Source organism: Apium graveolens, chromosome 5, assembly GCF_009905375.1.
Source record: "Apium graveolens cultivar Ventura chromosome 5, ASM990537v1, whole genome shotgun sequence".
Taxonomy (NCBI): Eukaryota; Viridiplantae; Streptophyta; class Magnoliopsida; order Apiales; family Apiaceae; genus Apium; species Apium graveolens.
This window is the reverse complement of record NC_133651.1, coordinates 295,671,304-295,743,392: the sequence shown is the minus strand read 5'-3', so window position 1 is coordinate 295,743,392 and position 72,089 is coordinate 295,671,304. Positions and strand designations below refer to the sequence as shown.

General features: G+C 33.5%; 3 protein-coding genes and 1 long non-coding RNA gene across 6 annotated transcripts; all 4 read right to left on the bottom strand.

Annotated features, from left to right (window-relative positions):
- Nucleotides 1-15,798: 15,798 nt before the first annotated feature.
- Nucleotides 15,799-26,488, bottom strand: LOC141661063 (uncharacterized). Its single transcript, XM_074468045.1, has 2 exons — nt 25,652-26,488; nt 15,799-16,434 (listed from the first exon to the last, which is right to left on the bottom strand). The coding sequence occupies exons 1-2, from the start codon at nt 26,486-26,488 to the stop codon at nt 15,799-15,801; spliced, it is 1,473 nt and encodes a 490-aa protein (XP_074324146.1).
- Nucleotides 26,489-26,965: 477 nt separating this feature from the next.
- Nucleotides 26,966-28,119, bottom strand: LOC141659184 (uncharacterized). The gene is made up of 2 exons (XR_012549659.1): nt 27,636-28,119; nt 26,966-27,400 (listed from the first exon to the last, which is right to left on the bottom strand). It is a non-coding gene; the product is annotated as an uncharacterized LOC141659184 (long non-coding RNA).
- A 21,324-nt stretch (nt 28,120-49,443) lies between these two features.
- Nucleotides 49,444-57,022, bottom strand: LOC141659183 (uncharacterized). 2 transcript variants are annotated; one of them, XM_074465956.1, is made up of 8 exons: nt 56,556-57,022; nt 55,814-56,149; nt 52,987-55,241; nt 52,628-52,897; nt 52,476-52,556; nt 50,610-50,721; nt 50,449-50,540; nt 49,444-50,144 (listed from the first exon to the last, which is right to left on the bottom strand). In XM_074465956.1, the coding sequence occupies exons 1-7, from the start codon at nt 56,674-56,676 to the stop codon at nt 50,452-50,454; spliced, it is 3,264 nt and encodes a 1,087-aa protein (XP_074322057.1). In that variant the 5' UTR covers nt 56,677-57,022; the 3' UTR covers nt 49,444-50,144; nt 50,449-50,451. The 2 variants fall into 2 exon arrangements, with proteins under 2 accessions (XP_074322057.1, XP_074322056.1); XM_074465955.1 differs by having other exon boundaries at nt 50,449-50,515; nt 56,556-57,020.
- A 946-nt stretch (nt 57,023-57,968) lies between these two features.
- Nucleotides 57,969-62,850, bottom strand: LOC141659182 (uncharacterized). 2 transcript variants are annotated; one of them, XM_074465953.1, is made up of 2 exons: nt 62,696-62,850; nt 57,969-61,537 (listed from the first exon to the last, which is right to left on the bottom strand). In XM_074465953.1, the coding sequence occupies exon 2, from the start codon at nt 61,313-61,315 to the stop codon at nt 58,343-58,345; it is 2,973 nt and encodes a 990-aa protein (XP_074322054.1). In that variant the 5' UTR covers nt 61,316-61,537; nt 62,696-62,850; the 3' UTR covers nt 57,969-58,342. The 2 variants fall into 2 exon arrangements, with proteins under 2 accessions (XP_074322054.1, XP_074322055.1); XM_074465954.1 differs by having other exon boundaries at nt 57,969-61,452; nt 62,696-62,818.
- Between the last annotated feature and the right edge of the window lie 9,239 nt (nt 62,851-72,089).

Sequence of the window (72,089 nt, the reverse complement as noted above, 5' to 3'; positions counted from 1 at the left end):
AAAATCTTCTAAATTAATAAACTCAGGTGTGAGATCATTGTTTCTCTTTTTTGGCTGACTTAGATGTTTAATTCTTGAACTGCGTCTTGGTGTTACTGAAGATAGTCCTGTATAACACAACAAAATAACAACTAAAATAGGTGGTAATTTATTATTTACAGACAGTATATTACACAACTTACCAGAACAGGGCAATTAGTACTATAATATCAATTTTTTAAAAAAACTATAGGTTTTAAGTATAGTTAATCTTTTCGAATGAAATTGAACAGGCATAGAAATTTTATTATTTATATTTGCTCCACCTAAATTTATATCATCTATGAATCAATATACAACATACCATAACAGGGCTATATACAACACAACATACCATAATAGGGGAAATTATTAATATAGTTAACCAATGTAATTGTAATAAAACTATAGTTTATAATCTATAATTTCATTATTAGCACTAACATGGGCTAAATAAGCAATATTATTATAATTATAGCAGAACAGTCAATATTTGTGCATAGGCTACACAAGAATGTCTAAAACAATATGACCATCAACATTAAGATTCGACAATGAACAGTTAAAGTTTTACTGAGAAAAATGATGTGATGTTATAGTTACTATGGCAGAATGTAACATGTTCCTTAATATCCAAAACCAAAGTGCAAACTGACGACAAGTATATAGTAAACATGTTGAAAATAAGCAAACATGTTTAAAATAAGTATATCCAGAATGTAATATTATTAGGAAACATGTTGAAAATAAGTATATAGTAATAAATGATTGGTACATATGAATTTAGTCAATAGGAATACATATTTTGGTGATTGTTCTAAAAAAATTTTGTGATACCTACCAATTGGATAGATATGTGAGCCATTGTATTTTACTTGTTTTGCTTCAATCTCTCATTGAAAAGTCAGATATTAGCTAAAACTGAAAAGTGAGATATAGTTAAGTCCCCTTCTGCAACTGTATTATCATGGAGGGATATTTTATAGTTTATTATCTAAAACCCTAGATAATTAAGTCTGAACACAAGATCTTCCTACAACACCTCGACATCATTAAACACTCGATATTGGTAACTATATACATAATTATGGCATAGTATTCCTTCTATTCAAATATCTTGTTATACAGGTGGATAATTAAATACCATCAGGCAACGAAGCTATGCGATCAAAGAGGCGTTAAATTTAAGATTCTTTATACAGAGAAGAGTTTCCAAGCCTTACATCTGCCTATTCATACCTCCTACAGTGGTACTAATATGAAATACTGTACTGTTCAAGTTAGCGAGACTAGCATTTAGATTAAAATTCCTCGACATCTAAAAACCGATATCGTAACATAATTAAAGAGCAAATTATAGCAATTACAAAAATTACATTTGAATTTTCAAATACAAACATGTTGAGAATAAGTGTATAGTAATAAGTGAATGGTACATATGATTTTAGTAAATAAGAATACAATATTTGGTGATTGTTCTATTTCTTTTTGTGATACCTACCAATTGTGCATACATTTGAACAGTGTTACTAACAAGAAATATGGTACTGTACAAGTTTGCGAGACTAGCATTTAAATTAAAAAATTTCAACATCTAAAAATCGATATCGTAACATACTTAATGATCAATTTATAGCGTAACATGATTAAATTATGCTTAAAGACTAAAAACCGGTAGCATAATCATTAAAGTAGGCATAAAACTAAAAAATATCAAAAAAAACATCAAAATTGCAGAAAAAAACTACACAGACATAATTATACAATTAACATTTGTAAAACAAATGAAATCATTAAAAGTTCAACAAATTTTATCAAAAAAGTATAAAACCCTAATTTCACATGCCTCCTCTAGTTTAGCCATTTTATCCCTTCAATAATGATAAAATCGCTAATTAAAAGCTGTTTGAAGAATATATTAAGATTATTAGTTAGCACCTAAACAGTAATTAGTGAAAAACACTAAAAACATGAAAATATCAACATGCATCAGTTAAACTATGTGTAAATGTAACAACAAAGTTGATTATAAGTAAAATATCACTATATCAATAAAAAAAATTACACTAATTTACCTTTAATTGTGTTTTTTGTTGTTTCCGTACACGAGGAGTACAAATTCTGAAGAAACTTTGATCTCCTCTTTGTTTAGTATCAATCACTAGAATATTATGTCTTTCAACACGATTTGTGCTTAGAAACTAAGAAATGCTTGTCGATTTTGAGCAGTTTAGAGAGATGAAGACGATGTAACTGTTTTGTGTGTAATATGTATGTATAGTTTCCTTTAATCTTAACTTAAGACAAATTAATTATCCAACTGTTTTGTAGTTATATGGGCCGAATATGTTTTTTTTTTGTTTGGGTTGCTTTTATTTGGGCTGGGATGCAGGTTTCTAGTTTTTATTTTAAAAAGGTTTCTATTGGAGTAGCCCCCTGTAAATATATATATATATATATATATATATATATATATATTTATTTATTTATTTATTTATTTATTTATTTATATATACACTCTCCATATTTCATTAAATTATACATTGAAATAGATTTTTTTTTATATTATATGTATATATATATTATATTAACTTTTTATTTAATATACACAAAAAGTACACGGAAAGTACACGATACGATTCGAATCGGATATGGGTTTCACATATGGGTACACGAAATCATTTCGGGTTGGATATGAGTTTCATGTTTACGTACATGAAACATGAAATTACACGAAACAAAAGTACACGACACGACCAGATTGCCCGCTCTAATAGTACTTACATGTTGGCTCGCTCACGAAGCTGAAGAGGAATATCGTCCTCCTCCTCGTCAATATCATCGTCAATATCAAGGATCCAGTAGATGTGGTGAATAATCTCAGACGCTATATTGCTGAAAAAATAGATTCTTTTAAATATATTGTATAAATAATAGAAAAATTATCTTTTTTTAATATATTGTTTCGTATAAGTCTTTTCCGGTAGTCAGCATATTTTATCTCTAATATTCTTCAATATCTATACAACACATTACTATTTTTTCACAGATAAAAGAGGCCAATGATAGAGGTCTGATGAGGGAATATATACTCACATAGGTGTGACGATTCTTAGCAAATCTTGAAAACTTGTAGAATTGCTGTGGTGGACTCAGTCTGTTAATCAGCCCTGGATACACAAGTATCATGGTCTTTGTTTTTGTGTTAGGGAAGCTCATGTATTGCTTGTGCGTAAGGGAAGATGTATTTTGATGTTACTTTAAATAAGAATTCCAATCTCGGCTATTTCCTATGTTGAATTATTGAATGTACCGTACTAGTGGTACTTTTTACGGTGCACTACCATTTTGGATTTCTCCACAAGATTGCAAATCCATATTAGATGCAAATATTACGTGAACTTAATATTAATTTTTTTTAGCCCCACTAAAATTAAAAACTAGTCTTACATAATTATTTATAATTTAATTTATATCTTAATTTTTTATTTTTTATGTGTATATGGTTTGCACAAATTTTAAAAAAATTCTTTAAATTTTATCCAGTACCACACATTATTGTAATTTGCTTATTTCAACATTAACATAGATCAGCAATGGAGATTTGTATGTAAAAGTAGAAGAACATTAAGAACATTTTTCTATGTGAGAAGAGTAAAATATTGAGAATGATAGTTGTTACAATACTACTACTAAAACTATGTGTTAGGTCACACAACACTGTAGAAGGGGGTTGAATACAGTGTAGAATACAATCAAATCGATTTCGAACACAAGTAACAGTAAACATATATATTCAATATAATAAACTCTGTTACAATGGAACTGTTCTCTCTCAGTGATGAACAAATATCACAAAAGCTGCTAGGTTACAATGTATGATCTTCTCGATAATGATAACACATATAGTGTAAACCTATGTCTGTGTTTATATAGTACACAGTTACAAGATAACTTCTAATTGATATGGAATATAATTCAGTCTCCTAAAATATATCAATCAGATCTCTTATATAATTATTTCAATCATCTAAGTCTTTCTGTGCATATCTTCTTTTGTATTAGTCTCGATCTTCTTTCCTGTAAATCAGCTTCCTTCCTTAACTGTAAGTCCTCTCGAACTTAAGTTCTGATATCCATCTTCTGATATTTATCTTCTGATAATCTAAGTTCTGATATCCTTAAGTTCTGACTTCTAGTAAGTACTGATTCCAGTAAGTACTGATATTTCCTGTTTGTTAAGATCTGAAAACTAAACATGAACATATTAGACATGACATCTCAAATATATCTAACAATCTCCCCCAACTTGTAAATTATGCAAAATATACAAGTTAATAGATTTGATGATGTCAAAAACATTTAAGTTCAAATGCAATGAGAGTTTAATAAGACTATTAACTACAACTTACAGTCCTTGTAGCTTTACCAACATCACTGGATCAATCTGAATCCATAATGATTCTTAACAAAATCTTTTACCAGCTTGTCTTCAGCTTTTCTCAGAACTTCAACTAACTGTGCTTTGACCTGCATCAGTTCTTCATCTTTACTATCACCAATTTGATAAATGGTTGTTCTGAGAGCTTGAATTGATGTTCTTTCAAGTTCATCACTAAGTCTGATAACTCTAGGATGTGAAGAGTTTTCATTATAACATAAGCATTTTCCTTTCAGAATAACTTCCACCTTAGCAGAGTTCTTCAGCATAGGAATTTCTCTTCCATCACCTTCAGTAATCATTGGTATATACTGAGAAGTCTTTGTACCAGAGATTCTAAATAGATCCCTTATAGCCTTCAAAATGTATTCTGACCACCTTCTTGTAACATCAGATTTTACTTCCAGAAGATAGTGAATATGTTGAAGTTCTCTGACAGACTTCTTTAGCACATCAGTATTAGCTAGTCTGTAAGTTAATCCATCATTGAGAAATAAAATCAATTTCTCCTTTAGATTATCCTCATCATGAGCATCTATCAGAATTTGAGCAGACAGGACTTTGTCAAGGTGCTTTTGTTTGATTTGTTCAGATGGTTTGTCTGTCAACATGAAAGGATCTCTTAGAGTAACTTATACTCATGTTTGTATCTTCTCTTCATCAGAACATAATCCAGTTCTATCTCTAGGTTGCTTGGATCTCAACCCAAATATTGCGAGTTGATTCATCATAAGATTGAATTTTGGTTCAACTGGAGTAGCTTTCTTCCATAACAGCTTCTTCTTATCAGCAATTATCATCTTTTCCAAATCAACTTGATCAGAATTTGTTATTTCTTCTGTAACTTGTTGTTCTTCATTCTGAACAACTTGAGCAGTGTCAAAGGTTGTTTTAGATTCTTCAATTATCTTTCTTCTCTTCAGAATTTGAACAGTTTCATCTTCTATCAAATCATCATCATGCATTGTAGTTTGATAGACAGGAACGGAAGAACTTATCTTTTTCTCAATCTTTAAAGGTCCACCAACCTTTTCTTTTCCTTTTGACTTAGGATCAATTTCAGTTTGTGATCTAGTCTTGGACTTTGAAGTCTTAGAATTTGACTTTTCCCTGATCACAATGCCTTTTTCCTTAGGCCTTGGAGGTTTCTTTGAATTAGAAGCTTTAGACTTAAGATTTGTCTTCTCAGCTGCAAATCTAACTTCTTCCTCCTTAAGAGTTTCCAGATCCATTCCTGAATTTTGTTTCAGAAATAATCTTCTAGCTATCTCCTCATCAAGTGTCTGGATTTTAGGATTTTTGTAATAAACAGTAGTCTGCTTCCCTTTTAGCTTCAGAGTTTGTAAAAACTTCTGAGAGTCTTTAGATCCTGACTGAATCATAATATCAGAACTTGACATCAGACTTTGTTTATCAGAACTTGACTTCCGACTTTTAGCATTCACAGCATCAGAACTTGACTTGTTTTGTGTAGAAGATTTTTCTTGAACTTTTCCTTGACCTCCGCTCTTATCAGAGTTTCCATGGTCATCACCTTTATCATCCTTTTTCTTCAGTATTTGAGTAGGTGAGCATTTGAACTTAACTACCTTCTCCCCCTTTTTGGCATCATCAGGAAGTAAGAGAGAAAGAAGAAGTTCAACTAAAGATTGGATTTCATCCAATTGAGCTTTCTGAGAAACTTGGTTAGCCAGAACCTCATCAATTTGGGCCTGTTGCTTCTCTTGAATCTTCTCAATGGCTTCAATTTTCTCAAGAGTATGTCTGATATATCTATTCTTGTCAAGCTTGATCTATAGATCTAGCTTATTAGCATGTTCCTTTAGTGTATCAACCTTTTCATGAGTAGAAGAATGTAGACCTTGAAGATGTTTGGTAGAAAGAGCAGTGATCTTGAGTTGTGTCTTTAAATCAGCATTTGTGAGCAACTCATCAGCTTTAGCAATATGCTCTGTCAGAACATTAGGGCTTGGAATGAAATTAGAGTCATTCCACTTCTTGATCCACTCCACACCTCTGTGAGTATCCTCCCAAGGAATAGGTGCTTCCTGTTCAACAAATTTCTTCACCAATTCTTCATTGCCTAGTATGGGAACTGGAGTCTCAATAGAAATACTGTCTTCAGAACTTGAGGAAGACTCATTATGTTCTGACGGCACAACAGTGTGTGAGTCAACTGGAGATTCAGGAATAACATTATCTAAATTCTGAGCATCAGAATTTATCTCCAGAGCTGGTGTAGATGGTTTCTCAGCATTAAAAATTAGAAAATGAGTTGGAGATTGCTGAGCTTCTTTAGATGGAGCTTCCAGATAAAGAACATTTGGTATATTCAAATTATGAATATTTATTTCAGAAGTTGTAGCTTGTTCTTTAGCATCACCTGTAGCTTTAATAAGAGAAACAGGAGGTGTTGATACAGTATTCTGAGCTTGAGTAGGGAATGGCAGACCTTCAATTACCACAGGGTCTGATGAGATCGGAGATTCATGATCCTCTTCCTCAGCTTCAGTTGAACCCTCAGATATAAGCTTGGCCTTGTACCTTTCTGCCCTCATTTTCTTTAGTCTCCTTGCCAGTGAAAGAGTTGCTTTAGCAACTTCAGAACTTACAGATTTCCTCTTCAAAGTATCAGAACTTTGAGCTGCAGTTTCTTTCTGAGAAGTAACATTCTCAGCTCCAACTGTCACAGGTTCTGATGCATGAACACGTGCTTCAACTGTTTCCTCAAATCATCACAATTTATTGTTGACCATAATTTTAATCAAAACATTCATCAAAGGATAAAGTTCAAATAGATGAAGTAAAGATTAACAAATTACAATTAGAACATTCACAGTCACATAATATGAGAGAAACAGAGACTAAATCTTGCAATTAAGGGAAATTTCACTAATATATCAAATGAGTACATTTCATGAAATTTATAGATTACATGCAAAAATTACAATATAGTCCTAGTCTAAGAAGATTAACATCAACAGCCTTAGTCTGACAAAGCTGATGGTGAAGAGATACGGATGGATGACATTTAATTCTTCTTCCTACTTTCAACAAAGAGAACAGCAAGACGAATGATTTTCTCCTGCTGTTTAAGAATACGGAGATGAACTTCTCTTTGGAAAGATAACAAATCATTTTTAATGTTGTCTGGAAGTTGAATCCAGATGTCGAAAGGAATGTTGTTGATAGGATATGAAGTCGGAATTCCATTTCTAAAAATGGTCACAGTGTCTGTGTCATAGCAGTAAAACCAACTAAAATGTGTCATTGTTTGAGAGAAATGAAAAGATGTGATTTTACTGAAGGATGATCAGTCATTTAAATAGCCAATGGAATACCAAGGGATTCGAGACTATTTAACGATTAAGAGTAGAAATAATGATGCCTCGTCTCCCTAGACCGATGTGTAATAATAACAGTAAGTAAAAAGTTATAGCAGGAGTTAATGAGCACGAGAAATAAACAATAATTACTGTGCACATGCAGTTTTTCAAGACAAACACGTTTACCACTAACCCTTAATGATTATGGTTGTTTTTATCTCACCTAAATATTCTGATTAAATATGATTATTTCAGTTTTTATCATAAATAAGTCAAGTAAAGAATAATGCCACGTAATCAGAGATTGTATCTGGATTTAATATTAGAACTTGAACTTATATCAGAACTTAATAGTCATCAGAATATGGCTTTTGTACTCAAAAAGTGAATATCTTTTTCTGTGATTCTTCATACAAATAGTGACTTGTTTTCTTCAGAGTTTAATCATCAGAACTTCCATCAGAACTTGTCATCAGAATTTATGCAAATGACACTTAACTGTTTGTCACAAACAACTTAATCACCACAGTAATTTTCATCATTCATATGGAGTGAAAGTGTGTGCATTCAGCAGAATATTAGATAAAGATTAAAGTCTGATAAACTTCAGTACATCTTAGAAATAAGGCATAACTAAGAAAAGTGCTTAAAATCTGTCATCAATCATGAAATCTACTATAGAACAAATTTGTGCAAGAGTCCACCTCAACTATTTATGCTCATTTTATGCATCTTTTGAAATTCCTTTTTAAAGTGGCTTCTCAGTGTAAGTGAGTCACGACTGCTTATCAGAATTTATGTTGTTGTCATAGTATTTCTCCAGTAATCATAGAATGTGAAAAGTCACCAAGAAAATTTATTTGCTTTTCTAAGGCATATTACTTAATACCAGCAATGCACTTGGGTCTTCCCTTCCACATATTTACTCTAGATCTCAAAGGAGTACCTGACTTTTATTTTCTTTTCTTTTATTTTCTTTTGATAAGTGAGGCTTATCAGCATTTAGTTCATCCTTAAGATTTATTGACATCATAATTTAACAGATAAGAAGCAAGAATCTAGTTTGTGACTTAGTAATAAGCTACACAAAGTAAACTTGACTAAGCTCAAAATCAGAATTTGCTTGTATTAATGAGTTTCCACATAAACAACTAATTCAAACATGGGATTTCTAGTATTTTAAAGACTACTAGGTCAGCATCTAGCACAGTTATCCTCATTGGATTGAATAGTCACAGAACATTCAAAACACTATCAGAGTTTAAAGATCCACATCAGATAACAATCAGCATTTAATGAATTTCAATTAAAGAACAGATTTCATGAAGATAAGACAATCTGTAAACACTGATCATAAAGTCTGATGCATGAGAACAAAAACTAAGCAGATTTAGAGAAAGAACCTGAAACCATTCCAAGTTCATTTACCAGTCTTGTAAAAGTAGCTTCATATAGTGATTTTGTGAAGATATCTGCTAGTTGTTGATCTGTTGGAACAAAATGCAATTTCACTGTACCTTCCATCATATGTCCCCTTATGAAATGGTACATAATGCTGATGTGCTTTGTCATTGAGTGTTGAACTGGATAACCTGTCATAGCAATAGCACTTTGATTATCACAGTAAATAGGGATTTTAGAAAATTCTAACCCATAATCCAATAACTGATTCTTCATCCAAAGAATCTGTAAACAACAGCTTCCTGCAGTAATATATTCTGCTTCTGTAGTTGATGTGGAAATTGACTTATGTTTCTTGCTAAACCAAGAAACCAGTCTGCCTCCAAGAAATTGGCAGCTTCCACTAGTGTTTTTCCTGTCTATTTTGCATTCTGCAAAATCTGCATCTGAGTAACCTATTAGCTTAAAATCTGATTCTCTAGGATACCACAATCCTAGATCAGTTGTACCCTTAAGGTACTTGAAAATTCTTTTCACAACTATTAAATGAGGTTCTCTTGGATCAGCCTGAAATCTTGCACAAAGACAGGTAGTATACATGATATCAGGTCTACTTGCAGTTAAATAGAGTAATGAACCAATCATCCCTCTGTAGTTAGTAATATCTACTGGTGAGCCAGTATCTTTATCTAACTTGGTTGTAGTGGCCATGGGAGTGGATGTAGTTGAACAATCTTGTATTCCAAATTTCTTCTGTAAATTTCTGGTGTACTTGGATTGACAGATAAAAGTACCTTCTTCATTTTGCTTGACTTGAAGGCCCAGAAAATAACTAAGTTCTCCCATCATACTCATTTGGTATTTTGACTGCATTAGCTTTGCAAACCTCTCACAGAGTTTGGCATTTATAGAACCAAATATGATATCATCAACATATATTTGTACCAAAAGTAAGTCATTTTCATGGTTGAGGTAGAACAGTGTTTTATCAATTGTACCTCTGTGAAATTCACTTTTCAGAAGGAATGGAGCTAAAGTCTCATACCATACTCTAGGAGCTTGCTTAAGTCCATAAAGTGCTTTTTCAAGCCTGTAGACATGATTTGGAAATTTTGAATCTACAAAGCCTGGAGGTTGTTCAACATAGACCTCTTCTTCCAGTTCTCCATTAAGAAAAGCACTTTCCACATCCATTTGAAAGACTTTAAACTTTTTGTGAGCAACATAAGCCAAAAAGATTCTTATGGCTTCTAATCTAGCAACTGTTGCAAATGTTTCATCATAATCAATACCCCCCTGTTGAGAGTAGCCTTTAGCAACCAGCCTTGCTTTATTCCTTGTAATTATGCCATCACTGTCAGTTTTGTTTCTGAACACCCATTTTGTACCAACAACTGATCTGTTCTTTGGTCTTGGCACTAGGGTCCAAACTTTATTTCTTTTAAATTCATGTAACTCTTCCTGCATTGCTTGCACCCAATCAGCATCTTGAAGAGCTTCTTCCACTTTCTTTAGTTCAGTCTGAGATAGAAAAGAGTGATAGAGACATTCATTTGATGTTGCAGTTCTAGTTTTGAAACCTACTTCAGGATCTCCAATAATTAAGAAGATGTATGTGATTTAGTCCACTTCCTTGCAGATTGAAGTTGACTTCTAGAACTGGATCCTCCCCCATGATCTATCCTGTCTCCATCAGCATTTTCTGATGCTCCCCCTGTAGTTATGCTCTCTGAGACTTCATAATTTGACTTGGATCCTTCAGGATTTGAAGTATAAGAGCTTCCAGAATTATCAGAATTTGGCTCATCGGAGCTAGATGAATCAGAACTTGAAGAGCTAGTGACAGGTTCTGATGCTTCTTGAGAGTCGTGAGATGTGGTAGTATTTCCAGCTTGCACCCACTGGACAGTTGCATTTTTCTTTGGAGTTATTACCACGGATTCAATGACATTAGTACTTACAGGATCAGAGTTTTAGTCATCAGAATTTACAGAATCAGAATTTAAGTCTTCATTTTCAAATCTTAGCTGATCGTGATCATTGAAATCTTCAAGTCCAGTAATTTTCTTATCATCAAAGGATACATTGATAGATTCCATGACAACCCTTGTTCTTAAATTGTAGACTCTGAAGGCTTTTATGGAAAGTGGATATCCAACAAAAATTCCTTCATCAGCTTTTAGATCAAATTTTGACAGCTGCTCAGGATGAGTCTTAAGAACAAAACACTTGCAATAAAATACATGAAAGTATTTCAGATTTGGCTTCTTTTTCTTCACCATCTCATATGGTGTTTTTCCTTGCTTGTTTATGAGTGTTGCATTCTGTGTAAAACAAGCAGTATACACAGCTTCAGCCCAAAAGTAGGTTGGCAGCTTTGCTTCATCAAGCATAGTTCATGCAACTTCAATGAGAGTCCTGTTCTTTCTTTCTACAACTCCATTTCTCTATGGAGTTCCAGGTGCAGAAAATTCATGTTTGATTCCATACTCTTTGCAGAACTCTTCCATGATTGAATTCTTGAACTCAGTGCCATTATCACTTCTTATAATTTTAACAGAATCTCTGACCAACTTATCCAGGTGTCTGACATGATCAGTTAGAGTAAATGCAGTTCCATTCTTCGTGTGCAAGAAGTACACCCAAGTGTACCTTGTAAACTCATCCACTATAACCATAGCATATTTCTTCTTTGCAATAGACATGACATTGACTGGACCAAATAGATCAACATGCAGTAGGTGAAAAGGCTCAAGAATTGATGACTCAGTTTTGCTCTTGAAAGAAGATTTTCTTTGTTTTGTCTTTTGACATGAACCACAAAGGCCATCAGGAGCAAATACTAATTTTGGCAATCCACTCACAAGATCTTTCTTTACAAGCTCATTTATGTTGTTAAAGTTTAAATGAGAGAGTCTTTTGTGCCAATTCCAGCTTTCTTCAATTGATGCTCTACTCAACAGACAGATTGCAGAACCATCAGAACTTGTTGAAAGTCTGGCTTCATAAATGTTACCATGCCTGTAACCTTAGAATTGCTTATAACTTCACAGTGTTCTTCAAATAAATCCACATGATAACCTCTGTCACAAATTTGACTCACACTCAGCAGATTGTGTTTAAGTCCTGAGACAAGTGCTACTGATTTAATGATGACATTCCCGAGATTAATATTGCCATATCCCGGAGTTATTCCCATATTGACATCTCCATAAGAAACTCCTGGACCAGCTTTATTCACAAAGCCTGAGAGCAGGGCTTTATTTCCAGTCATATGTCCTGAACATCCACAATCCAGTACTAGTATGTTTTTCCTGTTGCCCTGCAATCACAAAGACCACTAATGGTTAGTTTTAAGGACCCATACTTGCTTGGATCCTTTGGCCTTTTTAAGTTTGTTAGCATTTGCAGCGGATTTAATATCAGAGTTTATGCTAACATGCTGTTTATCAGAACTTATATCAGACTTTACACTAGAAGAAATTAAAGCAACTTTTTTCAAAGAAGGTTTTATCTGATAATAATCATAGTACAAACTATGATATTCCTTACAAGTATAAATGGAATTCCATAAATACCACAATGAAAACAAGGATTTTGTGGCTTAAACCTAACAGACTGACTCTTAACTCCTAACTTAGGAGGTAAAGAGTTTATATTCTTATTCTTCCTGCAAAAAGAAGCAAGATGGTTAGAGTTTCCACAGTTATAACATTTCTTTCTAGGAGCATTAGGAACAGGCATATAATTATTATTTTTATTCACACCTTCCTTTCCATTCCTATTTTTCCTAGCTGCCTTAACCTTGTTGACATTCCTTATTTCTTTCAGCTTATGCTTAAACTGCTTCTTTGTCATTAAGCCTATGTTAACTTCAGTTGATTTATCATGTTCTAATTTGTCAGAAGTTGACATCTCCTTAACTTCTGTCACAGACTCTTTCATCTTTTCAGAATCAGACTTTACAGTTTTAGCTACAAATTTAACAGGATTTACCTTTGGCTTAGCAGTTTGTTTAACAACAATTGGCTCAATTTGTTCAGTTCCTTTTTCACTTTTATCATCTTCATAACCTAAGCCCTCTTTCTAGTTTCCACTACTTAATAAATTCTGAGTTGTTCTGCCAGAGTTAGTCCAAGTCCTAATAATCTCTTTTTCTTTTTCTAACTCAGTTTTTAGAGATTTATTCAATTTTAGCAATTCATCTCTAACATAAAAAGCATCATCTCTTTCTTTCTGAGTTTGATGGAACATAACTAACTCTTTTTCTAAATAATCATTCCTTTTCTTAAAAGCAGGATTTTCAAAAGTTAATCTTTCACATGTTAAAGTTTGATCTCTGTAGCTAATAAACATGGTTTTAAGATATAATCTCAACTCAGTAATATCATCAGTATGAAAGGCATAAGTTGTTTGAGGAACCTTTAATTCAGCAGTTTCAGGGCTGCCATCAGCATTTGCCATTAAAGCATAATTCACCTCATCTTCAGAATCTGAAGAGTCTGTCCAGCTTTTCTTCTTTGTGACAACTGCCTTGCCTTTGTCACTCTTTCCTTTCTTGCAGTCAGGAGATATGTGGCCTCTTTCACCATAATTGTAGCATTTGACATTTGAGTTGTCTCCTCTGTCAGACTTTGCAATTTTGCCTTCAGACTTTCTGAACCCTTTCTTATCAGCACTTACACATTTCCTGGAAAACTTCTTTCCCCTTCTAAATTTCCTGTAGGCTATCTTTGTGATACCCTTCACCATAATAACACACAATTTCATCATCTCTTCATCAGCATCTATTTCAGGTAAACTGTCCTTGACTTTGCCTTTCTTTGAGACAGCCACTTTGGGGGATTCATCTTCAACCTTAAGAGCAACTGTCCTTGACTTTCTCCCATATCTCTTGCTTCTTTAATCCATCTCAAGTTTATAAGTCTTGAGCATACCATAAATTTCATCAAGAGTAGTTTCATCAAGAGTATAGTTGTCTCTTATAGTAGTAGACTTCAAATCCCAACTTTCAGGAAGAGCTAAAAGGAATTTTAGATTTGAATCTTCAAGTTCATATTCCTTGTCCACTAGTGACAGATCATTCAAGAGTTTGACAAACCTGTCATATAAGTCAGTTAATGACTCATCAGCTTTTGAGTCAAAGTGCTTATACTCTTGAGTGAGTATAGTCCTCATGTTCTTCTTGATTGCATCAGTTCCCTGGCATCTTGTCTCCAAAGCATTCCATATCTCCTTTGCAGTCTTGTAATGAATTACCCTGTTTGACATGACATTATCAATGGCACTATGCAGCAAATGCCTTACCTTTGCATCCTTGGCAATGGATGAGATATCTTCAGCTGTATACTCATTTTTCTCCTTTGGTATGGTCTTTGTTGGCTGATCTGCAACTACAACAGAGAGCTTGGTTGGCATCTGCGGTCCTTCATTAATTCTGTCAAGGTATTCTGGATCTGTAGCTTTCAGAAACATAGCCATCTTCACTTTCCATATGGGATACTCAGAAGGTCTCAGTATGGGAACCCTAATAGTCTCATATCGACTTTGGGTTTGAGTCTTTTGAGTTTCCTCAGTTTTGGCGGGCTTGGTTGGATTTTCTGCTTCTTCAGACATGATTGTTTGGATCTTTACTGTATGTGTGTTAACAGATAGGCTCTTACCAATTGTTAGGTCACACAACACTGTAGAAGGGGGTTGAATACAGTGTAGAATACAATCAAATCGATTTCGAACACAAGTAACAGTAAACAAATATCTTCGATATAATAAACTCTGTTACAATGGAACTGTTCTCTCTTAGTGATAAACAAATATCACGAGAGCTGCTAGGTTACAATGTATGATCTTCTCGATAATGATAACACATATAGTGTAAACCTATGTCTATGTTTATATAGTACACAATTACAAGATAACTTCTAATTGATATGGAATATAATTTTGTCTCCTAAAATATATCAATCAGATATCTTATACAATTATTTCAGTCCTCTAACTCTTTCCATGCATATCTTCTTTTGTATTAGTCTCGATCTTCTTTCCTGTAAATCAGCTTCCTTCCTTAACTGTAAGTCCTCTCGTACTTAAGTTCTGATATCCATCTTCTGATATTTATCTTCTGATAATTTAAGTTCTGATATCCTTAAGTTCTGACTTCCAGTAAGTACTGATTCCAGGAAATACTGATATTTCCTGTTTGTTAAGATTTGAAAACTAAACATGAACATATTAGATATGACATCTCAAATATATCTAACACGATGCAATTCTCATCCTTATATACTAACAGATCCTAACAAACTATTGTAACTAATTGGTGGTGTTGTATCCAATTGTGATGTATCCAGCTGGTGTGAGCTGGTGTGCTTAGCTGGCAATGACAGAGCATCAATGCTGCAGCTTTGCAAGACACCAATGGAACCACCAATACCCCCCCTCAAGATATGAGGTACAGAAATGGAAGGTGCCTGGAATCCTATCTTGGAGAGCAAATGAGCAAACTGTGTAGGGGACAAACTCTTAGTAAAGATATCAGCAAGCTGGGATTTGGTAGGCAGATAAGTAAGCTGAATTAAACCTTCAAGAACCTTGTCATGAGTGAATTGACAATCAAATTTCGATATGTTTTGTGCGCTCATGAAAAACTGGGTTTTTGGCATTATGAATAGCTGACTGGCTATCACAATGAAGCACAACAGATTTAAGATCAGAAACGCCCAGTTCAGCCAACAAATGAACAATCCAAGTTATTTTAGAAGCAACAGACACCATGGCCCTATATTCAGCTTCAGAAGAAGAACGGGAAATGGTGCTTTCCTTTTTTGATTTCCAGGTAATCGGAGAAGAACCAAGAAGAAGGATATATCCGGTGACAGACTTGCGAGAATCAACACAAGCAGCCCAATCTGAGTCACTAAAAGCTTGCAGCTTAATCTGTTGATCAGCACGCGGTAAAATGCCTTGGCCAATGGTATGAGAAACATAACGTAGTGTATGTAGTAATACAGACAAATGAGATGTCCGAGGTTGTTGCATAAATTGACTAAGAGATTGGACAGTATAAGCCAAATCTGGATGAGTGTTTGTCAGAAAATTAAGTTTACCAACTAAAGAACGATATAATTCTGGAACAGCAAGGAGATTTCTATCAGACCCAGTGAGTTTAAGATTTAGAGGTAAAGGAGTAGAAACCTTCTTGGACAGATCAAAGTCACAAGAGTCTAAAAGTTCATGGGTAAACTTTTTCTGACTCAGAAAAATACCATTAGGTAAATAAGCCACTTCAATACCAAGGAAGTAGTTCAATGCTCCTAAATCTTTAATACCAAATGAAGGGTTTTTTGCACATAAACGCAACGAAAACGTAAATTTAAACCTTAAAAAAAACGAAACCCTCCGCAGGATCCATGCGAAAAATAATATTTAATTTATAGTTCAGTATGTTTACCTTAAGAAGCTTTACGTTAATGGAAAGATGGAGGTCTTTAATAGCGATCCAAGAACCACGAGCGGAGATCCTTAGCAGCTGCTCCTCAAGTGTGAAGCATTCCACCGGTATCCACCAAGAAAATGATGTAATGAAGAAGGAGGAGGTGGAGAGAATTAGGGTTTTGTAAAAATTTTAGGTTGAGGCAAAAATAGGGTTTATAATAGTATATTTATAGGCAAAATTTTCAGCTAAAAATTTTCCCATAAAATATTATTATTATTAACCCTTTATTATTCTCATTAATAATTAAAACACCTTTTAATTATTAATCCTTTTTCTAAACACTTTAGAAATAATTTTCTCTCTTGATTTAATTTCCAAAAATTAAATTCTTAATTAATAATATTAAGAACCTTTTCTTAATTAATTTATAATCAATTAAATCTCATTTAATCAATTATTAAATTTTCCGATTAATTATTTATTTCATAAATAAATAATTATCAGCCATTATTAATTAATTCCTCCACCATTAAATCATTCTCTTTTATGGTGTGACCCTGTAGGTTCAATATTAAGCCGGTAGTAGAAATAAATAATAATAAAACTATTTTATCATTATTTATATAAATTCTCTAATTCATTAAATATGATTAATTAATTAATCATATTTATTCTACATCGTGAGGGATACTTCTCAGCATATCGCGACTATCCGGATAATACGAATTCACTGCTTAGAATACCAAGAACCGATTCAGTGAGTAGTTACCGTACAATTAATTCCTTCTACCCTGCAATGTCACGATTATATATAAGACATGGAACTTGTGTCAAGCCTATCTTATTTAATCACTTGCTTTCCCATTCACTATGCTTAGTTCTATTTAATGTAAATTAGAAACTCCTTTCTAATTTCATTCACTCTAGCCAGAGATTCCTGAACTAACATAAGTGGATCAGCATTGAACATTCTCTTCCTTCACTGGAAGGGGTAGATCCTTTATTGATCATACACTATCTTCGTGTACAAATTCCTATATCCAGTAGAGCCCTTATAATTGTCCCTTGAGACTAAGAATTAAACCAAAGCATAGTTTAATGTACACAAGATGACTATGATGACCTCAAGTCTAAGGATACTTGTACAACTATCATTATGTGAACAACTGCTGACACGTGAGTGAACTCCATCAGTTGTTCAGCTGTGTGAGTCATCTTCAGTGAACTTATTCTATAATAAGCACCTATATACTAGCTATAGTGTCACCACACAAATGTCTATGAGAACAGACATCCTTCATAATGAAGCAAGCATAGTATGTACTGATCTTTGCGGATTATTAATTATCAGTTAGTAATCCTACGACCAGGAACTATTTAAGTTTAGAGTTATCATCTTTTAGGTCTCATTATTATGATCTCATCACAATCCATAAAAAGCTTTACTCTAAACTGTGGTATATCTTATTTAAATATTTAAATAGATAGAGCCCGCAATAAAAACAAAATAAGTCTTTTATTAATATCAATGAAATCAAAACAGATTACATAAAAGTTATTCCTAAATCCTCATACATGATTGGACTTAGGACATATCTCTTTCAATCTCGCACTTGTACTAAAGCCAATCACTCTGGTATCTAATACCCATCTTGTCTTTATGACGATCAAAGTGACTTTGAGAAAGTGGCTTTGTGAGTGGGTCTGCTACGTTGTTATGTGTGTCAACTCTCTCGACGTTGACATCTCCTCTTTTAACAATCTCCCTAATCAGATGAAAGCGCCACAGGACATGTTTGGAATTTTTATGAGACCTAGGTTCCTTGGCTTGTGCTATTGTTGCGTTGTTATCACAATACAACACAATAGGCTCTTCAACGCTAGGAACAACTCCCAACTCAGAAACAAATTTCCTCATCCAAACGGCTTCTTTTGCAGCCTCACTTGCAGCTATATATTCTGTTTCCACTGTGGAGTCAGCCGTTGTAGACTGTTTGGAACTCTTCCAACTAATCGCACCACCATTCAGAGTAAACACGTACCCTGACATGGATTTGCTATCACTTTCTGATTGAAAACTAGAGTCAGTATAACCCTCTATTTTCAACTCAGATTCACCACCAAAAATAAGAAAAATGTCCTGAGTCCTTCACATGTACTTAAGGATGTTTTTCACTGCTTTCCAGTTGTCTTCACCTGGATTGGACTGATATCTGCTCGTCACAATAATTGAATAAGCAACATCAAGCCTTGTACACAACATCGCGTACATGATAGATCCTATTGCTGAAGCATAAGGAATCTTACTCATACGCTCTCTTTCCTCAGGTGTCTTAGAAGACATTTTTTCGGATAGGGACACTCCATGGCTCATCGGTATGAGACCTCTTTTGGAGTTTTCCATGCTAAACCTTTTAAGCACTTTCTGGATGTATGTACCCTGGGTAAGACCTATCATTCTTCTAGATCTATCTCTATAGATCTTCATACCGAGAATGTAGGATGCTTCTCCCAAGTCCTTCATGGTGAAGTTCTTTGATAGCCATACTTTGACTGATTGTAGCATCAGTATATCATTTCCTATAAGAAGTATGTCATCCACATACAATACAAGAAATGTTACCGCGCTCCCACTAACCTTCTTGTAGACACATGGTTCATCTATGTTTTTGATAAAACCAAACTCTTTGATTATCTCATCAAAACGGATGTTCCATCTACGAGAAGCTTGCCTTAAACCATATATGGTTCGCAGCAGCTTACACACTAGGTGTTCATTTCCCTTGGAAAGAAAACCCTCTGGCTGTGTCATATACACTTCCTCCTCAAGTTCCCCATTGAGGAAGGCCGTTTTCACGTCCATTTGCCAGATCTCATAGTCATAGTAAGCAGCAATCGCAAGCAAAATCCGAATTGATTTTAACAGGGCTATAGGCGAAAATGTTTCATCAAAGTCAATCCCTTGCCTTTGTTTGAATCCTTTTGCCACGAGCCTGGCCTTATAGGTCTCCACCTGGCCATCTGCTCCAATCTTTCTCTTGTATACCCCACTTGCACCCAATAGGCTTAACACCTTCAGGCGCCTCAACCAGAGTCCATACTTGGTTGGTATACATAGATTCCATTTTGGATTTCATGGCACTATGCAATTTCTCTGAGTCAACACTACTCATAGCCTCACTATAGGTCACAGGGTCGTCATCATCAATGATTAACAACTCATTGCCATTCTCAATGACAAGGCCATAATACCTCTCAGGTTGACGAGACACTATCCCTGTCCTACGAATGGGCTGTTCCACAGAAGGTTGCTCAGTCTGAACAGGTGTTTCCACTTGATCCGTAGTAGTTTGTGCTTCTTGAACTTTATCAAGTTCAATTTTGCTTCCACTGTTTCCTTCAAGGATAAACTCCTTTTCCAAGAAGGTAGCATGTCTGGAGACAAACACCCGATGATCGTTGTAAAAGTAATACCCCAAAGTCTCTTTAGGATATCCCATAAAATTACATTTTACGGATCGAGGTTCTAGCTTATGTGGGTCAACTTTCTTGACATAAGCTGGACATCCCCAAATCTTAACGTGTTTAAGACTCGGTTTCCTTTCTTTCCATATCTCATATGGTGTTTGAGGAACAGATTTGGAAGGCACCTTATTCAGTAAATATGCTGAGGTTTCCAATGCATAACCTCATAGGAATACTGGAAGATTCGCATAGCTCATCATGGACCGAACCATGTCTAACAAAGTTTGATTTCTCCTTTCAGATACCCCATTCAACTGTGGAGTATATGGAGGAGTCCACTGGGAGATTATACCATTTTTTTGAGATAATCTAGAAACTCTCCATTCAAGTATTCACCACCTCGATCTGATCGAAGAGTTATAATACTATGTTTGGTTTGTTTCTCCACTTCATACTTATATTCTTTGAACTTTTCAAAGGCTTCAGACTTGTGTTTCATCAAATACACATATCTGAATCTAGATCGATCATCTATGAAAGTAATGAAGTATGAAAATCCACCCATGGCTTGCGTAGACATTGGTCCACATACATCTGTGTGTACCAATCCTAGCAAATCTGCAGCCCTTTCTCCATGTCCACTAAATGGAGATTTGGTCATTTTACCCAATAGACAAGACTCGCATGTAGGATATGATTCAAAATCAAAGGGGTCAAGTAACCCTTCCTTATGCAATGTCCGCAGTCTATTTTCACTAATATGACCTAGCCTACAGTGCCATAAATAGGTCAGATTTTCATCATCTCGTTTTCTTTTATTAGTTTGTTCAATCTGAAGTAAATCATGCTCTACGTCACATACATACAGACCATTATTTATAATATCACGTCCATAAAGAACATTATCTCTAAGGATAGAACATTCATTATTCTTAATAATAAATGAAAAACCATCCAAATCCAACATAGGAATAGAAATAATATTCCTCACAATAGAGGGAACGTAATAATAATTATTCAGAATAATAGTCTTTCCCGTAGGCATATGTAAACTAAATGATCCTACAGATATGGCCGCAACCCTTGCTCCATTGCCCATATGTAGAATCACCTCATCTTTTTCAAGAGTCCTACTTCCCTTTAGTCCTTGCAACGAATTGCAAATATAAGAACCACATGCAGTATCTAATACCCAAGTAGAAATTTGACCTAGTGACATATTAACTTCGATCATGAACATGCCTGAATCAGAAGCGGTAGTCTTACTACCCTTCTTCTTCTTCAATTCTGCAAGGTAAACCTTGCAGTTCCTCTTCCAGTGCCCCAACTTGTTACAGTGAAAACAAACAGCTAAATTAGGACCAGTCAACTTGTGAGCATCTAGTATGCTCCGGAGTGATAGTGCAGAAGACATGACGAATATAGTAAATCTGTAAATGATAAACACATAACAACACTTAGCAAATATTCAATTTCATTTCAAAATACTATATGAATCGGGTCTTTATTCATAAGTGTCTCCCACTAGTTTATCTAATTTATTCAACCCCCTAAGTGAAAACTAACCATTCATAATGCTAGTGGGAATAGGGATCCTACATTCCATCACACAACCTCGGCTGTGGCACGAAACGTCATGTGATGTTCAATAGGCAGACAACTCTTATCAATTACATCTTATGTTATTCCCTAATATAATTTTAGCCTCTTGAATAATTGAGTCACGGTTGTGGCATGACAAACTCAATATTCTAAGTCAAGTCTAACCCAACATTTCGTACAATTGAATCAGTCTCCAACGTCTCACGGCTGTGGCACGTAACGACCTTTAGATTCTAATTCAATGTACACATCTCTATGTAATAGACAAGTATTTCTTATTTCGAAATCAAAGCCCTCGGCTGTAGCACGAAACGACAATGATTCAAAAATAAGAACTACTTTCTACCATGTTGAAAGGCTTTGACCGACACAAGCCCGTTGTGTCATTGGCCAATTACTACATGATATTATTTAATTTTAAAGGGATTATATTACGTTACAATCATAATCATATTATAAAGAGATTCTTCCTTTAAATCAAATATTTCAAATCAATAATCGATAATCAGATGATTCCCAGATCGGGTGGAGCATTGTCAAGAGGCGTCACTTAATAACCCTTTCTTACAGATAGAAATCTGTTGTTGACAGAATCATCCTTTCTCTCAATATTGAAAATTCATATTCAATTACGTGTTTCATAAACACAAGAATCTCATGATCGTATTCATAATATTTATATTAAGGTCATGAAAAAATTTCACTATACTAGATTGTCTAGAGCACGCCTTATATTGATTTAAGTTCACCTAAATCTATCATCGCATGGTAAACATAGGCATATATCTCATATGTAAAATTAAATAAACAAGTAAATGTAAAGTGCAATAAAGTAAATGTGTTTGGTTATGGCCCCATCCTATGTGATCTTTATCAAGCTCATGATAAAGATCAAGGTCAATCTAATATGGTGATGGAAATAAATACAACTACTTATTACATAAGTCTTCTTCTTTGTTTAGACTTCTTGTATGCCTCGTCTTCTTCTTTGTATTACCTCCATTGGATAGCCTTCTTGAGTCTTCAATTACATTACATAGATTGAAAGTAAAACTAATCTAATGAACTTACAAGAATAACTCGAGTTACATTCGAGATTTATGATTACAAAGATTGACGACATGCAAGTCGTATTTAAAAGCAAAACCATTATATTAAGGTCGAAAGGCCATAAACATCCGACATGCTCATACAACACATAAAAGCATGTTAAAACACATAATCTGATCTTAACATATCATATTATCCATGATCTAATCATAAAAAAAATATGAAAAAAATCAGAAAAATCAGAATCAAATCAGAAAAACAAGAATCACTGTTTACGGGCAGTAAACGACGTCAAACGCCTTACAGACGAGTCATTGATAGCTTTGGCTATCAGTTTTGTTCAGAAGCTCGTTTACCTATGGAATAGGGTATTAGCTTGCGTAAATCGGACACCAGACCCAGATTTCATCAAATCTGCAGCAGCCAATTCAGAATCCGTATCTAATATGATTCTCATAATTAGAACAAACATAAATCATGTATATATCAGTATATATACAGATTAAATAACCATCTTATGATTATACAACTCACATGAATATCATATATTCAAAACCATACATATATAAGCATATTATATCAACATCAAATCATGGCGAATCACGCACATGCTCATATATCGAAAAAATTTAAACACATAAATGAATTAAAAACTTTTCGCAAGTAGCTCTGATGCCATTGAAGGGTTTTTAGCACATAAACGCAACGAAAACGTAAATTTAAACCTTAAAAAAACCGAAACCCTCCGCAGGATCCATGCGAAAAATAATATTTAATTCGTAGTTCAGTATGTTTACCTTAAGAAACTTTACGTTAATGGAAAGATGGAGGTCTTTAATAGCGATCCAAGAACCACGAGCGGAGATCCTTAGTAGCTGCTCCTCAAGTGTGAAGCACTCCACCGGTATCCGCCAAGAAAACGATGTAATGGAGAAGGAGGAGGTGGAGAGAATTAGGGTTTTGTAAAATTTTTAGGTTGAGGCAAAAATAGGGTTTATAATAGTATATTTATAGGCAAAATTTTCAGCTGAAAATTTTTCCATAAGATATTATTATTATTAACCCTTTATTATTCTCATTAATAATTAAAACACCTTTTAATTATTAATCCTTTTTCTAAACACTTTAGAAATAATTATCTCTCTTGATTTAATTTCCAAAAATTAAATTCTTAATTAATAATATTAAGAACCTTTTCTTAATTAATTTATAATCAATTAAATCTCATTTAATCAATTATTAAATTTGCCAATTAATTATTTATTTCATAAATAAATAATTATCAGCCATTATTAATTAATTCCTCCACCATTAAAGCATTCTCTTTTATGGTGTGACCCTGTAGGTTCAATATTAAGCCGGTAGTAGAAATAAATAATAATAAAACTATTTTATCATTATTTATATAAATTCTCTAATTCATTAAATATGATTAATTAATTAATCATATTTATTCTACATTGTGAGGGATACTTCTCAGCATATCGCGACTATCCGGATAATACGAATTCACTGCTTAGAATACCAAGAATCTATTCAGTGAGTAGTTACCATATAATTAATTCCTTCTACCCTGCAATGTCACGATTATATATAAGGCATGGAACTTGTGTCAAGCCTATCTTATTTAATCACTTGTTTTCCCATTCACTATGCTTAGTTCTATTTAATGTAAATTAGAAACTCCTTTCTAATTTCATTCACTCTGGCCAGAGATTCCTGAACTAACATAAGTGGATCAGCATTGAACATTCTCTTCTTTCACTGGAAGGGGTAGATCCTTTATTGATCATACATTATCTTCGTGTACAAATTCCTATACCCAGTAGAGCCCTTATAATTGTCCCGTGAGACTAAGAACTAAACCAAAGCATAGTTCACTGTACACAAGATGACTATGATGACCTCAAGTCTAAGGATACTTGTACAACTATCACTATGTGAACAACTGCTGACACGTGAGTGAACTTCATCAGTTGTTCAGCTGTGTGAGTCATGTTCAATGAACTTATTCTATAATAAGCACCTACATACTAGTTATAGTGTCACCACACAAATGTCTATGAGAACAGACATCCTTCATAATGAAGCAAGCATAGTATGTACCGATCTTTGCGGATTATTAATTACCAGTTAGTAATCCTACGACCAGGAACTATTTAATTTTAGAGTTATCATCTTTTAGGCTCATTATTATGATCTCATCACAATCCATAAAAAGCTTTACTCTAAACTGTGGTATATCTTATTTAAACATTTAAATCAATAGAGCCCGCAATAAAAACAAAACAAGTCTTTTATTAATATCAATGAAATCAAAACAGATTACATAAAAGTTATTCCTAAATCCTCGTACATGATTGGACTTAGGACATATCTCTTTCACCAAATTCAGAATTAAGATGAGATTTAAGATCCATGATAGCTTGAGTAGTTGTACCAGTCAGGATTATGTCATCGACATAAACAGCGGCCATACAAACAAGATCACATGAATGTTTGATAAACAAACTATAGTCGTTTTTAGACTATACAAAGCTCCGGTCCTTAAGTGTAAAAGGAAGTTTTGCAAACCAATCTTGAGATGCCTGTTTTAAGCCATATATGGATTTACGAAGCTTGCATACCTTGTTAAAGGGATTAGGGATGTTATTCGGTACACGTATATACACCTCTTCACTTAAGTATCCATGTAAAAATGCGTTGTTAACATCTAACTAATGCAAAACCCACTTCTTACTGGTAGACAATGAATTGTAGCCATCTTGACAACCGGAAAAAACGTCTCTTCGTAATCAATACCAAAGCGTTGATTAAAACCTTTTGCTACAAGATGAGCTTTACAATGTTCAAGAGACCCGTCTGGTTTAAGTTTCACTTTAAAAACCCATTTTGAACCAATAGCCTTCTTACCATTGGTAAATCAACCAAATCCCACGTGTGGTTCCTGTTTAGAGCATCAATCTCCTTAGACATGGCAGCAGTCCATAATGGAGGAAGAGAAGCTTCATGATAACTATTAGGTTCACGAATATCACAAATCTTAGAAATTAAACACTGATGAGGACCAGGCAAAGAAGAATGTTGGAGCAGATTACACCAATGGGGTGTGGAGGCCACAATATGACAAAGAAAATCCTTAATGTAATCAGGAGGTTTATGAACACGAGTAGACTGGCGTATAGGTTGGGGATTATTAAGAGTCAGAACTAAAGTGGTATTGCTAGGAAAGGGTGAACGTTGAGCATTATCAAATAAAGAAATTTCAAAAATTTTAAAATGTTCAGAAATTTCAGAAGTTGCAGATTGAGAAGGACTGACTACAGGTGAAAGATCAACTGTGAGATCTAAATTGTCACTAGGGTGGTTATCATCAGAAATGATATCAGGAAAGATTTCAGTATGAGTAAATGATCCAGGTGTGACAAGTGGTAAATATATAGCAGATGGAAAGGTAGTAATAGACTGAGAATTAGATTGAAATAAGAATGGAAAATATGTCTCATAGAAAAGAACATCCCTGGACACTACAATTTGTTGAGTGTGAAAATCGAGTACCTTATATCCTTTAGTATTTCCAGGGTAGCCAATAAAAAAACCAGGATTTGCACGAGAATCAAATTTAGTTCGATGAGCTTTAGGTGTAGAAACGTAACATAAGCAACCAAATGTCCGAAGATTATCAAGGTCTGGGTACTTTTTAAATAGCTTGAAATATGGAGAAGAATTATCAATACTTCGTAGAGGCATCCGATTGATAAGATATTTGGCACATAACACACATTCGCCCTAGTACTGTAATGGAAGCTTGGACTAAAAAGACAAAGCACGTGCAATTTCTAATAAATGGCGATGTTTGTGTTCTACCACCCCATTTTGTTGGGGTGTTTATATGCAACTCTTCTGATGTAAAATACCTTGCGTACTGCAAAACAATTTCAAATCTCCCTCACAAAATTCTTTAGCATTATCAGTACGTATGGATTTAATGGAGGACTGAAACTGGTTCTGAACATATAAGCAGCAAAATCATGTAAAATTCGCACAATATTAGAATTTATTTTAAGCAAGTGAACCCAGGTAAATCTACTGAAATCATCTACAATTGTGAGAAATAAAGTACAACCAGAAGGGGTTTTAGTTTGGTATGGACCCCAAATATCTAAATGTAACAATTCAAAACAAGACAAAGCTTTGATACTGCTATGAGAAAATGGAAAACGGGTATGTCTTGAAGCAGGAAAAATCTGACATATAGTATCATTGATATAATCTTTGACATTACAATTTGGTTGTACTAATTTCAATTGGGAAAAAGGCAAATGCCCTAGACGGGGATGCCAGAGTTTATCGTCCTTAACAGCTGAGCAACACACATTAGAAGCTTGAGATATTTGTGTATTGATACTATACAAACCACCAACCTTGAAGCATCTATCAAGGCTGTGTCCTGCAATATTACAGTGCGTACAAAAGTACTGAGAACCAGGCTTCTTATTCCAAGTTCCTGCAGATCTAGAACTGTTAGCAGCAGTAGTTGAAGTTGACTTGAATTGTGATTTAGGATCATTAAATTTTCTCCTATCTGAATAGAATGCCAATGTTTCAGTTTGAGAAGTCATCTGAGAGATCTCCTTATGCCTTTCCTCTTGAGCAAATAACCTGTACGCATTTGTAACATGAGCATAGGATGATACATCAAGATATTAGCCCTAATTGTAAAGAAATCCTAATTTAATTTCATCATGAACTGAATTAAGGAATCAAACTAATTCGGAAAAAAATCAGCACGTAGTGAACAAACTCTATGTGTTTTCATGTTTCGAGTATGAATTTATCAGTGAATCACATATCTAAGATCTAAAATAAACTCGAGTATCAACAAGAAAGATAGAACCTGTGAAACGAAGATGATGATGATGTTGAAGATGATAGATTCCTGATGTGAAACATCGCTAAACAAGTAAATCATGCTCTGATACCATATTGTAATTTGCTTATTTCAACATTAACATAGATCAGCAATGGAGATTTGTATGTAAAACTAGAAGAACATTAAGAACATTTTTCTATCTAAAAAGAGTAAAATATTGAGAATGATAGTTGTTACAATACTACTACTAAAACTATGCAAGTCTCATCCTTATATACTAACAGATCCTAACAAATTATTGTAACAAATTGGTGGTGATGTATCCAGCTGTGCTGTATCCAGCTGGTGTGAGCTGGTATGCTTAGTTGGCAATGATAGAGCATCAATGATGCAGCTTTGCAAGGCACCAATGGAACCACCAACACACATACAGTATGTTTATTTCTTAATATAAATATCTCATCGGACAAATTTTTTTAATTATTTTTAGCTCAGTCAGTTATCTAGCTCAGCCAGTACCGATGTTACTAGACCAAAATGGCGTTACGTGTAAAATGTTTCTGGCTAGATTATAGAAGAAGTAATCTCATATAAATTTTCACGTGATCCATGACCATGCACTTCAGTCTTACTTTCAAATTTCTTAAACTAGCTATATAGAGTAGATAACTATTTACTTACTGTTCACTGCAGTCTCCATTCTTGTTATGATTATTGGAAATTGATCATCAATTTTGGCTTGACTTACTTAAACTACACAGAGGGGGTGATGGCTATGTTGTGCAGAAAATCAGGTATATTCAAGAATAATAATGGGACAAAAAAATACCTTTTTTATTTCAATTCTCAAGTAGATTATGAAGTACTTTTATTAATAAATGAAATTATATTTTATTTGGTACTAAAACATCAAAATACCAATTTTGTTACTTAATATATAATTTTGATCATATAATTATTATTTTGATCCTTATAAAGTTATTGTTAAATTATATTATTAATTAAATCCTACTTATTAACACTAGTCATGTTCTCTCTACTGACTTCATCTCTTTGGGTTCATTGCCACCTTATTAATAAGCAAAATCAAGTTTTATTTGATACTAAAAATACCAAAATACCAAATTTTGATAATCGTTGTATAAATATTACTTTGATCATATAATTATTATTTTGATCCCTATATAGTTATTTTTAAATTATATTATTAATTAAAAACCTACTTATTAACTCTAATCATATTCTTCATTAACTTTATCTTTTTTAGTGAATATTCACAGAAATAGTGACATCTATATATTTCTAAATTAAAATACATCTATTTATTTTAAAGATAATTTAGAAATTTTATTTAAATTTAATTAAGTAGTTGAGATATATAACATTTTAAAAATCATTTTATTACCAACTACTTTCTTGGATACTTAAAATTGACAAACGAGAACACTGGGAAGGACGATTGTGATGTAAAGCTATATCAGAGTCTAGAGATATGATGTTGCCCTAGTACAGCCTCAGCTGATGAAACAGGATGAGCTGCAAATTAATTAGCATGTGGACGACATCCAATATGAATATATTTTTGATACATATATCAGCTCTGTATCAGTTGAAATAACAAGCTCAAGATTAGTAGGCAACTTAAGATTAGTAGGCAACTTAATTGAGAATCTTGTGCACAGTGACTTGGACAAGAATAAAAGAAATTTCTTAGACAAACCCTTTGTGTTGATAAGTTCAGATTAATAAACCGAATATTGATAAATACTTATCTGATCGAACACTACTCGAAAACGGCTCTTCCGTTCAAAAAAGAAATGGTCCAAATATTCCTGGAAATTATTGCTCTCATTGAACCATTTGTTTATATATGTATCAGGATCCCGATTCATGGATCTCTTGGTTCGAAAATTTAAAGTAAGAGAATCAAATCATCTCTTCTGACTCTTTTCCAAATTCAATAAATGTTGAATGAACATATATTTTATTTTAGGCGATTAGATCTATTCATTAAAAAGGATTGATTCAATCTATTTTTTATGTATATATAGGTGTTATATTATATTTAAATCAGATTTCAGACAAATTTATAGTTATTGACTACTTCGATTAGGTTGTTGCTAGCAAATACCATTTTTTTTGTTTTAGATCTTCCAAAATATATCAAGCAAATTCCACCAAACTACATGTACAAGGCGTAAAGTAGAAATTGAAGAAGGGGTTGTTAAACTAATTTGGTCATAATAAGTTGATGGACAAAAAAATTATGCGAGAAAAATGCCCTTGGTAATAAAACATAATTTTTTTAACAAATTATGCAATTACAATGCCCCTTAGCGTATTCACATTAAATTTTCTTTATATTTCACCCAAATGAGGTGCGCAGGTACCTGGGAGCACGAAACATATTTTTTTTAAAATAATTTTATATAAGACTTGTTGTATTCCTCATATATTATAGAAAATTTAGTCATGATAGTAACATTAGTGATTGACTTTAGCTACAGGTGTTGCTATATTTTGTTCTTATATGCGACCATATATTAGCTACTGATAAGTCGTCGCTGATTTTAGTTACCAACGTCGGTTAGCGAAATGGTTTACAAATAATCGCATTTAGATGACAAGTTTCATCTTCGGATTGCAGTCCCGGATACCTAAATATTCAAAATTAAATAGATTTATTTGTTTTGCAATTTCCAAATATTTTGCACTGGCTCTATATATAACACAAACATCTGTTATATACTTGTCCCCAACACAAACATAAAAAAGATAAAGATTTGCACAACCAATAAATATGAATAAATTGATATGTTCACATCTAAAAAAACACAACAATATAATCCTTAACAAATACAACTATAAGTTCCAACAATCAGATTAAATCCGTAAATACTTATTATTATTCAACTAAATCTTGTTTCGGTACTTGAACCTACTGCCGTATGGTGACTTTCTCTAGTATGAAGGGAAAATCTTATTTTTTATAAAGATGGACAATCTTTCCTAACAATGAAAAAAAACAACAAAATTCTCATACGATAAAAGAAAAGACACCAACAGAATGCGGGCAACATCCTTATCTTCTACTTTAATATTAAACAACTAAATTGTTAATCCTAAAAATATAAAATGAATTTAAGGTTCCAATCACATTGAAACAGTCTTATTAACCTTAATCAAACACCTCTTGATATATATATACAAGTATATTTCCCAGTATTCTTTATGGCTCCAGTGATTCTACAAGCTAAAAAATGACCCTGCCCCTCCCCCCTCCTCCCCCCTCCCCCCTCTCTCCCCGCCTGAAACAACTGATTCGCCTCTTTAAAACCTTCCCCGATTTCATTTGGTGCGTCAATGTTGTGTTCCTCAAAAAAATGTATGGACCATTACAATTAAATTCGTGACAATGACTATGTATTATTTAATACTTACTACTATGTAATAACAATAATTAGTAGAGTTGTTAGAGAATACAAACTAAATATTTCGGGCAAGTCGAACTATTGGAGGACTAGAGTTCGTAAAGAAGGCAAGCAGATCAAATAGGATTGATCTAATTTTTTGTCGGGGCTACATATATAAGAAGGAAGGGACGTTTCAAGTGTAGAGATGTTAAGGTTGGTAATTTCCAACAATCAGATTTCGGGTATTCACAAGAATCTGAACATATAACAAATTCATTTATCGACGTCAGTGGAGCATCTCGTAAGGGGCACCGGGGGACACTTGTCCCCCTTAACATAAAATTTTACCATTTTTTACCATTATTTTTTAAAGAGTATATGAAAGTGCCCCCGAAAGTTCATAAATATAAGGGTGTATTCAAAAATTATGGTCAGTAACCCACATAATATAATTCCTGGATCCACCCCTGATCAACTTCGATTCGAAGGTGGATGATAATTCAGCAGAATTACGTCAAATATCAACTTTTAACTTTTGAACATTGTGGGAAATTGCATAATTTACGAACTTCTTAACTAAACTAGCTTTGAGGTGGTTGAAATCTAGAACGGAGATTAGTTTTAATACATGACATGCATGGTTTCGACCAGCTAAAAAATAATTAAAAATTTTAATTTCAAAATCAGAGTGCTTGAACAAAAAAACTTCAGAATATATCTTAGTTTGAATAACGGTCGTACCAGTAAGTACTAGTGAAATCAAGAAAAGTTAAAGTTTTCCAAATAGATTTTCATTGTTTCGAGAGAACACTGCATTGTATTATGTGCAGCTAATTTGACGTTTAAAAAAGAGAATGTGATGATGTTATTCCCAAACAATACAACAAGAATTACAGAAGGGGGGGTTGAATGTAATTCTGGCTACTTTTTGAGATTTAAAAAATGTTCTAACTTAATATATATATATATATATGACAGTGTTTGATTTGCAGTAATGCGGAATGAAAGAATAATAGAAATCAAAACACTAAGTAAAGAAAGGGTGAACATTGAGCATTATCAAATAAAGAATTTTCAAAATTTTCAAAATATTTAGAAATTTCAGAAGTTGCAGATTGAGAAGGACTGGCTACAGGTGAAAGATCAACTGTGAGATCTAAATTGTCACTAGGGTGGTTATCATCAGAAATGATATCAGGAAAGATTTCAGTATGACTAAATGATCCAGGTGTGACAAGTGGTAAATATATAGCAGATGGAGGTAGTAATAGACTGAGAATTAGATTGAAATAAGCATGGAAAATGTGTCTCATAGAAAAGAACATCCATGGACACTACAATTTGTTGAGTGTGAAAATCGAGTACCTTATATCCTTTAGCATTTCCGGGGTAGCCAATAAAAACACCAGGATTTGCACGAGAATCAAATTTAGTTCGATGAGATTTAGGTGTAGAAACGTAACATAAGCAACCAAATGTCCGAAGATTATCTAGGTCTGGGGAATTTTTAAATAGCTTAAAATATGGAGAAGAATTATCAATACTTCGTAGAGGCATCCGGTTGATAAGATATGTGGCACACAACACACATTCGCCCCAATACTGTAATGAAAGCTTGGACTAAAAAGACAAAGCACGTGCAGTTTCTAATAAATGGCGATGTTTGCGTTCTACCACCCCATTTTGTCGGGGTGTGTATATGCAACTCTTCTGATGTAAAATACCTCGCATACTGCAAAATAATTTCAAATCTCCCTCACAAAATTCTTTAGCATTATCAGTACGTATGGATTTAATGGTGGACTGAAGCTGGTTCTGAACATAAGCAGCAAAATCATGTAAAATTCGCACAAAATCAGACTTTCTTTTAAGCAAGTGAAACTAGGTAAATCTACTGAAATCGTCTACAATTGTGAGAAACAAAGTACAACCAGAAGGGGTTTTAGTTTGGTATGGACCCCAAATATCTAAATGTAACAATTCAAAACAAGACAAAGCTTTGATACTGCTATGAGAAACTGGCAAACGGGTCTGTCTTGAAGCAGGACAAATCTGACATATAGTATCATTGATACAATCTTTGACATTACAATTTGGTTGAACTAATTTCAGTTGGGAAAAAGGCAAATTCCCTAGGCGGAGATCCCACAGTTTAGTGTCCTCAACAGCTGAGCAACACACATTAGAAGCTTGAGATATTTGTGTACTGATACTATACAAACCACCAATCTGTTTACCAAGAAGCCTCAGAGATTGTTTCTGCAAATGGTCCTGGATGAAACAAGTATTATCCTGGATGCAAATGGTACGGATACCTAAAAATTCAAAATTAAATAGATTTATTTATTTTGCAATTTCCAAATATTTTGCACTGACTCTATATATAACACAAACATCTGTTTATATACTTGTCCCCAATACAAACATAAAAAAGATAAAGATTTGCACAACCAATAAATATGAATAAATTGATATGTTCGCAACATCTAAAAAACAAAATAATATAATCCTTAAGAAATACAACTATAAATTCCAACAATCAGATTAAATCCGTAAATACTTATTATTATTCAACTAAATCTTGTTTCGGTACTTGAACCTACTGCCTTATGGTGACTTTCTCTAGTATGAAGGGAAAATCTTATTTTTTATAAAGATAGACTATATTTCCTAACAATGAAAAAATCAACAAAATTCTCATACGATAAAAGCAAAGACACCAACAGAATGCGGGCAACATCCTTATTATCTACTTTAACATTAAACAACTAAATTGTTAATCCTAAAAATATCAAATGAATTTAAGGTTCCGATCATATTGGAACAGACTTATTAACCTTAATCAAACACCTCTTGATATATATACAAGTATATTTCCCACTATTCTTTATGGCTCCAGTGATTATGCAAGCTAAAAAATGACCCCCTGGCCCTCCCCCCCCCCTCCCCCATCCCCGAAGCAACTGATTCGCCTCTTTAAACCCTTCCCCGGTTTCATTTGGTGCTTCAATGTTGTGTTCCTCAAAAGAATGTATGGACCATTACAATTAAATTCGTGACAATGACTATGTATTATTTAATACTTACTACTATGTAATAACAATAATTAGTAGAGTTGTTAGAGAATACAAACTAAATACTTCGTGCAAGTCGAACTATTGGAGGACTAGAGTTCGTAAAAAAGGCAAGCAGATCAAATAGGATTGATCTAATTTTTTACCGGGGCTACATATATAAGAAGGAAGGGACGTTTCAAGTGTAAAGATGTTAAGGTTGGTAATTTCCAACAATCAGATTTCGGGTATTCACAAGAATCTGAACATATAACAAGTTCATTTATCGACGTCAGTGGAGCATTTCGTAAGGGGCACCGGGGGACACTTGTCCCCATTAACATAAAATTTTACCATTTTTTACCATTATTTTTAAAAAATATATGAAAGTGCCCCCGAAAGTTCAAAAAATAAAGGTGTATTCAAAAACTATGGTCAGTAACCCACGTAATATAATTCCTGGATCCGCCCCTAATCAACTTCGATTCGAAGGTGGATGATAATTCAGCAGAATTACGTCAAATATCAACTTTTAACTTTTTAACATTATGGTAAATTGCATAATTTACGAACTTCTTAACTAAACTAGCTTTGAGATGGTTGAAATCTAGAACGGAGATTAGTTTCAATACATGACATGCATGGTTTCGACCAGCCAAAAAATAATTAAAAATTTTAATTTCGAAATCAGAGTGCTTGAACAAAAAAACTTCAGAATATATATTAGTTCGAATAACGGTCGTACCAATAAGTACTAGTGAAATTAAGAAAAGTTAAAGTTTTCCAAATAGATTTCCATTGTTTCGAGAGAACACTGCATTGTATGCTGTGCAGCTAATTTGACATTTGAAAAAGAGAATGTGATGATGTTATTCCCAAACAATACAACAAGAATTACAGAAGGGGGGGTTGAATGTAATTCTGGCTACTTTTGAGATTTAAAAAATGTTCTAACTTAATATATATATGACAGTATTTGATTTGCAGTAATGCGGAATGGAAGAATAATAGAAATCAAAACACTAAGTAATAAAATACAAAGCTTTAAAATTTTCTGGTGGATTTGAATGTATCCACCAGATATATATATATATATATATATATATATATATCAGATTGAGAACTATGTGATACTTTGAATAGCACACAGCTGTTTTACAAGTGAACACACAAACTATAGAGAAATTCTTAACAAATACAGCTTTATCTATCTCTCTGAAAAATGTGCTTGCTTAGTTAGTTGTTCTACTTGCTACACTTGGTTTATATATCACCAAGTTACATGACAGTAAGACAATATAATAAAACTAAACTATATATAGTCTAACTTCATGCTATTCATTACTCTATTCCTGCATCTTTGAATATCTTCTTAGTTGCATGAAAATGGTAATGCTTCTTTGTTCTCTTAAACCTGTAATTTGGTTGTCATATTCCATTTGCATACAATCAACGCATGTGACTGTCAAGTCACTATCAACTGCTCTTTTAAATTTAAACATCCGTTGAAGCTGTAGTTGATCATCCATTGAAGCTTTATCTGAGCATCCGTTGAAGCTTGACTGAACATCCGTTGAAGCTTTGTGAAACATCCGTTGAGATTATTTTCTTGACAGTTAACTCCATTTCACTTATACAAGATTTCAAGGCATCATTTATTTACAATTGACCAACCTATCTTGTATATCAATTTAGTAGTCAACATGACTTAAACATTTCTCAGAAATCTAGTTCACTAAGCTTATACAAGTATGCAGAAATGTGCTACTAAACTTATTTTACATAAGCTACTCTTAGAACGGATAGTGAAAGAGATCATCCGTTGAAAGCAACAAAATCACTAAGTTAAATCTACTAAGGTATTTTGTTCAACTTATCATCAAGTCCATAACATATTCCTAATAATCTCCCCCAATTTATGTCTACTGGAATTGTAGCCATAAATTAAGAGAAACTTGATGATAACAAAACACCCTAAATGTATAGATTGAAATGTAGTAGATAAAACCGATAAGTGCTACAAATTTATTGAAAATTGAACAAAGTAAAGTGTACAAAAAGTTCTCAGAATCATTATCAAGGTGCTTCTCTAGTCTGAGCAGATGATTTCTATTTCCTTGATTGTCTGGATTTCTTCCCAAGCTTCCTGTTATTTTCTTCTATTTGGTTTTGGAGTTATCTTTGGAATTCAAGTTCATCAGCTTCTGATAGATCCGGCTTCTCTTTCATTTTCAATAAAGTCTCATTGCTAGAGATACTCAATTGGTCATCCAGTCTGAAGAATCTTCTAACACCCTTGTCATCCATGAATTTCATCAGCCAATAAGGCCTCAAATGCACTCTATTTCATGTTAAGGGAATTGTTAGAGTTCCTGGAAGTGCATTCTTGGTTTTATTACTCCTTAGATCTTCTATCTTCTTTAGAACCAATTTCCTTGCAGTTACATTGAAACCAAAGTTTTTCTTGAAGTATGAGAAGATCTTTATCAGTACAGAGCAGCTTTCCTGAAGAATCATGTGAAGTGGCCATGTGATTTCTTTCCCTCCCTTGTACTTGAATACCAGTCTTTCAGGGAGATTTCTATAAGCATCAATTGCTCTCACTTCTTCTAGTTCATCCATGTAGAGATTAATCTCAGAAAATTCTTTGATGTCACGGATTTATAGAAGATCTCCCTTGTTGACTGTTGGTTGAGCTTTGGTTAGGGTCTTGGTTCTGAGAATCACGGGCTTGACCTTCTTGATTGCTCTAATCTTTGTCTTCTTTGCTTTGTTGAAAATTGGTAAATCAAGATCAGGAATTGGCAAACTCTCCCAGTCTACTGGCTCATCATTGGGAACTATAGGCTCACCATGAAAGTTCTCTGTAGGATCTACCTTGAATTCTCCCTGCACCACTGAGGGCTTGGATGATTGAGTTATAGTTGTAGACTGGTTGGGAATGTAATCCTCCATCTTATCATCATTAAAATCCAATTTTATTTTGGCCTTGACTTTGTATCTAGGCTTCTTTGTTTGTTGAGGTTCATCTTGCACTTTCTTGTCCTGAGTTTCAGTTATCACAGGTGGTTTCTCAGAGATCTCAGTTGCAGTTTTTACAGCTTGAAGTTTGGTCAAGATAACAGCTTGCTTCTTCTTTTTTTTGAGCTTTTTAGCATCTAAAGCAGCCTGCTTCTTTTCTTACTTGATCCTTTCCTTTTCCTCCTTTTTAGATGCTGCAAACTGAGGGTGTCCAGCCACCATACAAATCTCTTTTCCATTCCTGTAAATTTTGGCAATTCTCTTCTTTTGTACTGAATCAGATGGATCTTTGAAAAATGTTATGACCTTGCCAACAGCTTCTTTTCATTTGGTTTTGGAGTCTCAAATATGAGATTCAAGGGATTCTTGTCTGATGACTTTGGATAGTTATTTTTAGGCTTTAAAATCATATTGGCTTTTGAAGACTTGATGCATGAAGTTTGGCCTTTTTCCAAGCTACCTAGACTCATTTCATTCACTGAGATTTGCTTGACTTGTGAGTAGTGATGAAAGATCTTGTCTGGTTTTTGTATCTGACCAAATTTATTTTGAATTTCTTCATCTATTTTCCTCCACTTGTCATCCAATTCCTTTTCAACAGCTGCAACATCAAGCTCCTTGAGATTTGAATTTGAATCCAGCTTAGCAGCTGCTATTTGGATCAGATCAATGTTGTCCAATATCGGTGGCTTTGGTAATGTAATTTCTGGAACTATTACTTGACTGATTTGAACATTTATCACATGTTCCCCCTCACTGATTTTCTCCCCTTGATTAACTGGGACAATTGAATCTTTCTCCCCCTTTTTGTTATCATCAAGTAGAGTGGAGGTGGAAGTATGTGCAGCCACCAGCTTTTAAAATAACTGAGTTTGCTGAGCTTGATATAAATGAATAGATGTGAGAGAGGCTTTTACTGCTTTCAGTCTTGTATCCAGGGAATCCACTTTGGTTGCAAGATTAGAGTTCTTCCTTAACTGTCTGTTAATGTCAAGCACTGTTGTATTTGGAAATTTAGCATCCAATCTTTCAGAGACATCCTTCTTGACTTGGTCAATCTCTGTTTTGATTGAAGTGACATCCAGATTGTGTTGAAGAGATTGTATTTGATGTATCTGTAGAGAGTTGAGGTGATCCTGTAGAAGCTTCTTGGTGCTAGCATTAGTGGTGGATTGAAGAGCAGTCTGTGTCTGTTGAATTATATGAAAGAGAGTGAACTTGAAATGGTGTTCATCACAATCTTTGGAAAATGTCCAAGATGGCATGCTAGATCTTGAACTAGGGTCTGCTTCTCCCCCTATGTCCATTCCCTCTTCTTCATTATCATCTTCATCTCCAAAGAACTCTTCAGACCCATCAGTTCAATAATCAACATCATCACCATCTTTAGATGGCATGGCTGTGATGGCATCCTTTGCTCTTTGCATTGAAACAGTTGTATGCACCAAGTTTAGCATCCTTTTTGTAGCCACATTGTCCTGTTCAGCTAGAACTTGATATGCTGACACAGGATGAGTAAATGCCTCAGCTTCAAAAGAAACAGAGTCTAAAACAGCTTGATATTCTTGTTGAATTAGTTGTCTCTTGTTATCCTCATTGACAGCGATTAAGTCACTTACAATGGGCTCTTCCCATTCAGTTGTACCTACTTTTCTCTCATTTCTCTCTGTTCTTGCATCAAGGGCTCCCCTTGGCTCACCACCCTCGCATCCTCACCTTCACCTACTAAGGTGGAACTCCCCTCACTTACATTTGCCAGGCTGGAAGAAATAGCCTGCATTTGTTCACTCATTTTCTCTCCTTTTGCTTGAGAGAAACTCAGCCTCTCACTCAATTCACTCCCTTCCCTCAGTCCTAAGAGTGATTGTACTACTACTAAGTCATCTGCACTTGTGACAATAGTTGAGATTTGAGGTGGTGCAGTGACTGTCAACGGATGAGGAACATCCGTCGAAGTAGTAGTTTTAAGTGTCAACGGATGACTGCTGTTAAGCATATCCATCGAAGGACAATCACTTGTCAACGAATGAACAATATCCATCGAGATAGAAGAAATGAATGAGTTTGGAGTAGAGACTATTGTTGAATCTGTGGGCATTGATTTGAGATTTTGCACAGATGTTTCAGTAGACTCAGAAAGAAATGGCAAGTGAGCCAACAAATCATCTAAAAGATGATGCTCACCTGCTTGGATTTTTGGCTTCTCAGAAAGAGTTAAGGATGGAGAATTTGGAAAGGATGTATGAATCATATCTACATCCAATGAGTGTGTGGATGAATTTGGTGTATTAGGTGCTTCTATGATTAAAGAATTTGGTGGTGACTCCATATTTGTTGGAGCCACATCAAGCTGACTTTGTGATGGTGCATGTACTGAGTCTTTGACTGCATTAGGCACTGCGTGTGCACCCTGTGTATCCCCAGTTGGTTTATATTTCTTTTTTCTGGCATAAGTTTGGGGTGAGCTTGTGTCCCTTACCATCTTGGCATGTGCACTTGGCTGAGAGCTTTGTTCAATAGTTACATCCTTTTGGGAGGATGCAACTAGCTATGAGCTTAAGTCCTTTTTAAGCATTGTAGTTTGTTGGGAAACTGCAGTGTGGCTAGGCTGGGAAATACTCACCTCTCCAACCTTATTCTTAGGGTTTCTTTGATATTCACCCTGTCCCTCACCTATCTTACTCTCCTTTACACTCCCCTCTTGGTGTTTAGTAGATTTTGCAACTGGATTCTTTTAAGAGAAACCAGAGGGGGCTTTCTTTGATTTTGATTTAGAAATTTTTGGTTTGGTGACTTGGGTAGCCATCCGTTTGGTCACATTCACAGATGCCATTGCCACAGTTGAAGGCAAATAAATAGGTTGAGAAGTAGTGGAGACAGAGGTGTTTACCTCACTTACCTGAGGTTATTCCATGATGGGCATGTACACAAGTGGAACATCTTTGTGATGATTGGACCTGTTAAGATCAGCAATAATTCTTCTCTCTTGGACCCAACAAGCTAACTTGTTTGTTGGGTTCTCAATTGAGAGATTCTCAGAAATAAAATTAGCTAGCATCATGAGAAATCTAACATAATAAATATTCTTAGATCTCTTTTTAATATTACCTAGCTTACTTCATATCTCATACATGACATATGTGCTGAAATTGAAATATTTATCGCTAAGAAGCATATAAAGCATGTTAACTAGTGAGTAAGATACAGCATCAAAATTACTGATTTTACCAGAAAACACTTTGATAAAAGAGTCACATAAGAAACTCCATTCTTTTCTAAGGCCTAATCTTCTAACTTCACATAACTTAGTGGCAGTTAGAGCATAACCCATAGATACTAGCATGTTACTCACATCAGTGTCTGTGTGTGGAGCAAGTGTGTTATTTTCAGGCAATTTAAAACACTTTTCAATTACGTCACAGTTGATACAGTGTTCATTACCTTTGAGAGTGAAGATAATAGTCTTGTCATTGGAGATAAATACTACAGTAGTCCAGATTTCCTCAACAACTTCATAGTAGATGGTTGGGGATTCAAGCATGGCATAATTCAATTTGCAGTTCAGTATGAAGTCCATCATTGATCATCTTCATATGCCGGAATCTCCTTGTTTACCAAAGCTACGAAGTTGTTCTTTTCATAGACAAAGCCAGTTGAGGACATAATCTTGTCTACGGGTGCCATTGTTATGATTAAGTTTAGTTGCATAGAGAAAGTATTCGCTTTGGAGAAGAAGAGAGTTAGAGTAATTACTTTGAGAATGATAAAAGAAAAGGATAAAAATAAATTTAGCTTTTATATTATCTCAGAAATAAACTTTCAAAAGTAAAAAAAGTAAAATAAAGTACCCAATCAAAATATCCCAAAATAACCGTTTAAAAATTATAAAAATGTCAAAATTCTAAGATTATCTGTTAAAATATACATACAGGCTGTAAGTAATTTCGACGGATAATGTTCAGAATCAACAGCTAAGATTGATACACTTCGACGGATGATAATAAGATACCCAGAGTGATAAATGATACTTCGACGTATGTTATGTTCTAACGGATATTCATTTTCAACGGATAATGAACATACGTCAGGATACAAATTCTGACTTAGTCAAAATTTTATCAAGGGAAATATCAATTTTACCTCTGGCTACATTACAACTTGCAAAATTATCAAGTATGATTTATGAATAATTAAGCATACCTAACTCACTTACCAACCTAGATAAGGTGGATTCATTAAGTGGCTTGGTAAAGATATCTGCAAGTTGCTTTCCACTTGGAACAAAATGAAGTTCCATAGTACCATTCATTACATGCTCCCTAATGAAGTGATACTTGATGTCTATGTACTTTGTTCTTGAATGTTTTACTGGATTTTCAGTGATAGCAATTGCACTTGTGTTATCACAGAAAATAGGAATTCTGTCCACTTGTAGACCCATAGTCCAACAGTTGGTTTCTCATCCATAGAATCTGTGCACAGCAACTACCAGTAGCAATATATTCAGCTTCAGCTATAGAAGTAGAAACTGAATTTTGTTTTTTACTGAACCAGGATACTAGCTTGTTTCCTAGAAATTGAAAGGTTCTTGTTGTACTTTTTCTATCTATTTTACAACCTGTATAATCTGCATCTGAGTAACCAGTTAGATCCAAACCAGAGCCTCTAGGGGTACCAAATGCCAAGTTTTGGTGTTCCCTTGAGATATCTGAAAATTCTCTCAATAGCTACTAAATGAGATTCTCTAGGATCAGCCTGAAATCTAGCACAAAGACAAGTAGCAAACATTATATCTGGCCTACTAGCTGTTAAATATAAAAGTGAGCCAACCATGCCCCTATAGCTTGAGATTTCCACAGACTTTTCAGTAGTGTTTAATTCAAGTTTAGTTGTAGTGGTCATGGGAGTTTTTGCAGATGTGCAATCCATTAGATCAAACTTTTCTAAAAGATCATAAATATATTTGGTTTGACTAATGAATATTCCATCACTAACTTGTTTAACTTGTAAACCAAGAAAGTTAGTTAGTTCTCCCATCATGCTCATTTCATACTTACTTTGCATCAATTTGGCAAACTTTTTGCAAAGTTTTTCATCTGTAGAACCAAATATAATGTCATCTACATAAATTTGAACAAGTATACTAGAGCCATTAATATTTCTAAAGAATAAATTTTTGTCAACAGTACCTCTTGTGAAGTGATTTTCTAATAGAAACTTTGACAAAGTACCATACCAGGCTCTAGGTGCTTGCTTCAATCCATAAAGTACTTTCAAAATATAGTAAACAAACTCTGGAAAGTTTGGATCTTCAAAGCCAGGAGGCTGACTGACATAGAGAACTCTGTGATACTTTGAATAGCACACAGCTGCTTTAAAAGTGAACACACAAACTACAGAGAAATTCTTAACAAATACAGCTTTATCTATCTCTCTGAAAAATGTGCTTACTTAGTTAGTTGTTCTACTTGCTACACTTGGTTTATATATCACCAAGTTACATGACAATAAGACAATATAATAAAACAAAATTATATCTAGTCTAACTTCATGCTATTTCATTACTCTATTCCAGCATCTTTGAATATCTTCTTAGTTGCATGAAAATGGTAATGCTTATTTGTTCTCTTAAACCTGTAATTAGGCTGCCATATTCCATTTGCATACAATCAACGCATGTGATTGTCAAGTCACTATCAACTGCTCTTTTGAATTTGAACATCCGTTGAAACTTCATTTGATTATCCGTTGAAGCTGTAGTTGATCATCTGTTGAAGCTTTATCTGAGCATCCGTTGAAGCTTGACTGAACATCCGTTGAAGCTTTGTGAAACATCTGTTGAGACTATTTTCTTGACAGTTAATTCCATTTCACTTATACAAGATTTTAAGGCATCATTTATTTACAATTGACCAACCTATCTTGTATATCAATCTAGTAGTCAACATGACTTAAACATTTCTCAGAAATCTAGTTCACTAAGCTTATACAAGTATGCAGAAATGTGCTACTAAACTTATTTTACATAAGCTACTCTTTCAACGGATAGTGAAAGAGATCATCTGTTAAAAGCAACAAAATCATTAAGTTAAATCTACTAAGGTGTTTTGTTCAACTTATCATCAAGTCCACAATATATTCCTAACAGATGAATTATGTCATCAGGTAAACTGCTTATTCTGTCTTCACCTATACCTTGTTTATTTTTTTATTTATTTAATACCTGATCTTCTTCAGCTTCTTCTTCGTTAACCGATCCATATCCATATCTATATTCCAGCTTCATAGCAAAGCCGCCAGGGGTTTTAAGTTACAAGGTTTAATAGGGTTTAACCCCCCCCCCTAACTTATTTTCTTCCTCCTACGACTACCACACCTATTTTTCAGGTTTTATTTATTTTACAATTAAGAATCTGTTTTCACGATTTATACGGTACAATTTGGCTAGTATTAATTTCCAATACAATTGATAAAATAATTATGTCATAGTAATCATTTAAAATGACGGAATTGAAGTAATATTCATTTATGCTCACTGTAATGTAATATTTTTGATTATTTTTAAGCAAGCAGTGAGTACGTCATGTATTATATTGAACAAAAACTTAACCTTCACCAACAAATTAGGCAAAAAATGTAGTAATAATAATTTAAATAATTAATATTAAAACGTGGATCTATTTTTATGGTTTTTATCTCTATATCTCTATTTGTTTGTCATAAAAATGACTTTTCCCCATTCGCAAAGACCTGCTATCATAATTTTTTCCTCGAAGTTGAGCATAATTAATACTTCATGCAGCATAATTTTTCATGCAAATGTATGTTGTATTACTATCCATGCTCTAGAGTCCTGAACCATTCTTCTTCACCTATTCTGCATGGGAGTGAACTCTGAGAAAGAACCTCATACACTCGCTCACAATATATGTCTTCTTCGTTTGTACGAAAAAATAATATGAACCAATGAGGATAAACATTAGATAGTTCTTAACAGGGGCGGATCTAGAAAATGCATCGGCTCATTTTGTGCATTGCTTCGCTAGTCAACTCCGGTTGACACTTGTAAGTGTTGCTAAAACTCATAAAAAAAATTGCTTCATTTTTCCTAAATATTTCTACTTTGACTAATGTTGTTGGAGACTCGTGCAAGCGCAAAAACGTGTTATGAGAGAAACGATTTAAAAAGGTCATTGGACAAATTCAAAATAATGAAGTTACTAGTGGATGAGGGCTGAATCAAAAAATTACATTGCAAAGAGTAAGACACACGTTGGGGCTCGCGTTACGGGGTTATATTAAATCTACTTGCCTTATTTACTTCAGTGGTTGAATTACCGGAAGTTATTGAAAATAAAGGTAGATTATCGGATTAAAGAGTTAAAGCAAGTGATCTTTTAGTTATTATTCAGCATTTTGAATTTGTCTTCTTATTACATCTCATGAGCAATGTATCAAGAATTACACACGAGTTGTCACAAGCATTGCAGAGAAAAGATCAAGATATGGTAAATATTATGAAACTCGTTAAATCATGTAAACAAAGATTTCAATACATAAGACATATGGTCGGGGGTCTTTACTTGAGGAAACATGTGACTTTTGTGTTAAGAATTCAATTATCATCCCAAAAATGGAAGATGTGTTTGTAGCTCCAGGAAGATTCGGGCGTGGAGCATAGGAATTAACAAACATTCACCATTTTTAAAATGGTTTATTCTATATTTTCACAGACGATCAAATGGGTGAGCTGAATAGTCGATTTAATGAAATTCACATGGAATTGCTTTTGTGTATGGCCTACCTTAATCCGGTGAATTCTTTTGTTTCGTTTGATAAAGAAAACTTAACCCGGTTGACAGATTTTTATTTTTCTAACTTTTCAGCGCATCAATTTTTGTTACTTGATAATCAACTTGAAAAATATATTATGGATGTGAAAGGCCTTCTGAAATTTTCTGAAATGAAAGGCATTAGCAATTTTGCTCAAAGAATAGTTGAGATGAAGAAATATGTTGTATACCCCTTGATATTTTATTTGTTAAAACTATCATTAGGTATTCCTGTTGCAACCGCTACAATAAAAAGAGTGTCTTCTGCTATGAATATTATCAAATATACACTTCACAACCGTATGGGAGATAAATGGATGAATAATTGTCTAATTACTTATATTTTGAGAATATAGAAATAAAAGATATAGTCGAACAATTTCAAAAAATGAAACCCAGGAGAATCGTAAATGTAGTAATGTGTATAAGATGGTTCAGGTTCTTTATTTATAACACATTTTGACTCTTTGTATCTTTTGTTAAAGGCTATTAACATAGGCGCTGCACTTGCAATCTTATTGATACTAAAGCTATATATATTTTGGATCTATTTTGTACAAGTTCAACTTCTCTTTTATTATTACTTGTCATTACAATAAGTTTTGGAGTTGAATGATGTATGTGTCCTCCTAGAAATTAAATCTTAGATTCGCCCATGATTGTGGGGAGATTTCTTTTCTGGTAACTTATATGTTTTTATAATTTATTATATATTAAATAAATTAATAAAAGTTATTTTTAACGATTTCAATATACAAATATATTTGAATTCACGTATCTAAATTCATAATTACTATAAATATCATTAATTTTAATACTATATTCATATAATTTATATATTTTTAAGGAGGCGAAATTTAGAAATAACGATATTTTAGCACTAAATATATTAATATATAAATTTTTCTTAAATTCTAATACTAATTTCATGATTATAACGGGATTTGGGGCGGCAGCATGAAGCTATCCCTTGCCTCCTTCCCTGGCGCCTGGTTCTTAGTATGAACCTGCAATAAACTCGACAAAAGGCGTACAAGCTACGCAGCGGGCCTTCTAGTTTTGCTAGGGCTGCTGGCTTTATTGTATGTGTTCATCAGAACAAAATACGTACACAATACTGGCAGCATTAATATCCTCATTTCGAACAGGGTAATTTACTAATTTATAGTGGTGACTTCTGTTACAATACCCAAAGGGGCGGACCGTGGGCTGAGTTAGGTTTGACCTCCGGCCCAGATCAAATTTTTTTTGCCCATTTAATATTTAGTCTTCATTCTGGCCTGCTGAGAGAGTTTCATCAATATTTATGATTAGAGTATCAATCAAAATATACCAAACTCATGAGAATTAGTACTTACTATATGTTGGGCACATATTAGAAAACTCACAAATATATGCAGTTGGGCACACATCAGAAAACCAGCAAAATTTATAAGCCCAACTCACGTAACAATTTATAAAGACAATAACTTACCAAAACTAGGCAGACTGGGAAGCCACTATCTTCTAATTTGAGTTCGTAAATTAAAGCAAATCTATATCTAAGGGGAAAAAGACCTACATAAAGTAAAGTGTTGCTGCTTATGAATAAAAAAACAAATCCCCTGTTAAAAAAATTAGGTCGCACGTCCTATCTTTATCAAATTGTAACCTGCTCATCCCCATTTTTTTTTTAACATTATGTCAAATGTTGTTTGGATAACTCTACTGAATTATACCGATAAATAAATCTCGTTTTTTGAATTTATACTTTGGTACATGATCAAAAATAAAAAAGTAAGAAATGTTTAAATATTTAAATATTTTAAAATTATATAAATGCATATTAAATGGAGTAAATAGTTTCAAATTTAAGTTAGTTATTACCTATCGACTTAAAAATTAAAACTCAACCATAAAAATTTAACCGAAAAAGTTAAATATTTCTATAATTTTATTTTATTTTTAATTAAAATTATACGAAACACCACATAAAAGGTACTGCCTTTGTCACACTGTATTCTTTACATACTTTTTACTCATGTTTGTCACGTATTTTAAGGCTACTATAAAATATAATTTTAGAATTTTTAAAAAAAATTGTACAAAAGTTTAAACATTATATTTTTATTTTAAATAAAAATAAAATTATTTAGAAAACCATATTTTACGGAAGTCTTAAAATACGTGTCAATCCCTCGTCCATCAATGTAAAAAATCCAATGAGAGGGAGGGAGTATACAAAATCAAGGTATACAAATACAACATGAAAAGCATATAAACTAAAACGAAACGAATTCTTAAGAGTCGTGTTTGAGTTTATCATTTATAATTAAACACAAAATTACACGATATAAAATTATATCAAACAAACTAATTAATATGTGTTCTTTAACTTAGTGATTTTGCTTTCACGTGTATAAGCTAATTTATCGATTTTATTACTAAATTCACAATTTTTTATCACAGTCCCGTTGAGTTTAAAATTCTGGATCCACCTAAGATATTTAATCGATAGAAAATATATTTTATCTTTGCAAAATATTATTTTTCAAAATATCACCTTAGTTATTAACATCTAAGATGTATATTGACATTCAGATATTCCAAATTAACAAAATATAGACTGTTGTTTTAGCTATTGTGCAATATGAGAAATATTGATAAGAAATAGACGTTACCAATATAACGTAAATAATAATTATTGTATAATTTATTACTACCTCTGTTCTACTCATTTCTTTACATTTCTTTTTCACTGCTCGAAACGAATCTTAAGACATATATTAAGTATAGTTTTATAACTTTAAAAAAAAACTCAATAAAAATTTTAACATTGAATTTTTATTGAAAATTACTTTAAAAATAATAATTTATGAAACTATACTATATTATAGTATTAAAATGTGTGTCAAACCATCCCTCTCGAATGTAAAGAATTGATAGGAACCGAGGGAGTTATAAATTTAATCCTAATTTTCTTAATTTAGAAATATATTACTTATAAAATAATATTACACGCTACATATATTATGTTATTTATATAAGATCATATTTTAATTTATATTTTATATATCAATCCTTAACGCTGAAATTTGTTACAAACTATCAGGTGGCTCTAATTATATATGTCTTAAGAATACGATAAAATCTCATTTTCGTTTTATAAATGATAAAACCTGGTAAAAATTTAATCCTGTTAAAATAGGAACCCTAATTCGGGAGTTATTATACCTTTGGGTCTTATATTATTTTAATAAAATGAAGCATATCTGTGATCAAATACCATTCTAGAGACCAATAATTTTATACCTAGTTATCGTGTCAATTATGAAACCTTAAGTCCGAATTAAATTTTAATTGTTATCGAATTATAACTTCCGTGTCAAATAATTTAATATGTTTATCTAATAGTTATCTATCATAAACTATGTAATTTATATTTTTTCATATTTGGTTGTCAAAAATTTGTGAATATTTCTACTATTATTATGGGTCAGTAATATTCCACTCGGATTTTATGCATCATGGGCTATTGGATTAGGATAAGAAATTATTTAATACTTGCTCGAATTTGGTTTATATCCTATTTGTAATACTCAAAATTGCATTATATTTGAATAAAATTATAAAATTCAAATTTGGAGACTAAAAATTATAAACATCTAAATTTTGAGTACTCTTTGAATAATTCGTTCAACCACTAAATAGCTATAATGTTCGCTTCACTCTTATTTTTGACGAGAAATAATAGATAAGTTATATAAGTTGTCAACTAGCTTCTATCGTTCGCATCCGACTGACATAAATTGACTAATTCGTATAAAATACATAAAAATAATACTATAAAAATAATATATTTAATATTTATTTAATTAAATCAATTTAATGGTCGAAAAAAATATGAAAGATGAATAAATTTATAATTATATGTAACAATGAAAACTATTAAATTAAAATTATATAAAAATATAATTAACATTTTAGTTACTCATAACTTAAAATAATATACAAAAATAAAATAAGAAGAGAAAATGCATTATCTAGTAAGAGTTTTAAAATTAACTCAAAGACCCTAATAGCATAATTGTTATAACATCAACTTTCTAATAGGTTATCGGGAGGTTATTAGAGGTTAGAATTTTAGTATTAAAAAATATTTATTTTGTTAAGCCCTAAATATATAGGATTGTCATTTTTGTGAATTTTCAATATATAAAAGCATAATCGTAATTACAAGACCATTGATTATCTTCTAAAATGAGGCGATACATCCTATTCTAACAAAACTCTGGTCACCTCTGTAATATTTACAATAATATGCACAAGTCTGAGAGGTAATGAATGTGGATAGTTCAACAGTATAGGGTATATGGTAATTGGTAAGGCGACATCACTTGTTCACGGGACCATATTACTTGGGAAGGCACAATGTTTGAAGCTATATATAAAAAAAAAAAAAAAAAAAAAAAAAACCTTTCTTGCTTCTACCGGGAAGGGGGATCTTTATCAAGCAAAGAGAAACTTTATGCTGTTGTACTGCCTAGTGCCTACGCATAACACATTTGATAAAATGATCAAATATTGTAACTTTAGTATACATTGAGATGAGAAAAGAACCAGCTACTTTTACTATAAGGTATACACAGGTTGCAATTTCACTCAATCTTTATCAAACTAACTGCTATAGTTTCCGTGTAATGGCCCAGGATGGGCCCGCGGATATTCTCCCCCCTGCCGATCTCCAGCTTATAGCTTCCACCGCCTGTCCAGGGTTGAGCCCTGGAATTTAACGGCGGACTTGAGTTGTAATATAAGGTAGCAGATACCTGTTTTGATTTCTTTAATTTGTTCTTTTGCATCATACACAACTCTATCTATATATAAAATAGGACTCAGGCAATATCTGTCACCAGAAAGAGTGAAAAAAGAATGTGTATACATATATGTGCGTGTGCGTGTGTTATTCTATCTGTACAAGGCTGGAAGTATCTTAAGAACTTAATCTAAAATCTAGAAAATAAAATCAGGGTGTGGAAAGCAGGAAAGAGAGGCTGGGGGGATGATGGGGACTAAGAATAGTGCATAGAGATAGATGATAAAACGAAAATAGAAGTTATATAGAAAAAAGAACACTATCATTTGCATTTAGCCACAGAACTATACTCATCAGCATCTTTTCTTAACCGAACTGCGGAATGCATTTTCCTAACATTCTCAGCAAAGAGTCGATGCCTGTCATGTAAGAAAATGAGAACATGTTAATATTAACAAAAAACATATACAGCAAATTGCTTCAAAAAGGATACAAGGAATCATAGCTTAAGAATACCAGATTACATACAAACTTTAGGTAGTGTGGCAAAATCCGAATAAATAAGATCTCATTTTTATTGGTAAAATTAACAAATCATGAATATTATATAGCAAGAAAACCAAGCAACTACTTTTCGTTTTAATTTTTTTATTTTAGGGTAAGACTGAATTAATATTACAGAAACAGGAAAATGAATTAATAAAATTCGAAAAAAAAAATGACCTTTCATACTCCAGCTTCTGAATAACTATACCATTTAGAAGTAGCTCGGAACTGTAAACTGATGCCCCTGTATATAAACATCGGGTGATATGCTGATATTATAAATAGAAGCAATGTTCTTTATTACTAGTTTAATCGTATGTATACATACTATTCCTAACCTTTCTCAAGAAAAGGCACACATTCTGCATAATCTTCCTCACGCGAAAGAACGATCAAGTCACTTGGAATTAGTTCATCCTTCAGTGCAGATCGACCAATTCCATCTACAACCTGAGCATAAATATTCAGTGGACTTGAAAACAAACTAGATTAACAAGAACTATTCAAGATCCGCCAAGTAATTTAAAGAAAAAAATTGTATGTGTCATAATTCAGCATAGTTTGAAATACGAGAAGAAATGGTTGCCATCATCACCGATCTCCCCACAAATCATTCAGGTTACCTTACCCAGAAAAATGTAACTCTAGTCATATTAAATAAATAGTTTAGGTATTTAGTTCTTCAATTTTACTAACAAATCCCAAGGCTAAAGCTCCAATTTTGTAGCTAAGCGCTGATATTAATTAGTTGAGAATCATGTCACCTGCCATTATTTAGTGACAGACAACAACATGAGAACTTATAAAAGGCATTCAAGTTTAGAATTATGCTGAATTGCAACCAAGAGTCTTTATGCAAGGTGGTCTATTCACTATACAATATTCAGAAATGTAAAAAGACTCTGCATTTCATCAGTCTTCACGACCAAAAAATTCGTAGTAACTTTGATAGTTATCCTCTCAATGGAAGGACTATGATCACTTATTTAAATTTCTTTTGGAAGAGTACTTTCCACTTTCTAGCTAAGCATTAAAAACAGCATGAATCAAAATTTTCACAGTATCCTTTATATGCATGACAGCATGAGAAGTGAGAACCTGTTTTAGTTCTAATTTTCTTTAAGAAGATTAGTTCCCTATTTCTAGATAAAAAGAACCCAAACAGCATGCTATCAAAACCTATTTTAGATAAGCGTAACTCTAAACTGCATCAATCACTATATTAGCTGTAGTACAATTAAGTTGTATTCATTCCTTAAAACACAATACATCTATAACAAGAAAATGAACAAAAAACATCAACACTTGTAATCCGAATTTTATAGGTTTACTTGAGAACAATATCAAGTTAAAGTTGCTGCATGGTTTAATAAACCATAATTTGTAGTATGACTCAATAAAGATATCACCCTTTGACAAAAATAACAAGATCTACCAATTAAATCAAGGACAAAACACATGCTATGCTTCAGGACCTTCACTAAATCAGCACTGAGAACCGCAAATTCTGAAGCAAAGCCTCATTAAATATTACTTTCATAAAAATTCAGAAACTGTTTGTGTAAAATCAGGGTTGTTCGTTATTAACAGAGACATGAGGAGTCTTTACTAAGCCCATTATCGGCTAGATGGAGTGCCTTATAAAGTGAGAATCTGGGATTTTAATGATGTTTGTTAGGCTTGCTACTAAGTCGAAATATCCCCCCTCCTCCCCGCCCTCTCAATGGATCACGGGAAGGAGGGGAGAGGCAGATAGATACAAAATTCACTCCGCAACCAGTAATATTGTATGTGGCTCACAATTCCAGAACTTAGTGGCAGAACACCAACATTAATGAACAGAAGTTTAGACTTGGTTTTCATTAAAGTAGTTATGATCAATACTATCAGCACCAAACAGAAATTGACCAAATTTTGACACAATCTGTTAGCACCCAACTGTAGACTGGATTCTTAGGCTTTAAGATTGACCTTTAGGAAAGCTCATACTCGCATATGAACACAGTTGCATGTCAATTTTATTGGAGAAGAACAATGATAGTCTCAATCCACACGTTCATCTACATTCATGCCATAAGTAGTAATAATTTAAGACTAAATCTCTCAATTTTGACATTTTGTAGACAGCGTAATAGAAGATTAGCAAGTTCTTAATATTAGCATAAATGATTAAAAAATAAGGGAACCTCGGAAAAACTACTCACCGTGCCATGAACTGCATTCACTAAGCTTGCCAATATATCTTTACCAGGTTTTGCATTACGCGTTATCAAGACCCTACAGCCCTGAGGAAAAGTAATTCAATAAAGAAGAACCAAATAACCACTATCAAGCAAGAAAAAATCATACTTCATACTTGTAAAAGTGGGTGTTGGCATGCACGTGCCAGTGAAACTGGCAGACTGAAGCCAATCTCTTTTTCCTTTTTAGCATCTCTCAGTATATAGTTTCGCTCATCAATGAGACAACTAGCGTGTCCACAGCTCTCTAGCCAAAAGGGTGTCACCACTGGTTTTCCGTAGGCAATAGCTTCTAACATATTCCTCGTGCGCACAAATTCATCAGCTATGAAGTGTGTAGCATCTAGAATCGAGGATGCCACTGAAGCTCCCAACCGGAATAAAACCTGTGACATTAAATCGAATGCATACTAGTACTTTCGAGTTTGAATGCGCTTGAATCAGGAATCAAGCAGAACATAATACAAACAGGTACCTTCTTCTGCTGCTTAATTAAATCTCCATCCAGATGCTGACTGAATAAAACATGAACCTGAGTTATGTCTCTCCTCTTACGTAAATCTTTGGATGTATATGCAGATTTTGGTCCATCAGCAATTATTCTGCTAACTTCTCTCTTTAGTGGTGACTTTAATAGCTTCTTCCTGGATGACCTTTTGTGATATTCATTATCCATACAAATTGGAGAAGCTTCATTTATAGGTGTTCCATATTGCTTAGGGGTCATATATGCTGAAAATTTTGGTGTACATTTGTCCTTTAATGATACTCTAGACCTTGGGTTCAAGTTTGCTTCCTCAGCAGCCGTAATAGCTAAGTGACTCTTTCCAGCAGTAAATTCATTTATCTGAGCCTTAAACACATTTAAATCTTCTGAAGCTCCAATGGCATTCTGGGGGTAAGTGTTGTGGTCTACAGAAGTATCCTTCACCAGTCCTTTTTGAGAATGCCGTTGACGCGAAGCTGGACCACTAACACCAGAAGCCAGAATTTTCCTCTTTATGCCTGATTTCATTTGTGTGAAGTTGATTTTTGAATTTGTATCTAACTCCTCTTTGGAAAGGTTTTGATGAACCTTTCCCTTTCGGACTGTACTAGTACCAGATATCTGTGAATCTGATAACTCAATATTAGTTACTTTGGTTTCCTCAAGGTGTTCAGGTCCAATGGATTTTAATTCAGTACATTTTTCTCTGGCAAGTGTGTTCAATGAAGCCCTGCTCCTTTTCCTTTTAGGAGCAATAGGGGCACTTAAATTATCTCTCCCCTTTTTTAATACAGTTGATGTTTTGGTGTCCCGCTGTGTTTGATTTGATGCCTTCTGCCTAGTACGACAAGCAATGGGTAAATATTTACCACTTGATGCAGCAACACGACATCTTTCATTTTCACCAATAATGCCTCTTTCCGATTCTTGTGCATTCATATTTTCTTCAATAAGTGCACCGTGTAAGTTAAACATATCCTCAGTTCTATGAAACTGCTTACTAGTTTTTGTAGACTGCTCTTCTGATATAATGGAGGACCCTCTAGTCAATCCAGGACCAGACATTTTATTTTGATTGGATTGTCTTGTAATGACTGCAGATCTTAAAATTCTTGATGCTCTTTCTTGAATAGAATCTTTATCCGATTCTAACTTTTTTCGGAGTTTTCTTTTTGCAGTGCCAGGCACGAGGATTTCAGCATCCTGATTACATAAATTACTATCATGATCATTCAAGCCTACCCCGTAGCATAAGGCTTCCATTGCATCAGCAGCCAACTGAGTATCAACTCCTACATCCAGCAAGTCTGGATTATCTTTCTTAGTACCAGTTTCAACCATTTCATCTCTGGCATCATCCAACTTCTTGATCAGATTTTCTACAATACATTTTCCGGCCACCTTCATTGATTTATCAATCTCTTTTGGTTTGTGCAAAAGTAAATTTGAATCGGAGTAAAATACACTAGCTACACTGCCAGAAATGTCTTGTTGATCTACCCTGTCACTGTTTTCTTTGACTTCCCAACAATTGTCTGGATTAGGACGTTTAAAATCCCGAGGTTGGGGAAAGGATTGAGGAGCCTTGCGTCCTTCTTTCTTTTTTCTGAAAAATTCACCTCCTTCATCCTCTTGATAATCATCCCAGTCAAATGTCCCACCAGATGCTGAACAAATGTGATTAGCACGTTTAGCCAAACTTTGGATTCCTTTAGCACCTGAGAGAGACTTTGATTTCACCCCAGTTGACTTTCTAATTTCAGCTTCTTCATCAAATTCTATACTATTAACTTTCAGAAATTTGTCCACAAAGTCAAGAGCAATGGTTTGTGATGCCTCTCCAGGCTCTTGAGAATCTACATAGCTCAGCCCTGCCAACTCCCTTTCAGAAATGCAGACTTGGGGAAAGTTTTCTTCCTCGCCGGTGTCACTAAAATTTATATCAACTCCTTTCTCATTAGATTTTTCTTCATTAAAAAGTTTCCTAGCTGCTGACTTGCCAACCGTACACTTGTTCTCACTACTAGATCCTTTTAATTTGTCGTCATGCTCCTCCAGATTATGTCTTTGATCAAGTTGACCCAAAAAGTTTAATGTTACACTATTCTCTGCCTCATGTTTACCGTCACTCCCATTGGAATATGAAGTGTTGTCAGTTCTTTTCAAAGGCATGTTGCGAGCAGCCAAACCAGAAGACCTAATAGCTGCGACACGAAATGATGTAAATCCTTCAAGAACTGGCCCTGCACAATAACGAAAAATTACACTACTTACACTTAGTTATAGCTTCTTATCCATACCTAGGCAAAACTTAATAATAATTGTAAAATTATTTTAGAATTTTTTTATAATATTAGGTGCTAACAGAGGTAAAGGAAGGCAGGTTGTAGCATGAAAGTATGTACATATGGCTTTCTTAATATTCAACTGACAAAAGAATAACACATAAGTTGGCACCAAAAAGAACACATGTACTGCAGTACGTGTATAAAAATTATACTTATTCTTCAGAAACATCCACTTGACAAATTATTTGCTGTCATTAAACCAAGATATTAACATTTTTAGAAATTTGTAGATAAAATTTCTTAGGGTTACATGATAAACAACACACATCCACAAAGATAAAAGACTATCAGCTTTTCACTCAAATAAATCGTCATTCGATTTCTTATCACTGGACTAATATATTATATATAATTTTGTTTCCAACATTCAACTACATACTTTATGCATCATATTGATGTTGGGCTTAAGCTGAAGAACATAATATATAATTAAAGACAAACATTTGAATTTACAAGATTCTTCGGACCTGTATTGTGCTTTTCAATAATCTGGACTTCTTTGGATTCACGACCATTCTGTTTCCGCACACAGGATTGCAGCATCATCTCCTCTTCCACGGTATGACTGTCAACTCTTTTCTCAAAGACAACATCAGGCAATGCCTCAGTGTCACTTAAAACTTCGATTTGCTTAGTTCCGTCATTGTCAGTATCCACCACAACTTCTGTATAACCGTCATCAAGCAACTGAGTGCACAAATCTTCAGATCCCAGATCATCCACTGCCTGGGTTTCACCAGCAAGGCATACCCCTTGAGACTCAGCATCTTCGGAAGGAACAGTATTATCATATAGCCCACATCCTAACACAGAACGATAAATTATCAACACTCTTCTGCTTGTTCAGTTAACAGTTCGTATTTTATATTCAGGCATCATACAATTCGAAAGTTTAAACAATATTCATTGAAAAATCGAATAACCAACATAATTTAAACCCTTTCTAATTTTACATTCTGTTCCGCAAAATGTATTACTAAAATTATCGTTTCCCGTATCATTACACATTTTCCTACTAAAATAAACCTATACTTTTGTGCGCACACAATGATCACTAAATTTTCAATCATTTAAACATAACAACTGTGTTGGCCAACTCTCCAGCTTACTAAAAGTAAAACCGCAATAAAATAATATTATTTCTCGGTCCCGACATAATAGAAACGGTGTATTTTTAATCTCGATAAATCAGCATAGAATATAAATTACCGGGAGAAGGCTGACTATCCATAATTTCAGTCTCGGCATCACTAACATCAACTTCAGGGTTTAGATTATTCGTATTTGCCTCAATCTCATCATCATTATCTTCGTCTCGAAATGAGCTCATATTAACCTAATTTGCAACAAAATTACTCAAAAAGAAAGGAAATATGTTTTTTACACTGTATATATAACACTGTAGGGAACAAAGGGGAGTGCAAGTACTAATTCAGGTATGTGAGGTCTAGGGTTTTACCAATTGGGGGAGATTTGTACAATTTGGGGTGATTGTGTATTTGGAGGGAAATTATGACTGTGTTGTGTGTGTGTGTGTGTGTGTGAGAGAGAGAGAGGCTATCATTCATAGTTGTTTGCCTTTGAAAAAGGCAGTGGGCTTTTAGTGCCTGTTTGCGCGTTTGGAGAAGATTTAGACATGAAAATTACTGTATTGTTAAACTCGATTTTTCGGATATATGTTATCCCTTGATTATTAGTCCCAGACTCCTGGTTAGACTATAATTTTCAGAATATTTTGATTCAATGTGTTTATAAACTGAGCAATGTGTGTTTATAGTTTGAGCAATTCCACGTATCCAAAAAAATTCTCAATTTTTTTTAAAATAATACATGCTATCTTTTTATTCGTATAATTAATATTAATGCATGATAGGCCGATCTTATTTACGAGTAAACATTCAATACACAATTCATCATTCGAGAATCATTTCGGTAACGGTTTTTGAGAACCTAACATTTCTCTTATAGTAGTTTATATATACTCGGCCGAATTAACAGATTTTTAGAATGTATAACTATGAGGTATTTATAGTTTATAATCTAAGAATCTCTTAATGAATTATAAAATCCGTAAATTGTCGTACATTACAATTTACAAACATTTATATTTAATCAAGATTGTTATATTTTTTACCGCATAACGGAAGCTCGTTTGAAATTTTTTAATCTGGCATGACCGCGGTAAAATTTTAAAAAAACAAAAAAGATCATCGCCGATCGCCGCATGATATGGGGGCCGTAGGTACGATAAACTTGGCCAAAATATGACGGCCAGGCACACACAATCCTATATTCAGAGTCCGAGTTTTCCCCTTGCACGCACTTGGGACAGCTGAACTAACAAATTACGAAAAGAAAAGCAATGGCAGAACAAAGCTAGTGTTGTAACTTGTAAGGTCATAGATTTCTCTGCTAGCTGCATTACAAATCTAAAGTAACCGCTATTAATATGATGATAAACTTAAATTCAAATTCTGTTATTAGAAAGTATATATAGATGCTTAATAAGGTTTATTTTTTTTCTTGAAAGAATACTAAATAGGTTCATTAGAGTAATTACTAGATCTTGATATAGGTACAGATCAAAGATAAAGATGCCAACAAATAAGTGCCAAGAAGGAAGAAAAGAAGAAAAGTCCAAGATCAAATAAAATGCAGCTTCGGTTAACTCTTTGAGACCAGCTAAGTATATAAGCTCAGTCGTACAAAGAACTAAATCATCAGCGTCAACAACAGGCAAACTATAAACTAACTCATGCAAAACCATTCTAAAACAGGGAAGTCTAGATGGATTCATAAATTTAAATAGTCTAGTTGGGGACAACTCCAGTGCTAGGACAGTTTCTACACAAAAAGAGTTGTCCCTGGTGTTTCGAAATACCATCAGCCTGAACCAGAAGGAAGTGCCTCTGGCTTGTGATTCACATGGCATAGGTATTCAAAACTATGCAACTAAGATGAGAACAAGGAGAGAAAAGAGATATCATATTCGAATATTAATTTGAAGAAAACCAATGTGACGGTAATGCTGCTGGATCAAGCTCCAGGCAACCTCTCAGGCTGCCACCTTTTTCCTCTGTCAGCCGAAATGCAGGTATCTGATGGGAGAATCTCAGCAGCTCACTTGTGGGTATCTTGCTTGTTGCAGGGGATTGTCCTTTCTCTTGCACCCTGAAAACGGACTTGAAGCCATCCACTGCCTCCAGATGCAAAACAGTTCTACCCGCAGAACATTCATCAACCACCTCCACCATTTCATAATCACAGTCCCCCAAGTCCGAACAATTCATTCCAGCATTCCAGTTCTTATATAAAGCCCAAATCTCACCTTTCCTCGGAAGGATGATATATTCGTCTTTCATGTTTTCTTTTACTCTTACCTGATGAGAAAAGGTGGCAGTGTTGGTATATTGACTTGAGCTCGACCTTTTGAGCTTGAAGTTACCGCAAGCAACAAGCATCTTACTGTCGGTCCACTGTATCATGTCATCTGGCATTGAACTATTACCCAGCCACAAAATGTGGATTTTATGCTTTGGCAGAAGTTCAATTTTTTTTATTTTACCATAGTACTTCGGTAAACCATCCTCATCACTATATAAAGCCCAGACCTGACCAATCTCAAATTTCTCTATGGATTTGTCGGAGTCAAAATTATAGAATTCAGGATCGGGAATTTCATAAGCTTCGTCTGGAGGATCTAGAGCACCGCTAGTATCTTCAGTAGGATTCTTGAATGCATAGCCATTTATATCAGACTCCAACTTCTGGTCTTCTTCGTCCGAAGATATTTGCACACGGGAATTGGATTGGTTTTTATGCTCTTGGCTTTTAGATACATCCATATGGGATTTTGGAATTGGTTTCACAGAATTTGTTGTGAAATTAGAACATGAACCAGGGGGATGCGCTTTTTTAAATTTAATATTCTCAGTAGCAGGAGGATCAATCTCTTGAAGATTGATGGGAAGACATGCAGGATCTAGTTCAAAAGATCCTCTTGGAATATCTTTTCTTTCATCACCATTCATTCTAAAAGATGGGACCCTATGAGCAAATCGGTATAATTCCTTCGGTGCTATTTCAAAAACGTCAACTCCTTCCTTTTTTGCTCTACAAAAGAGACAAACATAACCCTTTATCTTACACAAGTGAACAACGGATATAGGATTTCCATTAGCATACTCAGACAAGACTTCAACAAACTCGTATTCATATTTCCTGCTACTGTCCGGGTTCGAAGACCAACTAATATCCCAGTTCTTGAAGAGAGCCCATGTCTCGCCCTTTCTTGGGTATATCTTGTAGGCATCTCTTCTACTACCTTTTTCCCAGCTAACCAAATGTGAGAACATCTGGTGATCTTCAGTGTTTTCAGAGCTTCCATGTTTATAATTACCACAAGAAACTGGTAGGTCCTCTTCAACCCATTTGATTTCATCCTCATCATCTGGGTCTGGCTCCAACCAGGTTATCCGAAGCTTAAACTTAGGACGGAGTACTTTCCTGATCTGAGCATAGAATCTAGGCATTGCATCCTGGGTATCATAAATTGCCCAGATCTGCCCAGCAGCAAAGCACTTCTCCTCTCTATCCTTGTCAAAGTCACTGAAATCTGGATCGGGATATTCATAAATTTCTGGTTCTGTTTCAGCAACTTCAGACGGCTCTTCTTTCTCGCTCTTCATTTTAGTGTCTTTGCTTTTTTTAAGCAGCACCTCTTCAGCAAAGGCCTTTTTAGCCTCTTCATTCGATATGTTTATACCAGGATGCTTGTGTTTTGGTAGTACATCTTCAACTGCCTCCTTAGTGGGTTGGGATGAATCCCTGGACTTGTTTTCTTCTGTGGGCTCTGCTGTGTCATTATCGTCATTAATATTTTCGTTATATGAAACATTTCTTTTAGACCTACTTGACCTCCGTGTGGGCAGCTCACTGTAAAACCCATCAATCTTAACTGATATCTCTTCCTCGGATTCTGTGCTAGTTTCACTGTTGCAACTTTCACTAGACTCGGATAATTTCTTCCTTTTCTTCCCATTCATGCTTGCACGTGTTTGAGAATTTTCAGCTTTGCGCTTCTGTTTACTATTCATAGAAACATCTCCATGTTTTTCATTCAATTTAGAACCCTTTGCCACATCACAAAACGGTGTATGGAAAATACCAGACTTCCCCCCAAGTTCTACTTTAGCAGTGGAGTATGTATAATTACTATGTGGACCCACATTAGAAGCAGCTGGATGGTTAGCCGCTGTTTGTTTGGGAACCTGCTGACTCCAGTTGTTTTGTGATGGTGCTTGAGGATTGATTTCGTAGCCAGTAAAGGGCTTCTTACAAGATTGACAAGTAAGAATTTTGTTGAGCACTTCTCTGTAATACTGGAACTTTACAGAACAAAATGGACATGCAGTCCAGAAAGTTGGTCGATTACCATGGATTCCTGCTTGGGTAGTTTGCCGTGCCTGCTGGGACTGTTTATTTGCGTTAATTGAACTATTGTCAGGACCTGGTGGTCTCCGTACGTTGGAAGGCCTGCTTGCTTGCCTCGGAGCCCCATTAACCACAGCAGTTCTACATTTTATATCATGTATCCTCCTTTTATCTCGGTCCAGAAGCACTCCCTGAGCTTCACCAATTAATTTAAAGGCATCTGTTGCTCCAGCAAACTTGTTCTTATCGGGATGAAGAACAAGAGCGAACTTTCTGAATTGCTTCTTTATTACTGTATCATCAGCGGTTTGCTCAAGTTTAAGGATGCCATACCAGTCCATTTCAGTTCCACGGACCTTGTTGGCAGCAGAACAATGCACATCACACACCAAAATCAACTGAGAAATGTTCTCTAATTCAGGATAGAGGTTCTGGGCCTTGATTGCAATCTTACGGGCCCCAAAATAATCCTTGTTTTCCATCTTCTTCTCTGCCAAACTTTTGGCCCTGACAGCCTCTTCTTTGTTGCACTCCATCACTTACCAGAGTGAATCCTTTTACTACCGTCCTGTCCTTTTGAGTAAATAAGAATCTGAAAAGCTAATATAGTACCTCGCGCACAGGACCAGCAATGATAATTAAAATTTGATCTGAACCGGAACCTCCAAAATCCCTGACCATCACGCGGAGGACCCACAACACAACATCATTAGTAAATTCAGATAAGTTGACACCGATCACAGCTGAAGCTCCAAAAACTGAAAAAAAAAAAAAAAAGAATTTCAACTTTTAAAGATTGTAAATGCCGACAATTTGTTTATCTTCATATCAGAAAGAATCTAGGAAGCAAGGACACGGGTGCAGGAGTGCAAGTGCGGGGATACGGGAAATCGACAAATATAATATGGGGATACGGGTGCAGGGGGACACGGAAAAATGAACAAAAAATTCATATATATTTAATGTTAAACATAATAAAACCTACTAACAGAACCAACAATTGTATAAAAAATAAATCAAATGCATCATTTATTAATCTAAAACACCAAAATACAAGTAAAATCATTTTGTTTATGCAAAAATGAATACGATAATCTATACTTTTGTAGTAACTAATAGACATGGATACTTAATTTTGTGAATGTAGTTTGATAAAATAGATTTTGACTACAATTTTGGAAGATAAAATTTCAGATTAGTATTGTGGAAGAATCCTCGTGTCCGATACGGGGATGCGTGTGTCCAAGTATCCGACACGGGGACTCATCATTCGACTACATTACCACAACAGACAAAGTATAACATCGTCCCTTTGTTGTCATAGCCATTATTATAAGGTATCTTAATTATGTCAGTTAAAGATATGATACGTGATCTACAACAAATTCTCTGACACTTCCTTACAGAAATAACCAAAACACGGCTACCCTAACCTTCAACTATTTACTTCTCTTAAGGTAAGTAACAGAATCAGTCCAAAAACTCGCCTTCCAATAAAATAATAAATCAAACAGTTACCACCTCCCCCCCCCCTCAACACACACACATACATAACTACCACCACTTCGAATAAGCCTCGAATTCACCAAAACAAGCTCAATCGCAAACATCGTAACCCTAGCAAGCTCAACAACTCTTCCCCATAACTAACGAAGTATAAAATACAATTCGTCATTACAAAACTACCATAACTACAATTCACATACAACAAAACATAAAGCTCGCAAAAAAAACACAACAAACCCACAAATTATATAAACAAACAGTAGCAACCCAGAATTATAACATCAAAAAGATTCAAACTTCAGCCGATCTGAAACCCTAAAATGACAAGAGATTTAAAAAGGACGCACAAGTGTTCAATAATATCACAAAAAGAATCGATAATTGAATAACAAAAGATATGAGAAACTTACTTTCTGTGTGTAATTATAAGCAGAGAGCTCTCAATTGACAAACAAAAATCACCACTCTGAGTGTTCGACGGAGAAAGCAAGCGGAGGGGTGGGTTATAGAAATGGGGGATTTTACAACCAATTGACTAACAATATATGGGGGAGGTGTGGAGGGAAACAAGCCTCCAAATTCGATTTAATTACCAATTGTGCCCTAGGTGGGTTGTTTATCAATGGCTTTTTGTAATTTTGAACAACTCCAAGGGCATTCTTTTGTTGTACTTTTACATTTTTGCCCTCATTCCAAATGTTAAATTACAATGTTGCATTTTTGCATTTAGGGTAGAGATGCACCAAAACTAGATTGGGTCGGGCTTTGTAAAATTCGGATCTTTTAATAATTTCATATAAAATAACTAGACTCGTTTAGGCTCATATATCGGGTCGGGTCGGGCTGCCGAATTTTTTTAAATAATTTAATTTTAAAATAGATAATTTTAATTTTTTTAGTAATAATATATGATTTTTGTTTTTTTATTTGTAATTTTAGACTTTTATTTATACGAACACACTCTTAATTAAAATTTAGAACAATTTATTTATATTATATTGTAGAATAGTTAAAATTTTAAATTTAAATCTCAATAATTCGATCTTAATATTAACAAAATTGTTCACGTATAAGTAAAAGATGTGTAATTATCAATTGTCTAAAGAGCTTATTAGAAATTTAGAACTTCTATTCGAATTTATATTCAATTATAAAATAAATTTATATAAGACATAATTTTTCCTATGTTTAATTAAAATATTTATTAAAAATTAACATAAAATCCAAGCTTTTAACGGCTCGAATCGGGTCATGCCAACTTTTATCTGGATCAGGCCAAAATCAGGATTGTATTTAAATCGGGGTTTTTACTGGATCAGGTCGAACCAAATCTTTACGAAAAATATGTGGTCTGTTAAGGCCCCCAGGTCGGATCAGACCTGGCCGGACTTTTTCCGGATCTAATCGAACGGACTTTTCGGATTCACATTTTTTGTGCATATCTAATTTAGGGTGTTAATGGGCCTGCTTGACATGATCGAAAGAAATTTTTACAATCCGGCCCAATTAAATCAGTTTTGAAAATAATATGCAACATCATAAAATTCAAAAATCTAAATAAAACTAAAATGCATATATTATACAATTTTAATGCAAATAAATTTTTATCGAAATTTAATAATGTAAGTTTTGTTATAAGTTATGCCTACAAATAAAATCCAATTATACATTTATAAGTGAGAATGTATGCTACACTATACGATGTATAGGTCCATGCCCTTTATGACCCGCGCTCAAATGAAAACAAGTAAAGTTAGATCCGGTGATTTATATGATTTATGTTGGTAATTTGATTTTACATTATTACAATTGTTATAACACTGTCTCTGTCTCCACACCCGCCACGACGATCCAAAAAAATCCCCATCAGTTTAAGAAACTCAACACAAATTAAATGTATCACAAACAACAACAAAATCATCACACCGTCACCGACTCCCCGACCATTGACTCTCACAGTCCTAAAGAATCGCCTGAAAGTTAACATAAACCTATCGTGAATAACAAATATCATCAAATTAGTTGTACTAATAATTGAATCTCATTTATTTCTCATTTTAAGATCTTTATATTTAATAATAATAATAATAATAATAATAATAATAATAATAATAATAATAATAATAATAATATGTAAAAATTAAAAGAGATGCTCATTATCGAGACACGAGAAACTAGATCGAAGGCATCCATTATTAAATCAAATATTATTTTTGAAAATATAAGAACTAATAACACTGTTGTAACTGTTTTAAGTCCAAAGGGGGAATATGTTTGTAAACATTTGTTCGAATAGAAATAATTCTTAAAATGAAAACAAATAACTAATCTAAACCTTTAGATTAATTTAATCTAATGACCCCTACAAGCACCACACGTAATTAAACAAGCACTACACGTAATTAATATACACCTTCCCACGCGGAATTTCAGCTAAACTTCTTCGTTTTACGAAAGTTGTAGAAAACGAAAATAGTTTTCTGAAAAGTCCAGAATCAACGAATTATGACTTACGATGAATTTTCTATGAATTTTACAAGTCTGCTGATTTTTGTGTAAAAGAGCCCTACGAATTTTGATATTAAAAACGAGGTATACGAATGTGATGTATTTATAACGATACAAAATCCTATATCTTAACCTACAAGTAATTTATATAATAATATGATCCAATTTTTATGCCCATTTGTCCAATTTAATTTTAAATCCTACTCTTTATCAAAATTTCAACTTTTTTTCAATTATCCTATTATTATTATAACTCTAAAAATTACGGGATATTATATACTACACTCCTTAAAAGAATTTGGTCCCCAAATTTACAACAATATTATAGGTCTATTCCCTCTAATCTTCTACATGTCAAACTTAATTATGATCCACAAGATCGATACCTAGGGAATGTACTAGTCTCATACCTAATACACTCCGAAGGACGACCTGCTCTTGATACCAACTGAAACAGCCCGCAAATTCGGACTATTAATTCTAAATCAAATTAAAATATAATACAATTTACTAACTCAAAAAATCATATTACAATGGTTGACTATTACAAAAACGCAACTAAAAGCGGAAGTCCAAACTCAATCTACTCCAAAACTAAAGTCCTCGAACTCCAATGTTATCCAACTCGAATTTTAGGCGAAACCTGAAATTGTAAGTAATGAGCTATACAACCCAGCAAGAAAATAGTTGATCCAACTAGAAGGGCAAGTAACATATACACATAAAAAATACGATACGATATACGATATGATATACGGAACAAACACTTTCGATAAACTTTCATATTCTTATTTCTATTCGAGACACACAATACACATAACACATAAACAACAATAATTCAAAATCAATAACTCATGCCACGACCACTACAAACCGGTGATAACATGCCTAAATTTTCGAAAAACTATCACTACAATCCGGTGACTACTGTCCTAAGTTTTTATTCGATATTTTCACAAACCATGGAATAAATCAGAGATCCAAAATTATCGTCTTGATACCACACATAGACACATATACAACAACACATATAACTCAAAATATATCATCACTTAGCCCAAGTTTTTATAATTAAAGATACAGACATAACACATAATTTTAAAAACACTAGTAAGATCGATCGAAAACTTACCTCAAATTCTGATTAGATCTGAATTTATCCCTTGACCCTCTAAACGATATTTTCTTAAAAAACACAAATCACGAAAGTTTTAGAGAACGAAAAGATCTTTCCGAAAATTCCAGAATCAACGAATTCTGACTTACGATGAATTTTCTATGAATTTTACAAGTCTTTGATATTAAATACGAGGTATACGAATGTGATGTATTTATCACGATACAAAACCCTATATCTTAACCTACAAGTAATTCATATTATAATATGATCCAATTTTTATGCCCATTTGTCCAATTTATTTTTTAAATCCTACACTTTATCAAAATTTCAACTTTTTTCTACTATCCTATTATTATTTTAATTCTAAAAATTACGGGATATTATAGTTACATTACCTTTCCTTTTTTCTCATAATTGGTCACTTTATTTTTTACATTACCTTTCTTTTTTTTATTCGGCAATAACCAGAATGTAGTTTATAATACGACTAAACGGATAGCAATTAGCCTGACAAAAAAATAATTAGTAGTTAGCCCGACGAAAAAAAAAGAATTAGTTTTTAGTCAATGTGGATATTACAAATATACGAAATACCCATGAATTAAATTTGAGGTCGATGGGTATTTTAGGCTGATAATAACAAGAAAAGGTAAATTAATTAGACACGCCATATTAGATAGTGGGTATTCCAGTTAATTTTTCATTAACTTTCTTATCAATATTTTTTTTCATTTTTCATTAATTACACATGTTTGGTACTTGTGATCATTTCTCTTGTATATACATTTAGTGTTAATGATTATTTATTATGATTCATGACAATAAAATTAAATTCTTTCACTATTTTCTTGACTTAACTTAATGTATTGATATTTGTAATAATAGTTGGGGGCTTACACCTATACTATTAGGTTTAAATATAAATATTTATTTTGGTAATTTAAAGATTGTAATACAGACGTAATATTCTTATTGTTTAATAATTAAATGAACCTTTAACTTTAAAAACTCCACACTAATTTTTTTTCTAATTAACTAAAAATAAATGAATTGCAATTTCTCGATATATGTACTTTATTAATCAGATGTCATATGTTCATATTATACTATATGTTAAATTAAAATTTTTAAAAGAAATCTGGACAGCGAATGAGTTCAAACTAGTTATCATAAACAAGGGCAAAGTTAATTAATAAAATTTAAGTCTATTATCTTTATAAAATTTATTTCGATTATAATAAATCCAATTAACTTATAAAATTCTAGAGATTTTACCCAACTGAATATATTATAAATATAATTCAATGAAGAAACATTAAACTGCTTATTTATATTAGCATATTAAAAGTCACCAAAGAATTATTAATATAGGAAAATGCTATATATCAATCAATAGAGAAATGGCTAGTAACAAAGAAACTGACTCTTCGTTCGAGCGTTCGAACCGATTCGAAAATGGAAATCGTGTGGAAATTAAAAATTCATATGATAGCGACAGTGTGTTGGTTGGTGGTATTCGTCGACATGATGCAATTCGTCAACGGCGTGGCGCTATTTGTCAACAGTTTCCCTTAGTTCGTCAACGACGTCATTTAATTCGTCGACAACAAGATGCATATATGCAACAATTGCATTATGTATATCAATTAAATGATACCGGCGTATCAATGAGACACGAAAGTCATTCAATTGAAATTGAATTTCAGGCTGAATCTGCATTAAATGTTAGGGATTATGTGGTTGAAGAAGAATATGAAACGATTTTGGATTTTTTTGCTGAGAATGTTAATGTTGAACCAATAGCAATGTCAAGTGCAAAATTAATTGTGGATCCGCTTAAAATTAAAAAAGTTGAATGTGAGAATAAAGTGTTTTTATGTGTTGTATGCCAAGATTGGGTAATGTTGGTGAAAATTTGAAGGAATTACCTTGTGGGCATAGTTACCATGTAGACTGTATGCAATCCTGGTTAGCTATAAGGAGTACATGTCCCATCTGTAGGTTTCAGTTGTCGACCAGTGATCATAATCATAAAAGATGAAAAGAATAAATTTCAACGAATGATGTTGCTAGGTCACAAACTCAGGTAACTGTTTTATATGTTTACTAATATTTGTTGCACATTAGTTGGTTAAGTTGCACTTTAACATCATCTAACAAATTTTAATTCTCCAGTTGATGGATAGTTTGATATTTTCTTATTCTTCTAACTCCACACAAATATATGTTTTTGATGTCATTTATACACATATTTTTTTAATATTTTAAAAGTTTGGTTTTAAGTACTAACAAGTTTAACACGAAGAGGTACTTTTGCTCTATTGAAAATATTTAACTAATATTATTTTCTTAAACTTAAATTTAAATGTACAATAAATATGTTTAATGTCAAGTACTTTTTAGCGGTTTAAATAATTTTTATGTTATATTTTTTTAACTTTTAAAATTTCAACGATCAACTTTTTTGTGTTTTAAGTATTTTTATATGTCTTATGTTTGAATATATCTTTACTATATTAATATGATACCAATTTTTATATTAGAAACTATGTATCTTATTTTTATGAATGACTTGAGTTAATATGTAACAATTTTTTATATTCAAAAGATAAGTAGTTATTTTTATAAAAAAAGAAGTGATTTTGTCAATTAATATGTCATAACAAAATATATGATTTATATTTTTATTTCATTCATGTAAATACACTTTTAATTTACATGTAATCCTTATTGGGTAGTATCTTTTATGAAAATTTTGGGGTTGCACCAATGATGACATTTGAGTAAAGTTGCATTAGTTTTAATTTTAAACTTGTACTATATTGTGTAATCATGTATTCTGATTTGGTAAATAACGGAATAAATGTCTATGTGTTTGAATTATTAATTAGAAATGTTATGATATTCGGCAAAGTTACTTGCTATACTAGTTGGTCAAATTAATTGTTTATTATTTTGTGTAAATAACTTACAAATTTCAGGCGCTTGATGAATGAGCTTACTCTGGACTTGGATGATATTCGAACAAGAACTATTTCAGATAAATAATTTATTTATGATAAATTTGATTGTGGAGCGGAATCTCCCTGAACTATACTTTTGAAAATGTATTTTTTTTAATTTTTTATTTTAAATGGATAATGTGATAATTGTGATTTGCTTAAGCATTTATTCAATTTAAACTTATTGTTGATATATGAATGTGAGTCATTAGTTTGACAAAGTTAGGATATTATATTAGTTTAATAGTTTTGAATATTAAGTTTTGGTAATTAAAAATGAAAGATGTTATATCAAAATATATTGATATAAGTAGACGTCCTATGTAATTCACTTATTATTTTTCTTTTCAAAAATATTTAGATTTATTACATAACGATTTTACGTTGACTCATGAGCATAGACATTCATAAGGTCTGTATATAAACATAAAATGGATGATTTTTCAATCATATATAAATACTTAATTTTTATGTAGGCGCAAGTATTACATATTACGCAAAGAACGAGAAGCTTAGTAAAGTAATGCTGCCAAATTTAATTTTAATAAATGAAAGGTTATTGAAATTTTTAAGATGACATTAATATATATTCAATAGATAAAACAACTGATGTTTGTTTTAATCTACTAGTAGGGTTGTTCACGAATCGAGCTGTTTGTGAACAAGCACGAGCCGACTCGGCTCGTTAAGGACTCGTTTGGCTCATCTAGTTAGTAAACTCGAGATCAAGCTCGAACACTAAAATATGTTTGTTAAGCAAAACGAGCTCAAGCCGAGTTTCAGTATGTTTGGATCTAGCTCGGCTCGAACTCGGATCGAGCTCGCTCGAAAAATATAATATTTTATGAATATTCGTAATTATACTTACAACAACCAGTTTAGATATATATTGATATACAAAGAGAGATGGTCAGAGATGAGAGGAAGAAAGACACAAAAATCTTAAACACGACCAAATCGCAACCAAATATAAATCACAATCAAATCTAAAACACAACCATATTAAATAATTTCTTCAAACACCCGCTTACATACCCCCCCTTTTACTACTTGAAAAAACACTAAATATGAAGATGTAATTTGTTAATAACATCTCAAATTTGAAGCCACAATTTGTTGATATGATTGTGTGTATTGCGTGTATAACATAATAAAGATTTTGGTGGGATCGAGATTTAGGCGGGGAAGAAGAATACAGAGATTAGAAAGGAAGATGCACATGAGAAGTGTGAACAGAGGAAATGATTTTTTTTTGTTTTTGTCGGGAAGAAATTGGTTTGATTATAGGTAAATGGATTGGGCTTGCATAAAATATTTAAGTATTTGGATTAGGCTTGAATTAATCAAGTTCGGCCAACAAAGTTGCTCTTTTTTTAATTTGTTAACGAGTTGCTTGGCTCGGCTCGGCTCGAGATCGGCTCGTATATGTTTACGAACAAGCTCGAGTTTGGCTCGTTAGTTAACGAGCTCGAGCTCAAACACGTTTTCTTGTTCGATATTGAAGCCTAGCTTGGCTCGGTTCGTCAGAAAAAAAATTTAAAGCTCGACTCATTATATCAAAACTCGGCTCGGCTCAGTTCGTGAACAACCCTACCCACTAGATTGTTAGCGAATATGACATGTTATGTAAACACTTGCTTGATGAGATAATTAAACATGATATTATAGTTCAGTCATATGCAAAATGGACTTAAAATTTAATTATTCGAATAATTATTATTGAAAATTTTAGTAACATTATTATTGTGTCGACAAAGTTTCAAATAATAACTTTATAATTTATTGGATAAATCATCACCTAACTAAAGAGTAGATTTCATGAAAGGAATAAAAACTATATGACGGACTTTTGTTGTGCAAGACATGCATGTATAATAACAAGACTAAGTCATATTGACAATCCTAATATTAAGTGGTGTGATAATCAATATTTGTATTCTGTAATTGCATTCCTTGAGTATGTAAAAATATTTAGTAGATTAAACTAGGGGATTTTTCTTGTGAACAGCTTAAAGCTAAGGAATAAACTCTGGAAGAAGATCAAGTCATGATCATGCCTTAGAGAAAAGATGTAGAAGCTTGGAGTTGAATAATGTTGTTCTATGAAAAATATTCCAGGTCAAGATATCGACAAGTCACAGATCAAGGTATATCGAGAAGTCATTCGAGAAGTCCAAAATGACTTGTAGAGAAGTCCAAAATGACTTATAGAGAAGTCTTAGAGATGACGACAAGTCAAATGAAGATGTAGAGAAATGGAGATATCGACAAATCAATTCTACATGTAGAGATCTTGGAGATATCGACAAGTCAAATGAAGATATAGAGAACTGGAGCTATCGACAAGTCAATTTCTTATATAGTGATCCCAGAGATATCAATAAGTCAAATGGTGTATATAGAGATCTCAGAGATATCGACAAGTCACTTCTATATGTAGAGATCTCAGAGATATCAACAAGTCAATTTTACATATAGAGATCTCAGAGTTATCGACAATTAATTTCACATATAGAAAAATGGAGACCTCGACAAGTCAAATATGCCTATAAAGAACTCAAGATATCGATAAGTCATAATACTTATCGATATGTATCGATATGTCACTTGTCCATAGAACAATTGGAGTTCTCGACATACTATCTCAAATTCAGAATACAGATCGTTCAAGATTCAAGATTATCAGTCAACAAACAATCATTCCGCGAATTGGAAAGCCTACAAAAGCAGCTTGAAGAATACAAGATCAAAGGCCAGGATTCACTGGACAAAGGGTGGTCACAGACCTGCAAGATTCTGTACAGATTTGCTAACACCGGAAAAGGAAATAGGCAAGGTTTCTTTAGAAATTTGTTTAGTACATTTTAGTGCTAGTTTTGTAAACTCATGTTGCAAGTCTATAAAGCATGCACGAGTCCTTGGTTTAGAAGTAAAAAAAAGATCTAGATTTTCTTATATTCTCTCAAGATAGAAGCTGAGTTCTTACTAATCAAAAACACAGATTTGTAGCAAGACAAACTTAACTAAAATAATTAAGTGAGTTTTTCATATTGTGTGCTTTGTGTGATTCTGTGAAACATAATATATTTACATATCTTATCTGCTTTGTTCAACCATAATCCAAAGAGCCTAAAAACAAAGAAAAATCCAAGAAATACTTTCATCCCCTCCTCT

Excerpts from the sequence above, each read along its gene's own strand:
- LOC141659182 (XM_074465953.1), bottom strand. The coding sequence starts at position 61,315 with ATGGAGTGCAACAAAGAAGAGGCTGTCAGGGCCAAAAGTTTGGCAGAG.
- LOC141659183 (XM_074465955.1), bottom strand. The coding sequence starts at position 56,676 with ATGAGCTCATTTCGAGACGAAGATAATGATGATGAGATTGAGGCAAAT. Across the intron at positions 56,150-56,555 it reads GGATAGTCAGCCTTCTCCCG|GATGTGGGCTATATGATAAT; the intron begins GTAATTTATATT and ends GTTCTGTGTTAG. Across the intron at positions 50,145-50,448 it reads CAGAAGCTGGAGTATGAAAG|GCATCGACTCTTTGCTGAGA; the intron begins GTCATTTTTTTT and ends CTTACATGACAG.
- LOC141661063 (XM_074468045.1), bottom strand. The coding sequence starts at position 26,488 with ATGCCTCTACGAAGTATTGATAATTCTTCTCCATATTTCAAGCTATTT. Across the intron at positions 16,435-25,651 it reads ATTTGGTTGATTTACCAATG|AAAAAGTTTACCCATGAACT; the intron begins GTAAGAAGGCTA and ends TTTCTGAGTCAG.